General features: G+C 36.8%; 2 protein-coding genes across 2 annotated transcripts; both read right to left on the bottom strand.

The window, feature by feature from the left end:
• Window positions 1–47552: 47552 nt before the first annotated feature.
• On the bottom strand, window positions 47553–52478 carry LOC140874774 (folate-biopterin transporter 1, chloroplastic). The gene is made up of 9 exons (XM_073278165.1): window positions 52184–52478; window positions 50391–50620; window positions 49718–49782; window positions 49460–49622; window positions 48960–49108; window positions 48636–48875; window positions 48377–48545; window positions 48196–48288; window positions 47553–48069 (listed from the first exon to the last, which is right to left on the bottom strand). The coding sequence occupies exons 1-9, from the start codon at window positions 52416–52418 to the stop codon at window positions 47770–47772; spliced, it is 1644 nt and encodes a 547-aa protein (XP_073134266.1). The 5' UTR covers window positions 52419–52478; the 3' UTR covers window positions 47553–47769.
• A 2031-nt stretch (window positions 52479–54509) lies between these two features.
• LOC140874829 (proteasome subunit beta type-2-B-like) lies at window positions 54510–57224 on the bottom strand. Its single transcript, XM_073278261.1, has 3 exons — window positions 56927–57224; window positions 55616–55739; window positions 54510–55098 (listed from the first exon to the last, which is right to left on the bottom strand). Exons 1-3 carry the CDS (start codon window positions 57082–57084, stop codon window positions 54766–54768), a joined length of 615 nt encoding a protein of 204 aa, XP_073134362.1. The 5' UTR covers window positions 57085–57224; the 3' UTR covers window positions 54510–54765.
• Window positions 57225–72089: the final 14865 nt, after the last annotated feature.

The raw sequence follows: 72089 nt of genomic DNA, 5'->3' as shown, positions 1-72089 counted from the left end.
ATCCCAGGCGTCAATCTGAGCAGTTTGTATACAGTTATCCTAGATATGGATACACTGTCATTTGCATGCATCATATTTGTATGTTTATCCATATTTGCGTATTGAGCTTAGTGCTCACATCCAGTATTTTCTGTGTATCTGGACACTCCATTCAACAGGGCAGGTGTAGGTGCAGGATTGAGCACCAGGAGCTTGGAGAGGCCAGTGACCCTTGAAGACAGCAAGATTTGCTGTAGGTTTTAGTTAAGTTTATTCGGCCTGCTTGTATTTAAGTCTTCCACAGCAATTTATTTAATGTATGCTTAATTATGCTCTAAACTCTGATTAGGTAGGGCATTCGGGTCGGGTCGCTACATTTATGGTATCAGAGCTGCATGCAAGAGACTTGGGAGATAGTAATAAGACTTTTGGGTTATCCTTGTAGGATTGATGATACCATGGAAGAGATGATGACGTGGCAATTAGGACGCCCAAAGACTATCATCATCGGCAGGAATTCTGAAGATTTGGTTTATGGTATTCCTGCAAGTATGGACAGGAGCGATGGATCGTGTCCGAGTTTTCAAGACTTCTACTCATATGGATCCTAGCTTTGGATCGAGTACCGAGTGCCAGAGGGAGTGCCAAAGGATTGGTGGGGACTTACTTGATGATTGCATCTGTAATGTTCGTACCATGATGACACTACTCTGAAGACCCTCCAATCGTAGTTGGAGAGATTGTCAGATAAACCTTCACCAGGGAATACCTCGAGTGCCTAAGGCATGACTGGTTTCAAGCGTAAGGTCTTTAAACTCATGCGGAACATGGTTTTAACGGTATGCATGTATCGATGCGTTTGGTAGGCAAACGGAAAACTTCATGTTCAAAGGCATGAAATAGATACAAGAAGAATGCTGACGGTAGATAGTGAGCAGAAGAGGTCGGCTGACAAGCACTGATGCAGAGCATAGCTGGTTGGCCAACACGTACCATTTATCTGGATGTCTTTTCAGAAGGACGGATAGAGAGATTTGGTCAGGAGTACGCTAGCGTTGATGCGTCTGTCGATTAGAAGCTTCATGCTCAAGAAAAGAAGACTAGTACGATGATTTTAAATACTGTATTGTTGTAATTGTTAACAGTATTTCATTTGAAATGAATCATCAGACTCAGGTTGTATCATTCAAGTTATTGGTTGTACATTTTTGTTGTATTTTCGGAATACTGTAGTTGTATTACATGGGATTGTAATAAATAAATTGTACATAACTTGAAGCAATGATACATGTTTTATTTATCCAGCAATTCGTGAATGATTTCAAGTGATTTTGCTAAGTTTGGCTTGGTTCTAGTTGATTAGTGTTCAACTATTGTAGCTCATGGGGTTTGAGTGGGCCGACTATAACTGTTTGACTTGCGGTTAGTCTAGGCGTTTCCTAGGATTGACCTAGTTAGTCAGTGGACTAAGTTAGTGCCAGCGATGAGTAGATTCATCTGGAGGCCTGGGAATAGGGTTCGGTTTGGAACCTTGGTCTTGTTCTAGGTTGTTTCCTCATAACAGTAATTTGTGTGACCTTCGCAGGTTGAGACTTCGTGATGATGGTTTTCATCAGAAACCAGGCCGAGTATATGCCGAGAGTTGTGGATTATGACTATGACTAGACGTGATGGGGCGCGACCCTATGCCAGTGTACTCTGGGAGTTTTGTACTTCAGAGGTTACATGGGAGCCTTCGTGCTTCAGGATTGGCGGTGGGAAGGCTACTCGGTCTAGAGTTTTGGTAACAGTCACGACAGGGTATGACCTAGGATTAGATGCCTAGCTAGGTATCAGTGGTTTAGATATCGTCTGGCTGTCGTCAGGGATATTGGTTTGTATTTCTGCCGTAAGGACTAGTATTTGAGGGATTTTCTTGACGAGTGCGTACTCTAAGCAGACAGTTTTAGTCTATGGGATACTGCTAAACTAGTGGATCTAGTCGGTGATTGGATTCTCTTGTGATAGGGGCTATCCAGGAGATGGGTTTGTGAACTGTCTGGAACATTAACTCGGGGGTGAGTATTTTCCAGCAATGATGGTTTTCTTCATTGATGGATTATATCCGATGCTAAGGATTATACGGGACTAATTGAGGCGTAAGGAAAGCGTGACTTATGTCAGTGTACACTTGGTGGTGATTCGAGGTGGGACATTGTGGTAGGTTATCTCAGTCTTGATTTGTTTCAGTCTTAGCGAGGGATATAATTATCAGGAGCATGTTCAACGATAGTTGGAATCTTTCGGACTTGTACTGCGTCTTGGGTTTGACAAGTCCTAATAATCATTTTGAATGAACATATACAGTGGATAGTATGTCTAGACTGGTGCAGGCTTGGCACTAGTAACTACTCCCAGTATTTGGGATTTTCGGAAGTGTGGCAGTGAGATCATCGATATTGATCGAGCCATGAGAGTTTTTCATTGAAAAGTGATTGTCTGATTAGAGTTGATACCGTCAGGCAGAGCGAGAGACACAGTAGATCGACTTGATCAATCAGATTATTCCAATCGGTGCTGATTTGAGATATAGCGAATCAAGAAGTACTGGGGATAGTACTATAAGTATGGTATTCTTTGAAGCAACAATTCAAGTTCATTTAGGGAATTATTCAGTCGTTAAGGATCTCCAGGAATGCGGGAATCGGGACTTTTGGATTCTGCGGATCACGAAAGCGGTCATAGGTTGACTCTTATGATCATAGTTTGTTGGTAGTGTTGCTGAGATTACTAGTGACAGATTTGATCTGAGAGTTTCTTGGTGTTAGCAATGATTGACCCAGTTTGAGGAAATGGGATTTAGTTATTGTTCCAGGGCTGTCAGTGGACAATTTTTGGAGGACTGTTAGTCGGAGTGTTTTGCTTGGGTGCTTCCAGCAAAATTCTCAAGAGTTGTTCTTGAAAGGCGATTCGACAAGTGCTTATGGATTTCAATGAGCAGTAGCAGGATAACATCATTTGTTTCATGGGATGAGACAGCAGCTAAGGTTGGTGTTTCTGAGTCTGGTAGGATTGTTGTCGCTAATATCCCAATGTGTTTTGATGTGTTGTGTCATTAAGAGGTTGAAATAGCGAGATTGCCGCTAGTATTAATAGATTTTGTGTGGGATTGAGGTGAACCAGTTTGGTTATCCCAGTTAGAAAGTCAAGGATTTTCGTCATCATCGGGCAGAGTAAGTACTGAAGGTACGTACTATGATGCTAGGAAATTGTCAGGATTTGGTTGTATCCGTGGCAGGATGTTTAGTGTGATCGAATAGAGGCTATCTACAATAGCGAGATTCGGATCAAGGTTGATCGCAATCAGTCTGAGTACTTCAGATGGTTAGAGTGGTGTGCAGGGATGCGATGTTAGCATTAGACCAGTGAGATACAATGTGTTGTATCTTTTTTTTCTCGTTGGACAACGATGGAGTTCGTGCGTGTCTAGAGAGAACTGATGACTAGTTACAACCTTAGCAGGAGTGTCATCGCTAAGATTTGTAGCCAATGTGGCTGATACAATCTATAATTGGATTGAATGTGCCATGTCGTTTGCGGATAGCGATGGATAACTGATGGTAGTCAGTAGTGTTACGCAATTCTAGCAGGATTGCAGATAAGAAGGCAGTGATTTCCAGAATAATCGTTAAGGCGTGCGAGTTTAGAATCAGCGCGGATTCTAAACAGAGTATAAGTTCTAAGATGGTTCAGTGATTAAAAAAACCCTGTAGGTTGAGCAAGGTTTGGGGTTGTCGAAGGTTATTCGACCAGATGATTAGAACCGGAACTATTGGTGGATTGGACAAGTGGTCTATTTTACGTTCTCGAGGTTTACCCTAGATTTCAAGGACAAAATCCTTTTAAGGGGGGGAAAATGTAGTGACCCGCATCCGGAATTAACGGTTAATAATTGGTTAATCGTGTGATCATGTTTAGATTAAGTAAAACATGGTTTAGGGAATTCTAGATGGATTAACGGAGTTTGGAAATGGATCCAGAACACTCGAAAATGGTCCAGACGATCCCAAGACTCGAGTGGGATCGAAGCCATCGATCAAGATCGGAGCTTCCGTTCTTGGTGAGTTCGGAACCACATCGGAAACAGGACGATTGGAGCTTCCGATCGGCCGTCGGTGACAGATGTGTGGTTGCATGTAAAGGAATCGACGCGTGGAAATCGGAGCCTCCGAAGCAGGAACAAAACTTCCGATCTGCGGCGTTCAGAGCTTTCGATCGTGGAACGGAGCTTCCGATCGATGTCTATAAATATAGGTGCAAGGGCCTCATTTCAAAGCGCACCGAGTACCTCTCCTTTGCCTGCGTGGCTCTATTTTAGGAGTGTTGGAGTAAGGAATATATTTTATTATAGTCAGATAGTGTCTGACACAGTAGCAGGGCGGTGCTCGTGTAGCGGAGCCGTGCTCGAGGCTATGGAGCTGCAGCAGGGGTATGCCCCTAGTTGAGGAATAGTCGCCATCTGCGGGCTGACGACGAACGCAAGTATAGCTATGTTCTCCTTAAATTATTTAGGAGTATGCAATAGCTTAGTTAAGGCTTTTAGAGCCTATTAAATGATGCATGGGTATTTGCATTGTAGAGTTGATGATAGGCTTGGAACCTAGAGTTGGACTGCTAGGACTGCCTGTAGTAAGATACGTAAGTACTGACTGAGATTGCCAGTGGATATGCATGCTTATATGTTGCATTTATGTGTTTTCCTGTTATTGTTATTGTTATGTGGCATATGCATACCATCTTGTACATGTACATCTTTTAAGATGAGCCACTAGGGTTGCTCAGCCATGTTTGGACGTTTTGATATCGAGTACCCTTAGGTACTGGTATTTAGATTACTCTGTGGTCCGCGTCCGTGATCCGTACATGAGTGGTCGCACACAGTGGTTAGCTATCCCGATGTGATGAGCTCATATCCCAGGCGCCAGTCTGAGCAGTTTGTATATAGTTATCCTAGATATGGATACCCTGTCATTTGCATGCATCATATTTGTATGTTTATCCGTATTTGCGTATTGAGCTTAGAGCTCACGTCCAGTATTTTCTTTGTATATGGACACCCCATTCGACGGGGCAGGTGTAGGTACAGGATTGAGCACCAGGAGCTTGGAGATGCCAGTGACCCTTGAAGACACCAAGATTTGATGTAGGTTTTAGTTAAGTTTATTCGATTGGGTTGTATAATTGAATTTTTTTAACAGGTTGTATTCCGTCTTTCTGCTTGTATTTAAGTCTTTCACAGCAATTTATTTAGGGCATGCTTAATTATGTTCTAAACTCTGATTAGGTAGTGGATTCGGGTCGGGTCGCTACATAATCATATCTTGAGCTTGATCATTATATATACATAATATCATATGGCATGTCATAAACTGAAACTTTCATATAGGTTGTATCAACGTCGTGTGACCATAACATATTCGATTGATCAATCTAGAAACCAACGTACGTGGCGGTGGGATCTCCACCTCTTATGCCACTTCACCAGAGCTTTCCCCGAATGCTTAGGCGCATAAACATAATCATATGGAAAGGCAATCGGGCCTCAGTATCTCAACTCACAGTCCCATAAGAATATGGAAAGGGCTCTGGGTCTAGGAATCACATTACAAATCCCGTAATTTTCACACGCTCACTTCAACTTCCTTAAAAATTTATTTTCTTAACATGCCCTTAAACTTTACATTAAAAATTCTTTCATGATGCATGGAATTAAAAATCCTTCATAATTTCTTTATCTCATGAAAATTATTCCGTAAATATATATTTAATTTATTTTCATAAAAATCATACTTATATATAATAAAAATGCATGCATGAATTAAATATATATTTACGGATCACTTATTTTCTCCAAGGACGTGTTCAAGATGCTGACCCCTAAACTTAAGCCTATAAATTTCTAGACTGGCCCAATAACATCTTACCTCATCATACATAGCCCATTAACCACTTGGACTGATCCATTAACTTAAAATTGGCCCATCAACTTAATCTAGCTCATTGATACTTAAAATAGCTCATTAACTTAAACTAGCCCGTTAACACTTAGTATGGCCCATTAATAACTTAGCTCAATGTAACTCAGCCCGATAATTCACATGGACCACTAGGCCCATGGCAAACTAATGGGATCACTTAAATCATTAATCTAAGCCCAATTATGCATTAAAACCAACCAAGCCCATGATCCATTAATTAATCACTTAAACAACTAATTAAATTACCCGAGCCCAAAATAAAAAAACTCGGATCCAAACCCATCTAACATGACCCAAATAATATCCAACCCGACCCGAGAATACCTCACCCGAGCCCCCTGATTGCTGCCCAAAAATCTGCCCCAAAACCAAAACCCTAACTCCCTTTCAAAACCCTCGCGTGGCTCCTACACATTCAGCCTCCTACCGCCCTGTTTTGGCCACCACTGGCCGGATCCCCGCTGGCTGGACCTTCCCAGGGTCCAGCCGGTCACAATGTACCAAGATCTGACCCAATCAAGGCCTTGCATGGCTCGAAACAATAGCCCCTTTCCTAACCCTGCGCGCAGATTGAGCAGCCTGTACTATTCTCAATTTCGGACCTGCTCCGGCCACCAATGGTCGGAGCCCCGGCGTCTGGACCCTCCCAGAATCTAGGAGAAACCCTCAAACTAGGCTTGGCCCAAGCCAAGCCCTGCATGGCTCGCCCAAAGGCCCTAAACCTCAAGAAAAACCTGCGCACCTAGCTGCTGTCATCGTTGGTTTCTGCCCTCTTCTAGCCTTATAGGTTCAAACCACCTCTATAAATCAGACCCTAAGGACCCTATCTTGATCCTTGAACAATTGTTTAGCCCCTTGAACAGCCCTTGGGTCAGAACTTGCAAAAAAAATTCATCATGTCATAAAAACGTGAGTAACTTTGCATGAACATGAAGATTTTCATTCTAAAACCACATAAACATGAAACATCAAATCTTTTATGTATAAATCAGTGTATTATGATTTAAATGGTGAGAAATAAGGGATTTAGAACGTGCCTTTGCGTTATATACTCTCGAAAATACTATATCGTCCTTCGGGATGAACGGAGCATCAAACCTACAAGTTTTTCACAAACTCCACATGAAAGTGTGTGTGAGTGTGTGTGTATGGAGGTTGTGAAATATGTTATGAGGCGACTGGTCAGATGAAACTTGAAGTTGGGGAAGAATGGGGCTCAAATCTTAATATATATTTGTATGTATAATGGGTTAGGCTTAATAAATAATTAAACCAAGATTAAAACATTAAAGCCCACTAATATAACAGATTAAAACACTTTATTTTCGTAATAATAATCTATGGGGCTTTAAAAGCATCTTAAAAGCCCATAAAATGGCTTATTTTAGTAAAAACTGGACATCTATATTAACACTCTTATTTTTTGAAAATAAAATCTTAAAATAATAATTTATGGCCCTTGAAAACCTTAGTCAAAATTTTGGATGAAAAATTTTCATCTCGTTCGTCCATGGTCCCGTCTATGCGATCGCAAAATAACATTTCTCCAAGAAATTCATAAATTTCATAATAACGGGTTAAATGTTATAATAAAATTTTAAAACATGCAAATAAATCACATAATTCACATAATATCACATAAAAATCATTTAACCCCTTTTTCTTTATTTTTAAATCATTAAATTTTTTAGTTATGCATGTGGGTTTATGTAAACGAATTTTCGGACGTTACAAGTTACTTTTTGTATAAACTGATTAGAGTATACATGTTGCCGATTGATTAGCTTTGAGTGTTTACCTTACATTGTGCCAGTAAATTATTGACTTTAAGGTTTGTACCAAGGATGACGTGTTTCATCAGGGGTATGATTCCTATCAGTTTGTATGATTTGATCTAGGTGGTCATCCTAAACCAGTTAATTCATTTTAGAATTTGTTAGGTTGTTGTCAAGTGATGATGGTCTTCATTGGAACATAATGGTGAATTATACCAAGTAATGTGGACTGTAAGAATTAATAAACTAGATGGAAAAGAAGCACGACCCTATGCCAGCATTACTCTGGAAACCTTTCGTGTTTCAGAGGGAGATGTGTTTGGGGGAAGCTACCTTAGTCTAGTGATTTTGCAACAGTCACAGAAATGGGATAACTATTATTCATTCGGATTCTCTCGTAAGAGATATAGTTTGATACCAGATTTAGTATAAAAGGGAAGTACTTATCGTCTGACTTCGTCAAAGATACAGACTAAGAATTTCTGTTGTCAGAATAGTCTTGGAATGGATATCCCTCGATGAGTGATCGTTCTGAATAGATAGGTTATGCATTTGTTATTAGGATTTAACTAGATGGATATATTTAGTATGTGGACCGATTAATACCAATGATCATTTAGATTATCGACTGACTTCGTCAGGGATATTGAATGAGGTATTCTTGTGATAGATTGTCCAAAGTAGTGGATGATTCTTTGATTGGAATTAGTACAGGGCTCAGTATGCGATTTAATGATTATTTTTTATTGGACAGGAACAGCTTTGGTAATAGATCCCGACTGGTACAGGATCAGTGCCATTGATTACTATTGGTTATTGTCTAACTATGTCAGAGATAGGTGAAATGAACTTAGTAATGGGAGTTTTTTTATCAGCAGTGTAAATTCTAAGTTATCGAGAACTGATTATTGATTGCCTAAATTTATTAATCCTTTCATGATAAGCGTGAGCCGCAGTGGATCAATATCAGGATATGATACCATCAAGTTCGATGAGTATAGACTTGTTGTTAGGTAATGGGATATTATGGATCCTGAGGTAAATATGATATTTCTTTAAGCCTGTCGTGCTTAGGGATTTAAGCAGTTGATGTTATCTCAAAAGGATGTTTAGATCTATATGGATTTATGATATTCTGAATTCCTTAGATCTGTGGGATATATTGGGAATGCTTATGCTAGAGATTTCATAATTGTCTTCTACCTAAGGAGAATAGTTGAGATTCAACTCTTGTTGACATAGAAATGTTAACCTTAGTTCTTATAGTTTGGCAATTTTCAGTAATAAGATGAACGGTTCAGTATGGCCGAAGATTTTGAGGTCAAATAGTTTGGTTTTAATTAGCCATGGATGTGACTCAGTCGGAATGTGTTTCTAAGAAAATCTGTTGCAAGACACAGATAGTGGAAACCAATATAAAACAAGGTAAGTATTTTATTATCATAAAAGGTTGACTCGATTTTGTACCTAGCTTGGTACCAGAGGTTGTCAACCCAGTAATCTAATACTAGACTAGATAATTGATACGAGCTTATCATAGAATGTCAGTGTCGAGGAATGGTATATAGAACATAGTAATCAGAATCTCTGCATTATTTTTTTGAGATTATCTTCAACAGGTTTTGATTGAGCAGGATAGCATCAAGTTATTAGTCATGGGAAAAGTACAGTATCTGAGACCTATAGTTTTCGGGTCTGGAAGGATTATTTTCATCAATTTTCCTTGTGTGTCTTTTGGATGTTCTAGATCATTGTTGTGACTGGATAAATAAAGTCGATTCGAGCAGGGTTATAAAACTTTGAAATTATCAATTGACTCAGTTTGTGCTTCTCAGGACCATTTAGTCAGGATTTTATGAGGTTTATTTCTGTCAGTGAAATGATGATCAACATCATTTGATCGACATTTTGGTAATATTATTCCAAGTTGTACGCTGGGAGACAGATATAATTATTCAATCTAGATGATTATTACCAAGAGTGGTATTAATAAACTTGAGTGTTTAGCAGATTGGAAAGTTGGTCCTCAAGTATAACCCTGAATGATTTTGGAGGACACGTATTGTGGACAACGACGTTGTTACAGTACGAGAGAGAGTGGAAGAAACTTGGCTATTTTTGAATTAATGGTATCCTTTCGGATATAAAGATTTAGACTATGGCGATTAGAGAAATTTTGAATTCTATAATTCTGATAATGATCGAATTGAATTTTGGCATGGCTTGCCAATGTCTTGTAAAAAATGCCAATTGTGGATTGTTATTGGGGGTATAGAGATCAGTGACAGAATAGATCAATTATACAATGGAGTTGTATCAAGTCTATCTACTGGATGTAGTTAGTTGTTGTAAGAACTAAGATTTGCTCGAGGATATTCGTGCAAACCAGTGATGTGATAATGAGTAGTTTAAAGAACTACCAGTAACATCTTAAGATGTTGCTGAGGGTCAATATCTAACCCTAGTTGGGTGAGAATAAATTAGATACTAGAGGAATATCGAATAGAAAAATAAAAACTATTGTGATTAATCAGTAGCGCTTTGATATTTGTTACAGCTTCAGGAAAACTCAGTTAATGAGTTGTCAGTGATATTCAGTGATATTCTTGTGAATTTTTAGATTCAGTTTACTAAAGTTGAACGTAAACTTTTGTATGATTTATTAAGATTCGGGAATGACTTCAATCTTGATTTCAGGTAGATATTGAAATTACTATATCGTTATTTGAATTTAGCCAAATGAGTAGAAGATTCAATGATTGAATTTTGTGGTTTGACCATGAGTGTTTGTAATTCTTATCATAGGAAAATGATAAGACCTGGTAACAATTTTTGGAATACAGTAGGGTAATGCCAGATAGACTGAATTCAGTTTGGTAACAGATTAAAGTATATTATATTATTATGAAGAGATCATTCTTCTCGATCTAGTTTGGTGGTAACACCGAGGTAATAAGGAAATTATTTGGAAGTCAAAGAACTGTAAGAAGCAAAGCATCTAGGATCATTTTGAATTGTTCTTTCGGAATGACGGAATTGTATCTTGTAAAATGTTCAGATTTGATAAAAAGATGTTTTATTTTGGGTTTGCATACTTAAGATTTATTTCGAGGATGAAATCTCTTAAGTGGGGGAGAATGTAGTAGCCTGGTCCCATTTTACAAGATTAATTTGGTTAAACATGACTAAAGGATTTTAATTATATCAAACGGACCAAGAAATTGGATCCAGAATGTTTAAAAATAGTTCATGGGCTTATTTGGGCTCGGGTGGTTCGAAAGGTCCGAACCCAATGCATAGTAGAGTTCGGAGGGTTCAAAGGGTTCGGAAGGGGCGAAGGAGTTTAGAAGCTACGGCACAATCGGAACGTCCAAAGTGCGATCGGAGCTTCCGATCGTAGTTAGGTCATGCGCATTATCGACGTGTCAACTCGCTCGGACACGCAGAAGATCGAAACATCCGAAGGTAAGTTTGGAGTTTTCGATCGTTGCATTTCTGTGACGTGGCTAGTTTGCGAGTTCGAAGCTTCCGAAAAGATGTTCAGAGCTTCCGAACTCTGTCTATAAATAGGGCATTCGGGAGCCCATTTTCTTTGCTAATTCACACTTCTATCTCTCGGTTCTTGGGTGATTCTAAGGCTTTCCAGCCATCTTTGGCAAGGGGCGGGCCTTGGCGAGGTGTCCAAAAGTCATAGCGAAGTTGTGCCCAAGTTCTAGGGCAATCGACATCAACGTGCTGACGATGGACGAAGGTATTCCCGAGATCTTATAAATAGTTGGGAGAATTTAAGAGCTTAGTTAAGGTTTTTAGAGTAATATGAGTAATGCATGGTTATCATGATTTGTAGTGATGGACTATAGATGCTCGAACATCTAGGACAATTATTAAGGTACGAAAGTACTGTTCGAGATACTCTGACTGAGTATGCATGTATTATGTGTTGCATTATTTATATGGCATGATTTTATCTGCATATATTATGTCACGTTATTATGCTTCATGCATGATTATCTTTAGATTGTACCCTTGTAATCTCTTATAGTATGATTCTTACCCTATCTTGTTAGTGGATGATTGGACACGTAGATTCGTGATCAGTCACCTATATTCACTGTCGGATATGTGAGTCACCTCCTGGTGCGACGGCGCAAAGTGCTACATACCTAGGGCCCGAGTCTGTTAGTGACCAAAAATTCTTGACCTCGAGTCTTGGTAACCAGTACACTTGCATTCACGCTCATATAGTATTTGTATACTCATACTCTCGTACTGAGCATAGTACGCTCATGTCCATGTTTATGTTTTTTTTGGACACCCCATTCGACGGGGCAGTTGCAGGTAGTTCTCTCGGGTATTTGGAGATTAGGTGGTGACCAAGGCAGGATTGAAATGCTAGTCACTAGGTTTTATTTCATTTGTAATAAAGTTAATTCGCTTGGGTTATATTATTTTGGGTTTATTTACCGGTTGTATTCTGGCTGTTTAGTAATCTGAATTGTTTTTGCAGTTGCTTTGATTATGTTTATTATAGTTTAATTACATACTTAAGTTTCCGATTATTAGATGATCACGGTGCGGGTCACTATTCGTAATCACACATGGGATCTTGTTCCCTCTGACGTCTCTCAAAATGTGGTTGGCTGCAAATGGGTGTTTCGGATTAAACGAAAGACAGGTGGCTCAGTTGATCGCTACAAGGCTCGTCTTGTTACGACGGGATTTTATCAGCATCCGGGTCTTGATTACTTTGACACTTTCAGTCATGTGGCAAAACCCACTACTGTTTGCATTTTGTTATCTCTGGCAATTTCCAATGGGTGTTCTATTCGACAAATTGATGTGAATAATGCTTTTCTGCAGGGTCAGTTAGATGAATGTGTTTATATGGCTCAACCGCCTGATTTTGTTGATGATTCGCTTTCCTCCTATGTCTGTAAGATTAACAAGGCAATCTATGGCCTCAAACAAGAACCACGCGCTTGATACACGGTGCTTCGCCAGTTTGTACTCAGTGTTGGCTTCACTTGCTCTCTTGCTGACATGTCTCTATTTATTTATCATTCTGGAAGGATTACTATGTATCTACTTGTAAGGCCCGAAAATATTAAGTTCTTAATGATGGTATTTAAGATTTAAATTTCGAATAAAAGTGAAAAGATGGATTTAAGAATTTATGAAAATTAGAGATTTCAATTTCGGGTCAGAAATATTTAATTTGAGGATTTTCGGATTTTAAGATTTTAATATCCGGAATTCTTAAATTAAAAGATTAAAAATATTTGCAATTGATATTTATGGAATTTAAGATGTGAATTCCAAGATGATAAATATCAAGAATTTAATTTGAGTATGAAATCCGAGCAAGGACCTATTTGCAAATATTGAGTAGTTCAAGGACTAAAATGCGATAAGCTCCAAAATGATTTAATTTTAATCCGAGAATATTTAATTTGAGAATATTTAGAGTTTATAATTAAATTCTATTATTCTTAAATTATTTAGGATTGAAATTGAATTAAATCGCTTGTCCGAGGACTGAATTGCAATTAGGCCAAAGTTCAGGGACCAAAATGCAAATAAGTAGATATATATCTACTTTGAAACGTGGGAATCAGATTAGATTCAGAAGAAAATCAAAAAATGGCCGAGAGAAAGAGGAAAAGGGTTCCAAGTTCACTTTTTGACCTTTCAAGCTTTCACATCTTTTGATCCGCCCGGTAGAATTTCCTATTGATTGTATATTTGCGATCACAGCTCTGAGTTCTATGTTTTGACGTAAGTTTTATGAAGTTCTACCATGTTTGAATTTTATGGTGTTTTTAGAATTAAGATTTGATTGTATAAACATGTTCTAGCATATACGACGATAGCATATCTAAGACGGCTCGAGAAAAGATCGTCGTTTGAACATGATTTTGATTTTTGTAATAATTGTCGAAAATCTGGATTTTTGGGGGGGCTGTCATTCACGTGTTATGCTGCTAGAATTGATGATGTTATATTGTTAAGATGATGATCATATTGATGTTTAAGCTGTTAGAAAGATCGAAATTGTATCGTTACGCCGCCGGTTCAAGATTTTGACTTATTATGCATTCTAAATGTCTAGAGCACATCTTCAAGTTATTGTGGATGAATTGAATATTTGATTATGTTGAGAATGAAGATATAATGATATTTGAATCGAAAGATTTATCGGACTCGAATAGTTGCGACGTCGGTTTAAATTCTGATTGTCTTAGCAAGATTTGAACTATATAAGTTTCAAAGAAACATCGATTCAGATTGGATATTGATGTTTAGCTATGTTATAAACCATTTCAGATTTGAAGTGAAGATTATCGAATTTGAATCGACGAGTTCAAGTTCGAATGACTTGAAGTGTTTGAAGTTGAATCAAGAATACCTCAAGTAGCACTGATTGAAATGAGCAAATTTTGATGACCGATTTGGCTAGCGTTGAGATGATCAGCATTGGCAACAGATTCAAGATGTTTGAATCACGATGAAAGGTATGAGTCGACATTATCCTCGCCAGGTAGAACAACTCGAGAACGTGGTGGTTTTCGAGTTATCCTGAAATCACATACTTAGTTGTTTAAGTGCTCTTATGTGATTTACTTGCTTTTGTTGCTATGAATATTGACTTATGTGTTCAAGATGTTTATCAGTATTTATTTGATTAATGCATACAGATTATGTTGCATTCATCTTGAACCCTACCTTGAATAGCACAGAGGGCAGAATGACCTAGAGTGCATATGACATTTGGAGGGTTGTAGTTGAGTGGCACGGAATGTAGACTTACTTCCAGAGCCAGAAGACTCACTATAGTTGCACCAAAGTCAGGGGAAATGAAGTATTCAACTCCACCTCGATTGGGTGAGTGGGTGTTTGTTGAAGATTTTATTCCCCGGGATCCCAAGAAATAAGCTTATTGGTATCAGATTTGATAGCCTTTTCCTTGGCACATGCATTGCATTTATGCATTAACCTAGAGTTTTCTATGGTTTAGATTATGCAGTTATAAATGCTAGCATGTTGTAATACGCTATTCTAGATATGAATATGTGTTATTGCTTTAGATGAATCATTATGCGTTAAGAGTTTAAGAGTCGATGATGATTCTATGATCTACATGTTATTACATCTTTTATGGTTTTAGAGTTTTATAGCATATAGATTCCATATGCTTTCATGATGTATATGCATGTCTTTCATACTGAGATTTATTCTCACCGGAGTTATCCGGCTGTTGCTTTGTTTGTATGTGTGCATTGCATCAGGTTGGGGCATGATCAAGCTAGAGTTGGCTTGGATAGCTTGAGAAGAGAGATAGCATGTGGTGATTTGGGTTTTAAGCAGCTAATATGTTTTATATATAAACATGTTAGAAGACAAGGAATCTTGTACATGTGTCTGTAAATCCTAGTTTATATTCATGAGTTGATGTATTTAGATGCTAGGATTTATTTATCAATGCATGTTTATTGTTTTAGCAGCATGTTAAAGATTGAAGGGCACCAAGAAAGCAGCAAATTCAGAAGTTGAACAGCTGCAGTTTTGGACCAAGGTATGCCCGCTCGATCGGTAGAATGTAACCGATCGAGCGAGGCCCATTTTTTTAAAAACAGAGAAGTAGATTTTTCTGCCCGCTCGATCGGTAGAGTTTAACCGATCGAGCGAGTCCATATGTTTGCAGACCCGAGGGTTTATACTTTGTGCTCGCTCGATCGGTAAGGTTTACCCGATCGAGCGAGGGGCCTTCTTTAAAAAAAAAAAAATTTTTTGCTCTTGGTTTATTATTCATGTATTGTTTGATTAATTGTTAATTAATTATTTATTGCCCTAAGATGAGATTAGCAACCCGGGTCCCCACACTACTTGTCTATGTTGATGATCAGGGAATGATTTTGGTGCTCTCCAGGGCTTAATATATCGCTTAAGCAGTCGTTTTTGTAACGCCCCACTGTATCAAGACGGGTCTTTTCAGCGTGCTTATGTCCTCACTCACACGCACCCTGAGAAACTTCCCAGGGGGTCACCCATCATATAATTGCCCCAAGTCAAGCACGCTTAACTTTGGAGTTCTTATGTGATGAGCTCCCGAAAAAAAGATGCACCTTCTTGATATGAATAGTACATATGAAATCTTTTAAGCCCTCCTCAACCATGTAGTCCTATACCTACACAGTCTCAGAATCCCTCTCATTCCGGCACGGGATCGGTTCATTCATGTCTCCCTCCGTCTAGAAGCCTACCAGGAGCCGCTCATTGTCCGTGCAACCTCTTGGCACCGGCGATCACTCCCTGCCTCTTCAGCCCCTGGCGTCACATGCCCACCAGCTTCCGCTTGGTTCGTCCCCGAACCATACCGTACTAAGAGAGGTCGGCTTTGATACCATTTGTAACGCCCCACTGTATCAAGACGGGTCTTTTCAGCGTACTTATGTCCTCACTCACACGCACCCTGAGAAACTTCCCAGGGGGTCACCCATCCTATAGTTGCCCCAAGTCAAGCACGCTTAACTTTGGAGTTCTTATGTGATGAGCTCCCGAAAAGAAGATGCACCTTCTTGATATGAATAGTACATATGAAATCTTTTAAACCCTCCTCAACCATGTAGTCCCATACCTACACAGTCTCAGAATCCCTCTCATTTCGGCACGGGATCGGTTCATTCATGTCTCCCTCCGCCTAGAAGCCTACCAGGAGCCGCTCATTGTCCGTGCAACCTCTTGGCACCGGCGATCAGTCCCTGCCTCTTCAGCCCGGGCGTCACATTCTGTCACGCCCCGGGCCCAGGCCCGCGCCTGCGCGAATGCACAATGGGCCCCTATAGCAACTACTTCGTATTCGTCCTCGCTTTACGAAAATGATTAACTCAAGTTGCTATAGAAGTCCATTGTAGCCCATTTTAAATCCATTTTAAATCATTGATTTTTCCCATGTGGGATAGGGGTTTCACAATCACCCCTCCTTCAGAACGCGACGTCCTCGTCGCGACCTGAACTCCCGATCCACCAGCACCGGAAATATAGAGGTGGCTCCTACAGGTTCAAGAGATGGCTCCCGTCATGTAGCACTTTGCCCCGCAGTTTCAAGAGGTGGCTTCCACGCACGTAGCACTTTGTCCCGCATAGCACTTATTTCCCGGGGTCTGCCGGCTGGTGACCTGGCTCTGATACCATTCTGTTTTGTAACGCCCCACTGTATCAAGACGGGTCTTTTCAGCGTGCTTATGTCCTCACTCACACGCACCCTGAGAAACTTCCCAGGGGGTCACCCATCCTATAATTGACCCAAGTCAAGCACGCTTAACTTTGAAGTTCTTATGTGATGAGCTCCCGAAAAAAAGATGCACCTTCTTGATATGAATAGTACATATGAAATCTTTTAAGCCCTCCTCAACCATGTAGTCTCATACCTACACAGTCTCAGAATCTCTCTCATTCCGGTACGGGATCGATTCATTCATGTCTCCCTCCGCCTAGAAGCCTACCAGGAGCCGCTCATTGTCCGTGCAACCTCTTGGCACCGGCGATCACTCCTTGCCTGTTCAGCCCCGGGCGTCACATGCCCACCAGCTTCCGTTTGGTTCGTCCCCGAACCATACCGTACTAAGAGAGGTCGGCTCTGATACCATTTGTAACGCCCCACTGTATCAAGACGGGTCTTTTCAGCGTGCTTATGTCCTCACTCACACGCACCCTGAGAAACTTCCCAGAGGGTCACCCATCCTATAATTGCCCCAAGTCAAGCACGCTTAACTTTGGAGTTCTTATGTGATGAACTCTCGAAAAGAAGATGCACCTTCTTGATATGAATAGTACATATGAAATCTTTTAAGCCCTCCTCAACCATGTAGTCCCATACCTACACAGTCTCAGAATCCCTCTCATTCCGGCACGGGATCGGTTCATTCATGTCTCCCTCCGCCTAGAAGCCTACCAGGAGCCGCTCATTGTCCGTGCAACCTCTTGGCACCGGCGATCACTCTCTGCCTCTTCAGCCCCGGGCGTCACAAATTGAAACATCTAGGACTCTTTAAACTTAAATGCGGAATTTTTTTTTTAAAATAATATCAATACATATATGCCCATACATATATGTAATTCAAAATAAAAGATAAATATTATCATGCATGAAATAAAAAATAAGTTTTGCATGCTCCAAAAACACAAAGTGCGGAAATACTAAAGTAAAAGTATAATTTGCTTAAAAATCAACAACATAATAAAATGTATCTGAAATAATTCTAAATCATGCAACGATCACGGGGCCACTGTCCATGAGCTCATACGTCCTCATCACCGGTAGGAGCTACCTAAAAGTTGTCTGTCTCACCAGCACCATATAAGCATAGTGAGCCTAGGGGCTCAACATGTCTAAACTTGGATATCAAGGTTTAAAATAATGCATCACATAATCATACTAATACATATACATGATACATGAGCATGCATGGAAACATTTTTCATAACATAAATGCTGAATCATAAATCTTAAGCATAAACATCATCTTTCTTCATCATACTTAACATAGTTGAGAATGGTATTTTTGAAACAGTCTATGGTCCTATCCGTAAGTGTGACGCTTATCTGTGCCGACTGATCAGTCTCATGAACCAACGTACGTGGCGGTGATAAATCACCTCCTATGGTAGTAAACTACCGCATAAATCATATATCATATGGTGGATAACCACCCTTATGTCACACTACTTCAATTTCCATCAAGAAAATATTTTTGCTCAACTCATACATAATCATAATCATATCATATAAAATTTCATGAATGCATGCACTGAAAATTTGTCCGTAATATATATTTAATTGATTTTTCATAGTAAATATACTTATACTTAAAATATAAACTTCATGCATAAAAATAATTAAATATATATTCCGGACTTAGTTATTTTTCATGGGTTGGTCCAGACTGCTGGTCACTCAGTCTAATCCCATTAAACTTAAATAAGAGCCCAATTATCATATTTTAGCCCAAATAATTTAACTAAACTTAACTGGGCCTAAATAAAAATATTTAAGCCCATTAACTTAAATAAACCCAATAAGACACTAGACTGGACCAAAAATCCTCTGACTGACCCAAAAATTCCCATGGGCTCCCAAGCCCATAAAAATCATTGGGCTAACTTAAATAAATTATTTAAAGCCCAAAATAAAATTATTTGGAAGCCCAATTAATTTTATTTCTAATTAATTGGCCCAAAAACCAATTAAAACCTTAAACACTTAAAAATTAAAAATACTCGAGCCCGGCCCACCTAACCTGGACCCGAACCGACCTGAACCGACCCACAAATTACCAGACCCGATCCAGGCCCCAAGACCCGACCCGGACCTGCCCAAAACCCTAAACCTGTTTCCCTCTTGTTCCTTACTCTCGACTGCGACCAGCTTCTGTTCAGAGGCATCGGCCACCCTACTCCGGCCACCAAATGGCCAAAGCACCACTACCTACACCTAGAAGACTTCAGGACATTTCCAAAAGGCTAAAAACCAGCCCAAACGGAGTCCTGACGAAGGAGAACGAACCAAAACAAAATTTGCCTAATTTCTGCTCGCGCGCTGCGCACAACGCCGGACTTCCGGCCATTCGGCCGCCCAACTCCGACCATCACTGGATATAGAAATACCTGATATAACTTCCTCTATGTCTTGGGGTTCTAACCCAATTGGAATCACCCTCAAACCCATCCTATACAGTGCACACGAACCATTCTCCCAAAACCGCTCAAACTGCGACCTTCTATGCAACCAGAAGATATTGTTTCAGTTCAGACCAACATTGGCTCAAACCACTCGATCCTAAGGCACCCTAGGACACCCGTTGACCGAGCCCCAGCCTCTGGACCTACCATGCTTGGCAAAAACGTGACTCATGACCAATCAAGCAAGAACATGCATCAATACAAGGCATACATGCATAAACTCGAAATTTCCATGAAAAATCTGAAATAAAACACATCATGCAAGAGTAATAGCTTATATGGTGGCCAAATAAAAGTTTTAGACATGCCTTTAAATCTTTGAATGAAGATTGATGCGTTTACGGGTCTCCGGGACGACGAAAGGACCAAAATCACCAAAGGAAATTGCTTGATTGGCTATGGAGGCTGTGTTTCTGGAAAAGAGGCGTGAGAAAGGTTGGAGAAAGGGGTTGGAGGCGGCTGATCAGATTAGTCGTAGGGTAGGGAGTGATTTTGGGGTTTAATTTTGGGTAGATTTAGGATAATAACTAATATAAATTAATTAGGTAGATAATATAACATAAATATAAGATTTTAAACTTTTAAAAATACCTACTAATCTGATATATAATAATAAATCCCGAAATATAATATTAAAGGATTTTTAAAGATCAATAAAAGTCATTAAAATGACTTATTTTGGCCAAAAATCTATTCTTAAATAAATATATAAGTAAATACTAAAATTTTCTTAAGAAAATACCTTAAAATATTATTTTAAGGCTCATAAAACTCATAAAATATTTTTGGCTAAGAATTTTGGTATCTCGTCCGTCCACGGTCCCGTCTACGCGATCAAAAATAATAAATTCCTTAAAAAATCTAGAATTTCTATAATTATGGGTTAAATGCTAAAATAAATTAAATCATGCATATAAATCACATAATATCACATAAATACATTTAACCCTTAATTAAAAATTAATTTCTCCTAATTATGCATGCGGATTTACGTTTTAAAATTTCCGGGTGTTACAATTATCCCCCCTTAAATTGAATTTCGTCCTCGAAATTAAAGTACTTACCCGAATAGCTCTGGGTAGCGAGTTCTCATGTCTGCCTCGGTCTCCCAAGTGGCTTCCTCCTTGGAGTGATTCAACCACTGGACTTTGACCATCGGTATGACCCGCGTCCTCAGTCTCTGCTCCTTCCTGGCTAAGATCCGAATCGGCCTCTCCTCAAATGCTAAATCCGGTGCTAACTGTAGAGGCTCGTAATCCAACACATGTGCCGGATTCGAGATGTATCTCCATAGCATGGATACATGAAAGACGTTGTGCACTTCCGCAAGCCCTGGTGGCAAAGCGAAACGGTAGGCCAACGTGCCAACTCTCTCCAAGATCTCAAAAGGCCCAATATACCTTGGATTCAGCTTACCTCTTCGACCAAATCTCATCACCCCTTTCGTAGGTGATACTTTCAGAAACACATGATCACCAATAGCAAATTCAAGATCTCGTCGTCGAGTATCAGCATAACTCTTCTGACGACTCTGAGCAGTCCTCATCCGATTCCGAATCTGAATCACAACATCCGCAGTCTGCTGTACAATCTCAGGACCAAGTAGAATCCTCTCTCCAACCTTATCCCAATGCACGTGAGATCTGCATCTCCTCCCGTAGAGAGCTGCATAAGGAGCCATACCTATAGATGCCTGAAAGCCGTTGTTATAGGTAAACTCCACCAACGGCAATCTAGTCTCCCAAGAGCCCTGAAAGTCGATGACACAAACTCTCAGTAGATCCTCGAGAACCTGGATCACTCTCTCAGACTGACCATCTGTCTGGGGATGGAACGCTGTACTGAATAATTGTAAGAGTGGGTGCCCAGTGAGCCAACTGTGTGGCTATGGGCTTTGTTGACTCTTTGTATAAACAATCTTTTGTTTAATATTATTTACACTTTTATGGCAATGACTTTATATTACTTCATATTGTTATATTGTGATATACTATTGTTGTTTTGATAAAGACCTTGAATATACTATAGTGTATGTAAGATGTGGTAGAACATGGAGATGTCTATCATGAAATACATCTTATAGTCACTGTATATTCTAAAACCGTTCCTAGTCGATTGAGCCGTCCGATAATAAGGATAAGGATCGCTCGAGTTTGAGACTAGCATTTGCGATGCGGAGTACCACGTTTCATTGGTAGGGAACATGGAGATGTTCGAAGCATGCAAATGGATATTCATAGGATGAATAGTCGAACTACCCTATCCGGACTTTCCAAGTGGTTATCACTTATCGAGTGGATAAAGTCCGCGGTTTTGGTTGTACACCATTAGTCCTTACGACTTGAAACATCATGGAGACTCTATATGCTAGTACTGTGCTTTGACTCGTTTACCGACTCTGAGGGGGTCATCAGGTGTCGAGATTGGGTACAGTTACGACACATATAGGAGTCAATGTATTGTTGTCAAGGATTCACCACATGCTTGCGAGTGTGGATATCCTATGCGATCTGAGGAGATATTAGTGTGACAAATCTCTGGCCAGAGTACTTGATGTGATTTAAGAAATGGTTTCTTAGTAGCACATGCGATGTCACTAATTTGATCTTCAAGATGCATTGCATAGTTATCGAATCTTGAGCGACTCTCGATATACCAATGGTTGTTGATTCGATCGGGATATTTGGATGAAGGGACCGTACTGTACGCTAACCAAAATCTACTGGTTCTTGTAGGCACTATCAGTGATACCTAGGGAATCATGGGGCGATGTTGCTAGGCGCTTTACCATGATTCGTTGGGCAAGTCGGAAAGTGTTGTTCCGAGTCACAAGGAGTTGTGAGCCCACGGCTAGCTGTATCCCTGAACCATTGAGGGTCACACAGTGTAATGGAGTTTTAATCCCCGTTGAGATAGTTAAATTTAAAGAGTTAAATTTAATGAACTAAGGAGTTGGACTTCTTAAATAAGAGTAAGGGAGTAGGATTTCCTAAAATGACATAGGGATGGACATTTTTGGAAACCACTGAATTCGGATTCAGGAAAATTTATTTTGACTTTAAAATGTGCAGAAATGGTTTCTGTGCACATTGGTGAAATCAGTTCATCAATCGGAGTCACGATGAATTTTATATTAATTTCTGAACGAGCGGGCTTTGCTTGTCGGGCCCCAGCTTATGACTAATGGGCCCTAAGGTGTTAGTGGCCTGCATTATAAATAAGTTATTTCAGTACAGAAATTACACACAATAGGTCATAATTTTTTGAGACAGGATTTTCGAAACCCTTCTCTCTCAAAAACGTTTTCGGCCGACCCCTCCCCTCTGCCCGAGAAAATTCCGGTCTGTGATTTTGAATCGCAGTAAGGAATAACGAATCAAATTCGTGTATTCTCTTCGCAGAAAACTTCTGATAGATTTTCTAGTGCAATCTATCAGAGGGATTAAACCTCTGTTCGTGGACCTGATTGAAGGCGTTCATCGGTTCCAGGGAGAGACAACAAGAGCAGAATTGTTCTGTTGGTGTCCATTAATCTCGTTGCGAGATTTGAGGTAAAATTTATTTAATTGTTATTTAAATTTTACACACACACGTAATTCAATCGATGAACGGTTGATACCCATACCATGGAAACGTTCCATGAAAAAAATTTTTAAACTTCCGCTGCACCGGGTATCAATCGTAATTGGTCTGGGAACTCGCCGGTTTTACAACAATAATAATCTAGTCCCCAATGTTGTGTGCAAACTCTTCCAGAAAGCAGATGTAAATCTCGGATCCCTGTCTGATACTATCGACACGGGTATGCCATGCAGTTTAACAATCTCATTGATATAAAGCTCTGCATATTGTGTCAACGAGTAAGTAGTCCTCACCGACAAGAAATGAGCTGACTTGGTGAGTCTATCCACGATCACCCATCTAGTTCCCAAGTTTTAGTATCCCAAAAGTCATGCTTCTGCCGCGCACTCTGATAAACAAAATATTAACTTTACTAATCATTTTTTTCCCTAAACACAACAATCACACTATGCCAAAACTTGACTGATTTTATATGCTTATACACTCTACTTATCAATCCTCCAACATTCGTGAGCCGAACTTTTGTTCTCAAGTTTACTTATTAAAGCATATGATTACAATATCAACCCCAATAAATTCAACTTGTAAAGCTTATCCACACTCTAGTCTTCTATAACAAGTTAAACATCTTTGAGTCGAACATCTGCCATTCATCGCAATTTCTTCAACTTATTCATTTACCACTACACTTTCAACTATCGAACGCTTGAAAATCTTAAATCTCGAGTGCTATAAATCCATGAAACCCAATGTAGTACCCCGTACCTGAAATTGGTAATTAAGAGATTAATTATGTTAATTAAACCAATTAAGTATCGGACGGATCGGAAGCTCCGAAGGTGAGATCGAAAGCTCCAATCAGGATCGGAAGCTCCGATGCAGGATCGGAAGCTCCGATCGATATTATGTCATGCATGACGTGTGGCAGGATCGGAAGCTCCGATCGCCCTATCCAAAGTCAACCAGTGATATTTTGACACGTGGCGGATAATGCAAGATCGGAAGCTCCGATGGCAGAATCGGACGTTTCGATCGTGTTCGGACGTTCCGATCGCAGTTCGGAAGCTCCGATAGCCGTCTATAAATAGGGGGTGCCGGGCTCATTTTTGAAGTGCACCATTCACCTCTTCTCTCTCGATTCCTTAGCCTTCGAGTTTAGATCTAGGGTATTCTAGGCGTCCCGTGGGGAATCCGGAAGTGGCATAGCAGTCCAGGCATCGTAGCGGAGCTGTGGCCTAGTTTTGAGGCACTCGACAGCAAAGGGCTAACGACGGACGAAGGTATAGCTTTTGCTTCCTATAAATATTTAGGAGTATGCAATAGCTTAGTTAAGGATTTTAGAGCACTATAATGATAGTAGTATCATTTTGGCAGTGTAGAGCAGACTATAGGCGTGGACCTAGAGTTGGTAGAGCTCGCACTGATTTGAGGTACGGAAGTACTGTTCGAGATATCCTGACTAAGTATGCATGTATTATGTGACTGCATGGTTTATATGTCATTGATTTATGATGCATTCATTTGCATACTGAGCTATCTCCTTCGAGATGTCTGTTAGTAGGGTTTTTCCCTATCCTGTTAGTGGTTGGACTTCCATCGATTTGGGTCCGGCATATCCACTGGTATTATGGTATGGGAGCCACCTCCTGAAGCGACGGCACAGCGTGCTACATACCAGGGCCCGGTCTGTCTCTGTTATCTGATCCTTGACCTCGAGTTTATAGGGAGTTCACTTTGCATGCATGTATACTCATACTCTCGTACTAAGCGTTTTATGCTCACGTCTCGTACTCTGTGTTTCTGGACACCCTATTCCATGGGGCAGGTTTGCGATTGGACGAGGCGGGTGGATCCAAGAGGGGCTAGTCAGTGGTTGACCAGCTGGAGCTTCGTCTAGGTTTTATTCCTGTTGTTTTGAGGTTGATACAGCTATTCGATTTGGTTGTATATTATTTGGATAAATTACAGATTCCTTTCCTTGGGATTGTATTTATTTATGGTTTCCACAAGATTATTCGGATATCTGTTTTATTAAGTTAATTGCATGCCTAAGTTCTGTTATTAGGTGATCCGGGTAAGGGTCACTGCATTTATGGTATCAGAGCATGCATAGTATTCTTGGGATTTAGACTCTGCATAAGGTAACCGTGAGGTACTTTTGTAGATGGCAGATCGTGATGACCGGAGTTCTCATGGCAGTATTGGTGGGCGTTGGGGTGATGCCGACCGGGAGCCTCGTCGAGAACGGCGTCATCGTCATCATGACGACGAACGTTTCACTGTGCGTCGATTCTTAGCTATGGGTCCTAAGCCCTTAGTTGGAGGTGAGTCTCCGGAGGATGCGAAGAACTGGTTAGACCGCATGGAGATGACTTTTCAGACTTTCCAATGCACCGAGGAGCAGAAAATGGAGACCCTGGGTTATCTTCTGGATGGACGTGCGGCAGGTGGTGGAGGTTTACTTCTGCACCTTTTGTTGCGGCCAGAGGAGTGGCCACCTGGGCCGAGTTCCGCACAGCTTTTCAGAAGCTATATTTTCCCCTGCACTCCGTCAGTCGAAGGCAGGCGAGCTTCTGAGCCTGCGACAGGGAGCCATGTCTATCGATGAGTATCAGCAGAAGTACTTTGATCTGCTATCCTATTGCCCCGAGATTTCTAACAGCTCTGGGATGAAGTATAATCTTTTCCTTCAGGGCCTTAACCCTGAGATCCATGACCGTGTGGCGGTTGGCGACGACATGTCCTACGAGGGTTTGGTAAGCCGTTGTCACCAGGCGGAGGACAGCATTCGGCGGAACAGGTCTTTCCCTCAGTCGAGGCCTGCTAGTTCTTTGGGTCCCCGTGCCCAATCTTTCAAGAAGTCTGGATCTACTTCTTCCTCTGGTTCTGGAGGTGTTGTCCGTTTCGGTAAGAAGGACAAGTGTGATCACTGTGGGAAGAACCATCCATCAGACAAGTGCCGTAGAGCTTCTGGAGCTTGTTTCCATTGTGGAGAGACTGGTCATGTCCGAAGAGATTGTCCACTATCTGGGGGAGGCGGTTCTGGATCTGGTTCAGGAGCTGGTTCTCAGGCCACCGTACAGCAGAGGTCGCAGGGACAACCTGCTCGGAGTTATCATTTGAGGCCACGATCTTCTGGCTAGGTGTTTGCCCTAAGACATGATCAGGCAGTGGAGGAGAATGAGAAAGTCATCGCAGGTACATTTTTGCTTTATGGTATACCTGCTCTTGTACTTATTGACACTGGTGCATCTCATTCCTTCATTTCTGCATGTTTTGTTAAGAGGCATAAGTTCCCATGCATTGCACTAGACGTAGTGATGTCTGTTTCTACTCCGACGGTCCAATCTGTTTTGGCTAAGCGTCTAGTGATGGGTTGTCCTTTAGAGTTCGAAGGGAACATTCTGTTAGCGAATCTCATGGTCCTGGCGATGGACGACTTTGATTGCATTCTGGGAATAGATATGTTGACTACCTATCGAGCTTCAGTGGACTGCTATCAGAGATTAGTACGCTTTCATCCGGAGGGGAGTGAGAGCTGGTTTTTCTATGGTGAGGGAGCGCGACCTCTGATGCCTTTGGTATCAACTTTGAGAGCCTGTCGAGCTCTAGAGTCTGGTGGGGAAGGCTACCTTATCTATGCAGTTGATTTGTCCGCTGAGAGTATTGGGATAGAGATCATTCCTGTTGTAGATGAATTCCCAGATGTATTTCCTGATGAGATTCCGGGTTTTCCTCCTGCTAGGGAAGTCGAGTTTGGTATAGAGTTGATGCCGGGTACTTCGCCTATTTCTAGAGCACCATATCGTCTGGCTCCGTCAGAGATGCGTGAGTTGAAGAATCAGCTACAGGATCTTTTGGACAAGGGGTACATTCGTCCTAGTGTATCTCCTTGGGAAGCTCCTGTTCTTTTTGTAAAGAAAAAGGATGGGTCGATGCGGCTGTGCATTGACTATCGGCAGCTGAATCGAGTCACTGTGAAGAACAAGTATCCGTTGCCTCGTATTGATAACTTGTTTGATCAACTGCAGGGCACGTCAGTTTACTCCAAGATTGACTTGAGATCTGGGTATCATCAGTTGAGAGTCCGTGAACAGGACGTAGCCAAGACTGCATTCCGTACTCGCTATGGGCATTACGAGTTTCTAGTAATGCCATTTGGTTTGACTAATGCGCCGGCTATATTCATGGATCTGATGAACCGTGTTTTCAGGGAGTATTTGGACAAGTTTGTCGTGGTATTCATTAACGACATCTTGGTGTATTCGCGTAATATGGAAGAGCATGTTTCTCACTTGCGGTTGGTACTGCAGACTCTTCGAGATGAGCAGTTGTACGCCAAGCTGAGCAAGTATGAGTTCTGGATGGATAGAGTGGTCTTTCTTGGCCATATCATATCCAGGGAGGGGATTTCTGTTGATCCAAGCAAGATTGAAGCGGTACTTAATTGGTCGCGTCCGACGACAGTTGCTGAGATCCGTAGTTTTCTGGGTCTAGCAGGGTATTATCGTCGCTTCATTCTGAACTTCTCTCAACTAGCTCGACCATTGACGCAGCTTACTCGCAAGGGTGTGAACTTCGAGTGGTCCTCCGAGTGTGAGGAGAATTTCTATGAGCTTCGACGGCGGTTGACTTCTGCGCCGGTGTTGGCATTACCGTCAGGATCTGGAGGGTATGTGGTATACACTGATGCTTCTCTTCAGGGGTTAGGTTGTGTTCTGACTCAAAATGGGCATGTGATCGCATACGCTTCTAGACAGCTGAAGCTTCACGAGGACAACTATCCAGTCCATGATTTGGAATTGGCAGCCATTGTGTTCGCTTTGAAGATTTGGCGTCATTATCTATATGGCGAGAAATTTGAGATCTTCACCGACCATAAGAGTCTCAAGTATTTGTTCACTCAGACGGAGTTGAACATGAGGCAGAGACGTTGGATGGACTTGCTTAAGGACTATGATTGCGAGATTAAGTACCATCCGGGAGCTGCTACTCTCACCGCTGATGTCTTGAGTTGCAAGGTGCGACTATCCGCACTTCAGACTTGTTCGATGTCTAGTGCGATCGGTGAATGTTGTACTTCGGGATATACTTTCAAGCATAAGAAAGGTATGCAGAGTATCCAGATGTTTGCGATATTATCTGAGCCAGCTTTGTATTCGCGGATTCGAGATGCTCAGATGTTTGATTCGAAGACCCAGCGTTTAGCTCGTCTAGCTAACGAGGGTAGCTCGTCTGGATTTCATTATTAGTCAGATGGTTTTCTGTGTTTGTCTGGTAGGCTTGTGATTCCACAGGATGAAGAGTTGCGAGAGGAGATTTTGTCTCAGGCACATCGCACTATGTTGAGTATTCATCCTGGGAGCAACAAGATGTACAAGGATCTACGTACTCGTTTCTGGTGGAAGGGTATGAAACGCAGTGTTTATCAGTTTGTTTCGAGATGTTTGGTGTGTCAACAGGTCAAAGCAGAGCACCGCGACCTGGAGAATTGCTTCACAGTCTGCCTATTCCTGAATGAAAATTGGAGTTTATCACAATGGACTTTGTGACTCATTTGCCGGTATCCCCTAGGAACTGTGATGCTATCTGGGTTGTGGTGGACCGACTCACCAAGTCAGCGCATTTTATTGCCTATAGCCGAGAGTACTCTGTGGATTGCATGGCACGGATGTACATTCAAGAGATCGTTCGACTTCATGGAGTGCCTGTGAGCATTGTAAGCGATCGGGACCCCAGGTTCACTTTTAGATTCTGGGGGAGTGTTCAGCGTGCGATGGGTACTACTCTCAGTTTGAGTACTGCCTATCATCCGGAGACTGATGGTCAGTCAGAGCGCACTATCCGTACTTTGGAGGATATGCTTAGAGCGTGCGTCATGGATTTTGGTTCAGCCTGGCAGGATCATTTGCCGTTGATCGAGTTCACGTACAACAACAGCTATCATACTAGTATTGGGATGGCACCTTTTGAGGCATTGTACGGGCGACGTTGTCGTACTCCACTCTTCTGGGAAGAAGTGGGGGAGAGACAGGCTGAGGGACCAGAGTTTATCCAGCAAGCGATAGACATTGTTGATCAGATCAAGAAACGGATTAAGACTGCACAGGATCGTCAGGCCAGCTATGCTAATAGCAAGCGTAGGCCATTGCAGTTCAATGTCGGGGAGAAAGTATTTCTGAGAGTGTCACCTTTCCGCAAGATTCTCAGATTTGGCCTTAAGGGCAAGTTGTCTCCCAGGTTTATCGGTCCGTTTGAGATCTTGGAGAGCATTGGCGATTTGGCTTATCGAATAGATTTGCCACCACATCTATCCAGTATTCACGACGTGTTTCACGTATCTCTGTTGCGACGGTATGTGGCGGATGAATCTCATATGCTGCAGCGGTCTGAGGTTCAGGTGAACAAGGATTTGACTTATGTTGAGAAACCTATTCGTATCCTGGATTATAAGGATAAGGTTTTGCGGAACAAAGTCATTCCTCTGGTTTTAGTTCAGTGGCAGCGCCGAGGCACTGAGGAAGCTACTTGGGAGCTTGAGGACAGGATGCGTGAAGACCATCCTGAGTTGTTTTGATTTCATTCTTAAGTTGTATTCAGTTGCAAACTCTGTAAACGTTTGATTTGAATAAAGAATGTTTCTGTACCTTGTATTGCATTCAGTACTTAAGATCTATTTTCGAGGACGAAATATCTTAAGTGGGGGAGAATGTAGTACCCCGTACCCGAAATTGGTAATTAAGAGATTAATTATGTTAATTAAACCAATTAAGTATCGGACGGATCGGAAGCTTTGAATGTGAGATCGGAAGCTCCGATCAGGATCGGAAGCTCCGATGCAGGATCAGAAGCTCCGATCGATATTACGTCATGCATGACGTGTGGCAGGATCGGAAGCTCTGATTGCCCTATCCGAAGTCAACCAGTGATATTTTGACACGTGGAGGATAATGCAAGATCGGAAGCTCCGATGGCAGGATCGGACGTTCCGATCGTGTTCGGACGTTCCGATCGCAGTTCGGAAGCTCTGATCGCCGTCTATAAATAGGGGGTACCGAGCTCATTTTTGAAGTGAACCATTCACCTCTTCTCTCTCGATTCCTTAGCCTTCGAGTTTAGATCTAGGGTATTCTAGGCGTCCCGTGGGGAATCCGGAAGTGGCATAGCAGTCCAGGCATCGTAGCGGAGCTGTGGCCTAGTTTTGAGGCACTCGACAGCAAAGGGCTAACGACGGACGAAGGTATAGCTTTTGCTTCCTATAAATATTTAGGAGTATGAAATAGCTTAGTTAAGGCTTTTAGAGCACTATAATGATAGTAGTATCATTTTGGCAGTGTAGAGCAGACTATAGGCATGGACCTAGAGTTGGTAGAGCTCGCACTGATTTGATGTACGGAAGTACTGTTCGAGATATCCTGACTGAGTATGCATGTATTATGTGACTGCATGGTTTATATGTCATTGATTTATGTTGCATTCATTTGCATACTGAGCTATCTCCTTCGAGATGTCTGTTAGTAGGGTTTTTCCCTATCCTGTTAGTGGTTGGACTTCCATCGATTTGGGTCCGGCATATCCACTGGTATTATGGTATGGGAGCCACCTCCTGAAGCGACGGCACAGCGTGCTACATACCAGGGCCCGGTCTGTCTCTGTTATCTGATCCTTGACCTCGAGTTTATAGGGAGTTCACTTTGCATGCATTTATACTCATACTCTCATACTGAGCATTTTATGCTCACGTCTCGTACTCTGTGTTTCTGGACATCCTATTCCATGGGGCAGGTTTGCGATTGGACGAGGCGGGTGGATCCAAGAGGGGCTAGTCGGTGGTTGACCAGCTGGAGCTTCGTCTAGGTTTTATTTCTGTTGTTTTGAGGTTGATACAGCTATTCGATTTGGTTGTATATTATTTGGATAAATTACAGATTCCTTTTCTTGGAATTGTATTTATTTATGGTTTCCGCAAGATTATTCGGATATCTATTTTATTAAGTTAATTGCATGCCTAAGTTCTGTTAGTAGGTGATCCGGGTAAGGGTCACTACACCCAAAAAGTGAATTTAGTGGTAAACGTCATGCACAACATAAATTCTCCTAACGTCAGGAATATGCTTAAAATATATGAATTCTAATTCTGTGGTTAGTTTAGGCTTAAGGCACTTAGATTCTCCTTTTGGAGGAGTGAAATTCCTCGAATAGTATTTACATGTCATCATCTCTAAATAGCATAATAATATAACATTCAATAGTTAATTCCATATCATTTCCTAGTTGCCTCTATTTATAGTCCATGAAATCTGAACTCCTCAAAATCAAAATACTAAGTCAATTACCTAATAAACTAAATAATCCGTTCACAAGTAATACATGTTGGTCCCATGTACAGTCAAAACACAACCAGTACCTTTTTGCTCATGCATCCCAAAAATCTTGGTGGAGACACTCCTATAACATGACCCAATAATTCAAGTTTATACAACTCAAGGATATTTAAAGAACATCCATACAAATACTTATATACAATTAACCCCAACGTAAAACGAAAGTATCGAGATAACAGTTATAATATCAAGTCATTACGCTGACTCGTGATTATTCCAAGTGCTTCAACTACCCATACAAGCGTAGAACCAACAACTAAAATTCTCAAATGACTCAACTCTTAACAAAAGAACTCACTCCATAAAATATATATATATATATCGTCAACTCTTAGGTCATATCTAAAGCTTATATTACACTTGACATCGAAACCAAAATTTTATAACAAGTGTTATGCCACACCTGACCAATTACAGAAGCCTATAAAAATTTACACCTTCATCATTCAATCATCACAATATCTATAAGTCAGGCTGACAAGTTCCCAAATCTATTTATTTAAACGTAGTGACTTGAACGTCAAACCCAATACAGCTTACTTGGTAACACCAACCATGAGAACCCTTATTTCTTATCAAAAATTACCCAATTCTTTATCAAACTAACTCCACGATTATTTTTTTATTCTCAAAGATTCAAGAATCTAATACAAAGCATACTTATCATCAATTTATACCTCATATAATTAAGAGTACAAACTTAAAACCACAAACCATCAAACTATAATCTTATGGTACCAGTGTCATCTCCAAGAAAATCATGACTTCTTCGTCAAGGGAAAAACCTTAATAGTTAAATGAATGACAATATGATATATGTGAACCCACTAGCATAATTTGACATATGGGAACTTAATTCCCAAAAATATATACTAGACTCTATAAAGTAACATTTTAAATTCACCAAAGAAGAAAATGATACAACCCTCGATTAATCATTCTTGCGAGGAATCCTACTCTTGCCTCAAGCAATAATTCTATTGTTATCACAAAAACTTAATGTCTCTTATTGGAATTTACCTTTATTGTTCTATTTATCGTTGTCACACCCCGCTTCAGGGGTCGGGTGACATCGGCATTGCTTACAAATAAAATTTGAAAACAAACAGCCTCCTAGTACAGAATTTAACTAAAACCAGTTTATTTCATAAATAAACTCCATAATAAATCGTCTATACAACTCAAAATTCCAAAAAAATAATAAAATTGCGGAAGCTTTTTGCATCTTAAAAATCGAAATAATAATTATAAAAGCTCAAAAATTAATGTCATCACCATCTCCAAAACATGTTTTGTTCTCGATTTATTCGGCTTGATCTTCATTCCTATATGGGGAGTAAAATATAGGGTGAGTGTTTTGGGAAACACTCAGCAAGTGTGGCCGATCGATCATACCAAAAATATATATAGATATATTTATTTGAGAAAACTCATACTTGGATTTCAAGCATGTCTCACATAGCATAGCATAGCATAAACATCATAATAAAATCGACATGACATAACATGATTTGGTCAGACACTGAAATTCATCTCCTTATTCGTAGCTAACTGATCAGTCCCATATATGTAATCCCTCTAAGGGGTGAGGTCATGGAATGGTTATTATTACCCACCGCATCAGGGCCATAACATAACATTGTTCAGAAATTTTATTATCACTCCTAATTCGAGTCAAATAGTGCCAAAACATATTTTTAACAAGATTTCTTCAAGAATAAGAACTATGTAACAAAATTCAAACAATCAACATGAACGATCAAGATTTTTCAAACATACACAAGATTTTAAAACAAAAGCCCACTTACATGATTCACACGAAAATAAGGGGATTCAAATGACTGCTCTTTGGTCGAAACCTTATTTGAAATCGGGCAGCACTTCCTTGCTCGATTCTTGGGCATACCTTGGCTCTAAAACTAGATGGAATTCCTATCATCCCAACCCTTATTTTCTCGAATTTCTAAAGGAATAAGTCTTGTATTTGGTCTGCTCATGCCTTCACCTTGGTGTGGTGTTTATAAGGAGAAAAAAAGGTAGATAGAAGGTTCCTACTTAATTGGCTTTGATGGTCACATTCTATGGTCCTTAAAAAGGTACATTAACCTTGATTTATGGTATTTTAATAATCTCATAATAGCTGATCATAATGATGAATATGAGGGTTACAAATAGTTTCCATTCATATTCAAAATCAGCCTTAATAGTCGAATTGAACTGACTTGATTGGTGCCATCAAAGTCTCTTAATTTTAGGGAGAGTGGTGGTTACAACCCTAAACAATGGAAATAACGTGGCTAATTAATCATGATTGATTTCTTTTCCAAAATTCTTATTTCCTTGGGATGCAAGTTTCGAAAATAGGGCTGAAACAATTAAGTTTATATGGGCCGAATTTGTCCCAATTCTTGGGTTGCATTACAGTCCCCAATTTCTATGGGCCTTTCCTAAAAATCGGTTCTCAATCGCACTTCCACTAGTGACTATATTATGTTCTAGGGTCCAAATCGTATCTCGTGGAGCTCCAAAAAGCAGAGCTCTGTTGCTCACTCTTCTACTGAGGTAGAATATCATGTCATTGCCTCTACGATTGCTGAACTGCAATGGGTTCGATCTCTACTTACTGAACTTGGGGTTGCTGTTGGATCTATCACAGTCTCTATTTACTGTGACAACATTGGGACCACATATCTCTGTGTTAATCATGTTTTTCATTCTCGCATGAAACATATTGCCCTGGATTATCACTTTGTTCGTGAGCTGGTTCAGAGTCACCAAATTCGAGTATCTCATGTTTCGTCTTCCGACTAGCTGGTTGATGCTTTGACAAAGTCACTCCCTAGTGCTCGTTTGTGTCTACTTTGTTCCAATATTGGTGTCTCTACGAGTGCACCATCTTGAGGGGGCCTATTGGAATATATTCTATATCTTGGAATATATTTTATATTATCATTTGTATATTTTATATATTGTATTTTATTTTATTCTTCTTAGGTTTCTAGGTGTATATAAATATGTCTTGTATTCATTCTTGGAAATATATCAAATATTATTATTCCATCAGTTTCTACACGAAGAAGGATTAACAAATGGATGTAGCATGTTTTTTTCAAAAACTTTGATAACCTTGTATTAAAAATTATATGTTTGACTCCCTTTTTAGGACATGTCTTTTCATCATGTGGTGTGACTCTAACTCAAATCACTAACAAGAACCATCAAAAGTTATACTTGGATACAAAAAAACTCGAAAAATGTATCACAACTATTCACGAAATAGGGCCAAAGGCGCCCGCACGGGTGCACGCTGCCTGGGAAGCCCAGGTAGCCATATGCGGCGCAGGGAAACCCAAAAAATACAAAAACTCAAAAAATGCATCACAACTATTCACGAAACAAGGTCAAAGGCGCCCCACGCTCGAGGGGATGCAAGGGTGTCTCCTTATAGGCACCCCCCCATGGGGCGTGCTACATGGCCTAAGCAGCCTCATGTGGCGCAAGGGCGCCCCTGCGCTGCACCTATTCTTTTCTTTTATTTTTTTTCTTGGAGTTTACTAGTTCACTTAACTTCAATTCATTAAGCCTACACAAATTCCAACATTATTTAACTGGGCTAATTGCATGCATATGTCCATATGAAAAGTCCTAATAACTCTTTTAAATGTGCGAGACGAAAATATCGATCTTGTAGGCATTTGGTCATTTTAATGCAATTATATGTAACTTCTAGAGAACATACAATTGGAATATGACTTTCATAGTTTCATATATGTAAAAAAATTATAAGGAGGGCTATTATATTAGTTTTTGGATTTTGTCCGGTGTGCAAACAAACGATAACGATTAAAGATTCTGAAGTCATAACAAATAAATAAATAAATAAATAAATAAAAGCAAACGATTCTAGTTTGTTCATGATCATATTTACGTTTGGTTTACTAAAAGTAATAAGTGGCTTCATTTTGTTTTATTCATTCTCTCTACACAAAGTGCTGCTCTAGATTAATTTCTGTCATATTTATTAATATTCAATTCAAGGTTCAAGGTGAGCAATGGCTCGACCTTATAGATTTTAATGTCTCTTATTTGGTTCGTTCATTAAGAAACCCAACACAGAAAGCCCGTGACAATTTATTTCCTGTTATATAAGTACATAGATTCATTCCATCATATATCAACGTATAATTCGATCCATACAAAATCATATCAAACGCTAAATACTCTACTAGTCTACTACTGTACACTTCAGACTCAGATCTAATGAGTTGAGTGAGTCAATCGTCTCATACCCAGTTCTAAGATAGAGCCTCCTACTCAACTCTCATGATATCAAAAATATATTATACTTATTTAATGATTCTAAATTAATATTTTTAGTACTATGTATATCTATTTACACACATTTTATATTTTCATATAAAAATATTAGCATCGATTTTATGTATAGAGTTTATACACGCATTCATGGTCTTAATCTACACGAGGGTCAAAATCATGCATGTCGTGAGCTGGCAAAATATCAAGAACAAATTAATTAAAGTTTGTAAATATAACTTATAACTCATAAATGAGTAGTCTATGCTACACCTGGTATAGTTTTTCTTATAATCTTTTACCGATAAAATATATCTCATATATTTCAAATGAGCTTAATTACATAACAACCACTCGATGTAACATAGAAAAATCCGTCCGTAAATTACATATATATGGGCCACAAGTTAATTAAAATTACTCTCGTGTGTCAGATGTCTGAGTCGAGATGCCACACACTACCATGCCACCACTATGCGAAATAATGCAGCACCCTCATGAAACCAAGCACATGTATGACACCAGAAGCTTTTACTTATAATCAGTGTACTTCACAAAAATTTCAGCCCAAAAAAATGATGTAACATTCTCGACTAATAAATACCTGAAATTTGAAAACATTTACTTTCAAATTTGTTGCATAATATAATGTCCTTTGAGTTTGCCTGGCCATTGACTGGTTGCCCCTCGGGATTATAATTTTTTTTAATTTCCTCGCTTTAATGTCGTTTTCTTGGGAAAATTAAAAGTTATATATTAACGAAATCATTGAATTCAAGTTGTAGAATTAGTTGAGTTTGATGACATTTTAATAATGATTCTTGACCAAGTTGGTGGACTAATTATTGGTTTAAAGAAGGTTTGTTAATGACAATCATCAGCTTCTGGTGTGGAAATTGAACAATTAAAAGTCTGACATCCAATGATTATTAAAAATATTATATGTACGGCGATTATTACTTACACGATTACACATTATCTTTGAAATTACAAAATTATCTAATAGCATAACTCGTGATTGTTAATTATAAATGAAACAAAATGAAGATGGATCATTTAGATTCTGGGGAATTTTTGCTGTTGAGTCACAAAGTTGGCCCTCCATTTCTTGATTTTAATTTCCCAGCTTTGTTTTCTTTATATACAAAACTATATTTACTAAAAGAAACTATATATATATTTACTAAAAGAAGCTAAGTACTTGACCAAACTTTTGATGAATTTTGAGTTACCATAAACTTGTTGCCATTGTTATCAAAATGAAGTTGATATCTTACAACTTCCCCAAGGATAATTAATTTTTTTCAAGCAAGAGTAGAAATGGATTTTTTCCGATAACGTTAAATGACTAAAAATGGAAAAATATAACAGAACCAAGAGAAAAAACCCTCCATCAAAATAACTCTTGGAATTAATACCCTAATCTTTTCATCCAACGAAAATTTAGAGATCGAGATCACGAAAAACTTAATATTTATTTATTCATGAATCTGGGGTTGTTTTTTTACCAACCCTTTAATTTTCCCTAACTAGTTAGTAACAAGAAATTAAAATGTGGAGTCATCTCCGACCTGCGACGTATGTGATGTTCTTGACGAACTTTTCTTAGGGGACGAGGACGAGGATGAGGACGAGGAAGACAGGTCTCCGGACCTTCTCCTAAGCATCTGTCTCATGCCGTCGGCGACTCGAAAAGCCGGATTGGATTTATGATATTTACGACAGAAGGACATGTGAGCCTTGACAGCTTCATCCATTCCGAAGTACTGTTTCTTGCTTCTGTTCACTTCATCTCTCACAGCTTCTGAACAAAGGCCACACAGCCATTTCCCCTCGAATTTCTCCTTCACTTGTGCGATGTATTCTTGCGTGCACTCTTCCTTCAATCCGCAACACTCGCACTTTATCAACTCGATGTCCATTTCTCCAAATTAATTATAAGCTTTCTTAATTAATTTCTTGAGAAGAAATTAAATATATATGAGTTGTGGGATCAATCGAACTCGAGAAAAGGCGATATCGGCATGGATTTGTTACTCTCTTTTTTTGGTTGCTGGCTACATGAAAATTGAGAAAGGGTTGTATGGTTTATTGTATTATATATATGGATGGGGGATTTGGGAGTTTTATTTATTGGTTAAGAGTGCGAGAAGTAAGAATAGTTATAAGGAGATGGGAGTGAATTTATAGTATGGAAAATTTGCATAATTTTCTCCATGCTCTAAGGGACATGTTCCATTGGGACCCATCCCTCAATAAATAAAAAAATTCAAAATTTTGTAGACTATATTAATTGTGTGGCTTCATCTTCTAAAAACTTTAATACCCCTTTAATGAAAAATGAGACTATTTGGTCGATAGGATAAGAACTGAGATAAATAGGTGTATTCAAAACATATATTTTAAAAAATAACTATCATTAGTATTTTTTTTAAAAAAAAAGGGAAAAAGAAAGAAAGTGTGATTCACGTGTAGGACAACATGTTTGTAGTCAAATTTAGGTCATTTTTGTAAGTTTAAGTACTCCCTACGTTCTAAATAAATAAAACTACTTTTTTCCACATAAAAAATCATTGAAAAAACAAATTATATACAAAATTCTTAGTTTAAATCTATTTAATTGGTTCAAAAAATGATTACACGTTTTTCAAGACAGATAATAAGCGCAAATCAGTAAAAAAAAATTTAAATTTTTTTTTTACTAAATATGGTAATAACTATATATTACTTAAAGAAGCCTGATCTATATAATTGAGACCGATAAATCCCCAAAGAGGGCAACAAAATTGTATCATCTTCATCAATATTGAAAACGTATTTTAATTAAAACTTCACCAAAACTCCTAGCTATAAGACCCGATATCCTCGTAAATGCTCGGGTCTTGACCCGGGCTAAATATGTGGGTCGGAAAAGATGAGTAAGATATATTATTTTCTTATCTAGATATCCGCTTATCTTTCAAGATAAGGAAAGAATCTTTGATAAAGGATTAAAATTTAAATTCAAAAATAAAATATCTTACTAAGTCAAGAGAAAATCTAAATGGGAAAAGTTGCTATGTTTAGCCAACTTTTTTCGGCGTTAACAAGACCATATCGCGGGTCATATTTATGAGACAGATCTATTTTCCGACTTGACCAATAAAAAATTATTTTTTTATATTAAAAGTATTATTTTTGACTTCTCGTACTCTTCAAACTTATGGCATTCAATATTTTTCATTCTCATTTGATGTTACATCAGACCAAGCACCTATATACATGTGGGGTTAATGTTGTGGTCCTTCCTTTCATTTCGTTTAAAATATTTATAGAAGGGCTAATTGATTGGATTCTCAATTTGCCTTTGCCCTGTTTTTATGTAACATTTTTTTTAAGAAAAAAACTCTTATAAGACGGTCTTAAGGGTCATTTTTTTTAGATGTGTCTCTTATATGGGTTATTCATTAAAAAGTATTATATTTTATGTCAAAAATATTAATTATTCACAAGAGTGTTACTCTTTTTTTAATTGTTATTTTGGTGGAAGTTTTGTAATAATGGTTTGGTAGTTACTTTCGGTTGACACGGTTTTGAAATTTTCTTTGTGGAGCAAAGTAGAGTTAAGATACTAATAATTGAAGCTAACTACCCTAATTTTCTAATTTTTTTTGGAAAGTTTTATTTATTCATATTTTTTATTTTTATTTTCGATTATAAATGGCTAGATAAATAACTTCATTTATAGTAAAATAAAATATATAATTAAGCCCGAATAGATTGGTAATAATTATTCCAACCGAAGAAAAATGAGTGTTTCTAAAGCCAAATCTAATTCGCGAAGTGGGGAATCATGGGAATTATGGGACAATAAATTTTTTTAACAATAAAACAAACAAAAAAATTGTCATATTTTTAAATATAAAAATCCCAATGACTGACCATATCAACTTATTTTCATGGACGACTCAATGTCAAGAAACCATGATTTAATTTACTTTACTTTAAAATCAACAAGATCAAATGAGTGGCAACATTATGTTGGAAGTTGAAACTGGGTATTTTAAATGTTTGATCATAACGAGACTTGCCATCGTATTTGCCATCTCAGTGCTTAAATAAAATAATTGGTCTTGGCGTTTTATGTAGTCGAGTACTTGGTGGAATGTATAGCGAAATGATATCAAGATTCCAAGTTCGAATCTCACCAAATTCTTTTTCCTTTGAGTCTTTTTATAGACTTTTATGGGTTTTATCAGGTTTGTGTGGTTTACAAGCTAATGCACATATTTGAAATATATCCAATGTACACATGAAAGGTAGTGATTGCGTATTTTCATAATAATAATAATAATAATTGGTTGAAGAAAACTAAAATATGGCACAGCGTGAATGAAGCATGCATATAGGTATATGTATTAATCAGTTTTATTTTCTTGTATTGGTGTCAAATGGTTTGGTCATGATTGAACATTTAAATCAGCAGATGGAGGGCAGTTAATGTATGAACCTTTTTCAGAAACATTTCTTGGCTGACCAATGCATCTTGTTTCTGGCCAGTGCTATGCTCCACCGGATGAAATTCACTTGAAAGAGCATCCACCATCCATCGGGCATGAGGCCCACAAAATGTGTGGGCCTCATGCTCAATGCATGGTCCCAACTCTCAGGCCCAATGTATGATCAAAATATATCGATAAATTTCACCCGGTGAAACATTGCATACCATATTTATGACAGGTGGGAACCGACTAGGTTTGGAAATTTTACATGGGAAATACCACTCCATGGAAACAAGCGGAAAAAATGTTTGTTTGGCCTTGCCCTCCTGATAGCTGGTATATTGATTTTACAATTTCTATTGGTGACTAGTGTATTATTTTTTATTTTTTTTTTATAGGAGCAAAAACGTGCATATGGAAATTGCAATTTTGGTTTTACATGTTTTGTCTATTTGAGATTTTGATTTTCTATATTTCAAATTTCAGTTTTAATATATTATCTTTGATTTTTTTTATTTTTTATTTTTTTATAATTGAGTCAATTTTATCCATGTCATATAAGCAATAGTTTGAGAAAAAACAATAAATGTACCATGTTGCCCCTAAAGGGGTGTCCAAGTTGGTGGAATAAGTGAACTTTTGGCCATAGATCAGGAGTTCGATTCCCCCGGCCAACATCTTCTTGGACTAGCATGTCACAAGGACTTGCCTAGTGTGATTTACCTTACTAGCATAATTTGCAGGCTATTGCGTTAGTCTGAGAATTTACCCAAAGCGCACCGAAAGATAGCAGTTGCGGGTTCTCAAGTCACAAAAAAAATGTACCATGTTAAATAATGACAATTACAGTTACGTCCGGGTATATATCCACCTATTTTCTAGTGATGGTTGACATGTTCTATGCCAGTACATAATCATTTAATGCCCCGATAATAGTGAATAGAAAAATTTGAGTGCAAAAATTTGAACATGTCAAATTCGGTTAATGAGATCTTACACAAAGGATAATACTCAAATCATGTATCCAATGGTTCGTATTTTTACACATAAGCGTACGTAAGTAATGATATATTGTTGACGTGAAAAATCATGGGACATTAAATCTATTATTGAAGTAATGTTCATATGTTAAGTTGAACTCTACCGTCAAATTCATTCTTGTTGTTAGATACAGCCAGTCAACCCCTATGAGTATATAAGCTATCAATTTACAAGTAGTTGATATTGGCGGTCATTCAACTTTATTTTTCAATCTTCCTATAAGTGATCCTATGTATGTTTGGCCAACTATTGATATGTCCAACATAAATAATCAATCAAGTATATAAATACATTTATTGTGATTCTCCTGCGCATACACACGATAAAGTATATTGTATCTTAGCTTGATATTTTAAAAAAAATGTTTTTTTTGCACCAAAGTACTAATGCGGCGTCTAACACATATCAACAATGTGTAATAATGTTATCAATATCTGACTTTATGTTATCCGATCTAGCTACAACAGCATATATAATCGAAAAAGAAGTGAAATGGGAGAAAAGACACAAATTACTAGAGTAAGACCAAAGTTTTGTGGCATCTTGGACCACAAGCCAAAATAGACGAACTAACAAGACGAACTTCGCAAATTCTTCTTGATTATATTTAGTCTCTAACCTTAAATGAGTAAAAAGATGTAACTGAGAAAAATACATTTTTAGTCTTAATACTATCATATCAAAATATTTTTGGTCTCTAGACATTTCAACAAAATACTTTTAATCCTTAAACTTTGAAACCTGCAATACAATTAGTCATTTCCATTTATTTTATGCATAAATATATTTTTGGCAACTAATTTATGATATTTATTAAATTCTAGAGACCAAAATTAATCCTGAAACTCTCATTTTTTATTTTACTTTTAAAAACTAATATTTTTCCAATTTAAATATTTAAATAATTAAAATTTTATTTTAAAAATAATCTTGATGGATTAATTTAAAAATAATCAAATACTAACATCGTAATTGTAATAAGTTTGAAAGTTTTAGTAATACTATCAATAATAATAATATTCTAACATTAATATTTAAGAAAAATCAAAATTATATTTATAAAAATAATCTAAAATTTAGCATGTGAACTAAAAAATTTATAATTACGAATTTTTTTGATAAAAAAATAATCTATCATTTATAAATTTTTATTGAAAATGATTTATTACATAAGTTTTTAACTACACATTTTAATTAATGTTGATCTCTTTATCTAAGTTTTTTTTTCTAATAATATTTGTACAAAATTAATATAAATTTGTGTTAATATAAATAATTAATATATATTTATATTATTAGATGTGCTATTATTTAGCTTCTTATCTTTACCAAAATTTTATTTTCTAAATTTTTTTGGTTCATTTTTGGGCCCTATATAAAATATAATAAATATGAAAATTTAGTCCTTTGCATTATATTTAAACATAAAGTTAAAGACTGAAGACTAATTTTGTTATTTTTAAAAGTTTAAGGATTAAAAGTGTTGAGTTTGAAATGTTTAGGGATCAAAAACATTTTAATAAGAAAATATGAGGACCAAAAATATAATTTCGCGATCTAACTCATATGCATGGCATACAAAGTGAAAATTTGAATATGCCCTATATAATATCACTCGTGAAACAAAAATATATGATGATATTCGGATTAATTTGTGTCCCACCTCCCAAAAATTGACGCAGAACGTGGGGGGAAGGACCACTTACGAGAGCAAATACAAATAGTCGCTATTGCTTCACATAGAAGTTCCTTGAAAATTTTAATCCAAGAAAGTGTAAATTTCTAATTTTCGATGTAACTTGCAAACTTTGCAATCGATATTTAAGTCAAATATGGTAATGACGTATTTTGGGCACATGAAAAAAAGTGGTGTCATTGTCTTGTCCGAAAACATGTAAATTCGTTGTCGAGTGGGCAGCCGGCATTTACAATGGCCACGTAGGAAGTTATCGTTTCTTGATATACATGATGATATATCGATCCAACAAGCACGACTTCTATGAATCATAGAAATTGTGTTGTCTTTGATTTGTCATGTCTTCTAACTTTATATATATATACAATGAATGGAATGAATTATGTTGTGTATATTATATATATAGTTAAATATGAAATTACCTTGCAAGGTTTTACTTTTATCTAGGTGCCTATAGTTTGTCTAATGCAAATTCGAATGAATTAGCTAGAAGCACATGAAACACTATTGTGAGATTATCTCACGGATTAATTTTATGAGATAATTCTCATATTTGATCTTATATCCGTGAATTTTTATTTTTTATATTTTTGTCGAAAGTATTACTTTTTACTCTATGTACATACAAATCAGATTGATCCATTTCATAGATAAATTTATATAATACCGTCTCACATAAGACCTTGTCTGTTAGAAAAATATCTTAGTAATAAAATTCGAAATATGTAACAACATGAACAAGTTCAAGCGGTACGTGAAATATATTTTTGCAAACTACCAAATCAAATTTGGAGGATAATCACGAGGGGGAAAATCCTCGTTTCCAAAGTTTCCTAGGTTTGGGAATTAAATTACATTTTTGGTTTTATAAGTTACAATTTTAAAAATAAAAATAAAAATTGTTTGGTTTCGGTCAGTTTATGGGTTTAATACATGTACAGTAGTTTGCACTCTTGTTTTAGTTTTTTTCGTTTTCATCGAAGTATTGACGTAACATCGAATACATCAACAATTTTTATTTTCCCACGCTACATCGGAAATCCGATTGAAAATGACTAATACTGAAACAAAAGTGCAAATTAATTGATTAAATCTATAAATGATCGATAACATGAAAAATAATAAATAAATAAAAACATGTAAGTTACATGCACGACCAAAACACCAAAAATGTTTTTTTTTTGCATTCACCAAAGTACCGTTTTACGTGATTAAAATGTTAAAGTACTATATTAAAAGAGTCATTAACTAAGTCAATTTAAAGTGATTAAACAATTCGGAACCAAAGAATTAGGGTTCGGACCATCCGAAATGTTAAAATACCCCACCATTAATTCATACATTTAAAATACTTGATAGGAGCATCGGAGAAGTTTCAACATAAAGAATATATGTTATTTGTGTGTTTCAAGTCTTTATTCGATTGATATGCATCAGAGCAAAAATTATCGTGATTGAAGCATATTTCATCACACAAGTAACGCCCTATTTCGAGGAGCATCACATACTTTTTGCTTCTACAAATTCATTAATGTTTCACACATAATATATGTTATATATATACACACACTGACACACATATATAATGTATGTGCATGTGTGTGAATGGAAACCATTAGTTGTTCAATGCTTCCAATGATTCTCCACATGCCATCTTGTATTTTTCTACCACATCATTATATCCAAGTATGCTATGTTGGGTGCCTAAAGTTTCTATTTAATGTCCTCACATGGCTTCCCACATGCAAATATATGTATATATACATATATATATATATATATATATGTATATATACATATATACATATATATATATATATATATATATATATATGTATATATACATACATACATATATAATATTTCCAATTCCTTGCCACTTATTCCTCTTTCTCAGCCAATTCTACATTTATTCCAACGTAAACTATACATCATTTTTTAATGATTCAGATGTTTTGTACTGCGTGGTCCATGCACAATTATAAATAAAATTATGAAAAACGAAGGGGTCAAATATATAAAATATTTTTGCACACACAATATTTTTGCTAGACGTTGTGATGTCTGTCAAGTTATTTATGTTATATATTTTAGGTTAATTTTATAAAATATTTTGTTTAATAGGTGACCATTTCACGTAAAACATATCTTTAAGCCATTAAGTGATTAATTATTCATTAGATTGTGATAGATAATCGGATATACAGCCTAACTCTCCACCTGAATTTAATTATGAGAAATCGAGTTAATTTATTTTAACAGCACTTCACAAGTGTTGAAAATTGGATGTTTTATTATCCGAGTAACAAAGAACTGATGTCCTTCCCGCCACCTTTTTTTTTATGACGTGAGAACTCATAGACCACAACCGCTATCCTTTCTAATTGAATAAACTCCCAGACTAATGCAATACTATGCAAATCACATTAGTCAGGTAAACCGTAGGTAATCCCTGTGCATCATGCTCACTCGAGAAGGTGTTAGGAGGATTTGAATCCTGATTATTGTTAAACGATCATCTACTCCATCAATTCAAACATTTCTTGGAAGGGAACAACCGCCCATTTTTTGGTAAAGCATGTGATGTTCTCAGTAGATTATATTCCATATTTTTTTGAAAAAAAATAACCAAAATATATGGGTCATTGATATGCAGTTGGGGCAAAGTCCTAATGCTAAAGTCGAATTAAGTGATTATCAAATAAGTTGAAAGATCAAATATATAATTATTTGAATTAATTTATGTTGTGATAATATAAGAATTCATTTACACATGATCAAATGGAACAAATTAATAATATGTTTATATATGTGTGTGTGTGTGTCATCCTAATAGCATAATTTTGAATGATTTGTTATCACATGATCATTATCGTGATTGATATTGGTGGGTGGTTTTAATTAAATAATTAATATAATCACAATTATTGCAATCATTGTTAAAATACTATTTATTAATAGTAACACCATTTTATTCTACTGCAACTATATCTAAGTTAGGCGCAAGCATTATACTAATTCTTTGTCACAAACGAAAATCAGTACACATTATTGGTTGAAAACATCATTCTCAACAAACATTTATATTTCAAGAATAGGGAAATTTGTCGAAATGGTGATTAGGAAGTTATAATGAATATAGGTTTTAAATATCATTGGGAGTATTAATAGTCTCTTCTAAAGAGCGGTTGAAACAATATTATTCATGTTTGTGTCGTCGTATGATTTAAATATTTGAGTTGTATTATATTTATTATTTATAATTTTTTGTGAAACAACCATATAATTGCTTAATTCTACAAATCTAAATCACTGAAATCGAATGTAAATATGACTGTTGATGGTGAGCGTAGATGTATTTGCCCCTTTAATTATTGTGATGACACAAGAAGTTGCTGATATTAATCCAATCCAATGATTAGGGTTAGTGTTGAAATTAGTTCAATGATTCGAATTTATGTCGGCAAATCCCAGAATAATTTTGCTGAGTGAGTACATTTTTTAAGAGATCATATATAAATTTCACAAAAACACCTATGAAACCGTCTAATGATGATACATGCAATTTTATCAGATGGATTTATAACCCGATTCAAGCTCATTAAAGTATTACTTCCTCAAAAAAAGTATTATTCCTGGCAATCAATTGAAATCAAACTCATATTTCTCAATAATTGTTGTTCTTGCAATAAATGAGAATTGAACTCTGCAATCAACATCTTTATCAATAATTGCACTTCTTGTGATAAATGAGAACCGTATGCTATGGTTCGATCGCTCTACACCTGAATGACGTTTTTAGTTCCGAAATCAGCAACAACCTCTCTAATTCAATTTCGATTTTCGCCTGGTTTCGAATGGGAGCGCTTCATTTCACCTAGTATTTAGATCCATAGAAACACACAATCATTGCACATCAACACAAAGAATTAGAAGTAATATTAGCTAAGATAGTATTTGTCACTTTAACAAAAATTATAACTGATAATGATGTTACAACTCAATTATTTTAAATCATACAACATAAAAAATACCATAATTTGGTAATTTTTTCAATAGACAATTATTGTTATCCAACAAAAAATATTTTAAGTTGATTGATATATTTGAATATGCCAGGTTTTACACTAAAATCATGATAGGGTTGAACCATAACTTTGAACACAACTGAAAAAACAAAAATGATTTCTTCCAATGGGGGCCTAAATATTGATTTGTAGGGCAACAAAGTGTAACATAAACAAATGCATTTCCTTATTTCATTTCTTTTTCTTTTTTAAAAAAATTAATGTCCTAATTAAATTCTTGAAAACTAATTTCAACAATTCTGATGTGACTGCACTAAGGCCCACACCCATGTGAGGTTTAATTTAGTTGCCACGTGAGAGGTTCCCTATAAGGGATAACCTTATGTCGTAGTATGGCCTCATCTTGTATCTCAATCATGTCTATTACCTATTTCAATGTCTCATGTTTCTGATAACTCGTCACGTTGCCTGCACACGAAACTAGTAAATGTATACATGTTTGTATGGGTATATATGTATATGAAAGCATGCATATTGTTCAACTTTTAAATTATGTTACTGGCCGATTTGCATGTATAAATTACCACTATTTGCATGGTAATCGGTACAACTATTTTTCCTCATGTAGTATGTATCCTAAACACTAAAGAAAATGCGCAAATCTACCTCTGTTTGTATTACAATCAGAAGGAAAATGGTCCCTGTATTCATTGATCATCAAAATCCTGCTGATTCAGTTAGATTTCATTTCAACGTCACTGTTTTCTCTAGCATCAGCATCCGGAGCGTCTGTAGGAAGGAGGCCGAGGAGGGGAAGTGGTAGCAAAGAGCTAAGGTTGCACAGAATTATAAGAGGAGCCAGGTTTTCGAAACTGTCCTTTGTGACGCCAAACAGCTGAGTAAGTCCAGCTCCCATGAGGCCCCCAACGACGCCCCCACCGTTGCATATGGACATCAGCGTTGCAAACAGAGTTGCTTCCACGCCCTCAGGGCATAGTTTTGCAGCAAGTACTAGAACCGGCATGAAAGATGCCTACAAGAAAACTCAACATTAAGAGTCCAATGTGAATTTTAAAGAGAGACGATTTAGTTTTATTTAGCAGGATAAAATGTTGTTTTTAAAATGCTAAAGATAAATTTTGAATCTGGGAAAAAGTACCTGACCGAGAACTGTCAATATCAATGAGTCGCCAATAGCAAACCACTCATCACTTATACCAAACTGCCGATTTAATCCAGTAACAAGAAAAACCTACAAGAAAGTCGCAGAAGTCCAATTCAAATGCATGGAAATGAGTCAAAAGCTGAAATTAGAATATTGAAGCATATAAAAATCATACTTGAGTCATCCCAAGAGCAGAACCAATGAGAGTAGTTGCGAGAAATATCTTCCGCAAAGGGACACTTTTCAAGAAACCATTATAGAGTCCAACACCAACAAGGGATGCGACTGAAGTTACAAGCTTCACACGTCCCAGAAACTCAGGTGTAAAACCAAGTCTATTTGTCCTGGAAACAGAAATTTGTATGTTGATAGTTTCTGGAAAAATGAAATTGACATTGTCGAAATCAAGTACTCAAAAACATGAATCAACATACGTGAAGTAAAACATGGCAGAATCAGAATGTGGAGTCGCTTGCCATAGGAAAATGAACACGGTTGGGAGAAATACATTGGGCTGCTTAACGGTATCCCACAGTTGAATCATACTCTGTTTTGAGGTTTGAACAAACCCAGAACTCTGCCCTCTAGCTGAGCCAAGAACTGGCTGCTCTTTAACAAGAACAGCAACTGCAGATGTTATCAATGGAAGCATGGCTGTTAGACCAAAGACAAACCTGCGAGTATTGAGAAGTGAATTGAGCAGATGAACCAATGCGAGAAAATTGATGAAAATAACTAGTGTAGAATTCATGGCATACCTAACACCATATGTACCCACCAAAGAGCCACTAAAGTAGGAACTCACAATTCCACCGAAAGCTGAAGAACCCCAGCATAAAGACTGAAGAGATCCTGACGTGCTTTGTGATTCACCACGAGCCCTCTCCACTATCATCGAGTCCACAACCTGAAAGATTTTTTAGCTTAATGGGTTTATGATGACTATATTATAAATGACATCCAAAGACCAACAACAATGCCGCATAGTAGCCTCCAAAACTCTAATCTTTTGAGCTCAAAAATTAGATATATGCGAAATTGGCCAAATGACTTCCACGCTACTCACTTTTGGACTCAGTGAAGCTCCGTCACAGGTCGCACTAACATAACACATCAATAAAACCATTAAATAAATGAAACTTGCAACATACTTCAGCCAGTTCAAACTACACTTTCCATCCCCATTTACTAGATTCAAACAAGAAGCATGATGACAGCCATTTTATCTATCTCCAAATTCAAGAGAAGAAGCACTAACAACGTCTGAAAATGCGACAGAGAGAGATCCAAGAAGTATGCAGAAGGCAACACCATATTTGCTTTCAACAAAGGTGGCCATCAAAGTCCATGAGAGAGCTCCCAGAAGTCCAGAAAGAACCAAATATGATCTTCTCCGATACCCAAAAAGCGGGATGGAATCACTACAACAATGCATCAGAGTACGCGGGTTAGGAAATTATCAACATGAAAAAGTAAAAAATGAGAAGATGAATGATCAGTGTCATTTAATACTCACCTGATGAAACCATAAAGGGGCTTAACAAGCCACGGCAGAGCTGAGACACCAGATATGACAGCTGTCTAGTCAACCATACAAAGATAAGTACTCGATATGTTTGACAGGAAAACATAAAAACAAACAACATTGTTTTCAAATCAGACTCAATCAATGCATGAAATAAATTTCTCCGAACTAGTACTTTTACACCATGATATTTCCACAATCACGTGTGTCAGCTACTCAAAATAACGTGGACAAGAATTCAAGTTACATGGTGAGTTACTAAATCGTGTCAAAATGATGTAAATTAATATTAGTTAATGACACAATTTCATGCAGTAACAGCAACGCATACAAAGCCACGGAATTTTAGCCCAGTGCACTGAGTCACAAATAGTGGACAAGTCTCGAGTACGAAACCCACCAAACCCCTCCACCAATTGTAATAATAAAACAATGGATATAAAAGAATCCCGGAGTTCGTACCACACCTTCATTCCAATGTTATGGCCACAATACAAATAAATTATAATATATCATTTCCTATTTGTTTCCTAGTACAGGCATAACATAAATAAACATTATTTTGAAAGTTCACTGATTTATTCATTTCCAAAATCCACATATTTCTGTTTTTGACACTTAGTTCCACCTATGAACTGAGACCTAATCTAACAAATATTATTACCTCAGCGGGGTCCAGATGGAGGTCATCTTTTAAGTAAAAACTGACTGCAAGCCTAGAAAGACCCAGAACTCCTTGGACAAAATATACCATAGCAACTGCAATATTATCCGGGGTTAAGTCCACGCCAAACAATCGGACGGACTTCATAGAATATCGTCTTTTGCGAGCACCATTGTTACTGAGTAAGGTGGATTCTTCATCTGCTTCGGTTGCCAATGTTTCCCCTTCCCCTACAAATTAATGAACAGGCATGAGAAATAGAAGGGCAAAGATGAAACTTGAAACAATAACTTACTTAGAGCTTTCACAAAAATAATCTGTAACACAAACATAGTTGCATCACATACAAAAAGAAAAGAAAAATTTTATGGCTAAAACCATGGGTTTTTAGTTTGAAGTTCTCATAAAAAATGTGATATTCTTCCAAATGGCAAGTACCACAATGAGATGGTTATTGAACACTCCTGCATAACTATATAAGTGCAAGGATCTTTAAGGCCTATAAGTATCTTAGCACTTAGTCCAAGGGTCGAAAGAGTTGCACACCTTATTCAAGTAAAAATACCCTTAGGTTGCGCTTGGATTGAAGGATTTGAAATCAATGGATTTCGATTATAATTTTAGTGTTAACAATGAAACATAGAAAAATCTCAAATTCATAACTTAATTATTTACACATTACTTAGATGGAGTAAAAAGGATTTTAAATCACCTTGGATGAACTTGAAATCTATCACAACTACCATAAATTACTATATAAACATAAAAAAAGTGGATTTGATGTTTGTGGTGCTACTTCTCTAAACAACAAAAATGCATTTGAAATTCATGGATTTGAAATACTTCAATCCAAGCGGAGCCTAAGGGATTAAACATTTGAAGAAATGTCAAGTTGTCAACACATAGAGTCTAGTATTTACTCTATAAGTTATTAAATATCAATAAACAAACAAACAAACACTGATTATTCTACAAGCAAAATAAACAACTAATATCTGAATTCTTTCAAACTGACTTTACTAATACCACATATATTGCATGTTTATTAGGTGATCTAAAACTTTAATGTGCACCAAAATTGGAGCTTCATGGTTAAGTGTTACGATATCTCACATTGAAATATTAAACTAATATCGTAACATTAAGGCACACACTTCATCGAATGGATGTGCCCCTAGTTTGTATAGAGGCGCAAGGCTGAGCCTCAATTTAAGTCAGAAACATGTCTCGTAAGCAGATAACAACTATTTTATATTCGTGTTACTCGCATATCCACCAACTCGATGAACAAATAAAAGCTTTAAGATCCGTTCCTCATTAATTTATTTTTCCAGCTTCTAAATGTTGAAGATAATCGAAATCAGAACATGAATAGAAAGGAAGCCAAACAGAAAAAGGAGTATATTTGATTCTATCTGGTAATTCATGATAAACAAGAGTATCACAATCTCATCTTCCTCGAGACCTTAAATTCTAATTACTTTTTTCCGCATTTAGCAGCAGATCAAAGCTGCAAATGGATTCTTACTAATTAAATGAATCCGAATCCACACCAAAGTTAAAACCCGGAGTGAGAAGCCAATGACCGTTGACATAAATCTAAAGACAAGTACTCAGCGTCGTCACTGTATTATCCTAAAAAAGTGAACGCCTTTCTTTCTCAGATAACTCCCATAACACAGAACACTAGCCGAAAAAAGCGAAAAACGCACAACTCTGGACCAAGATGCAAATCGATCACCACGAAAAATAGTAAAACGAATCCGAAATGCATACCCACACACAAGACTTACGATATCTGGACTCTACCAAGGGTTCGGATTCCAAGTCCCCGCGGAGAGAGGTGGATAGAAAAGGTACGGGGGCAGTCATGTCGAGGTACGGCGGCGGCTTACGGCGGGGCCTGCGGCGGATGGCGGAAGGCGTATAATAGCTGAAGTGACGGAGATAAGGGGAGAGGGAGAGAAAGGAGGAAATTGGATTTCGTGAGGGTAAAATTGGAAATGGAATTTGGCTTAGAGTTGCCATTTCGCGGTAGCTATTGCTCGAAAATCAGGAGTTAGGAGTTGGGCGAAAAAAGGTAGCTGGAAGAGGTTAGGAAAGGACAAAATTACCCCTTCTGAGCACTCAATTGAGTGCCAAGTGGAAGTGGTGATCAATAATATAATACTAACCGTCGGGCACACGCAACGTGTGTATAACAAAAAAAAATTACATATTTCTTATAATTTAATACATGATGATCTTATAAATGAAAAAAATAAGGTATGTATTTATTTAAAAAAATGAATTAAATTTGATGATAAAATGAATAGAAGACAACCATGTATAGAAGAAAAAATCATTCTTCTCCTTCTTGCAGTTAGTGAGATAGTGAAAAATTAATTGAAGGGTAAAATAAAAAAAATTGATTTCCTCGCATCAAATCACATCAAATCAAATAAGGTAGTTTATATAGGGGTCTCAACTATTATAAAATAATAAAAATAATATAATATAATAAATAATAATATTTTCTCTTTTTCGTTTTGGTATTATGAAAATGATGATGTGTAATTCAGTTGATACCGTTCATTTATTTATAATATATATATAATATATATCAACTAGTCGTGTCACATATAATTCAAGTGATTGGCGAAAATATTGAAAAAAGTTTTTAGACTGTTTTAAACTAGAAGTTATCGGCTGCAATATTTAAGGATCCTTTCTCATATGGGATTTGGTTGTGTCATCGGAGATTCTTTTGAAGAGGTTATCTCAGCAATTCAAAGGTGCATGTGCATTCCACCGTTGCAGAAACTTTGGCCATCCAAGAGGAACTTAGCTGGTTTAACAAACTTCAATTATCAAATGTCATTGTAGAATCAGATTCACAAACGACCATTTTGACATTGCAAAATAAGGAGTTGGATATATCAAGCTTTGGTTTGGTTGTGGAAGATTGTAGGTTCCTAGCTTCAGAACTACAATTTTGTTCTTTTTCTCTTGCCAATAGGTCAGCGAATCGAACGGTTCATAACTTAGCTAGATCGAACGGTTTATAGCTTAGCTAGATCGATTGGTTCTATGTCTGACAGTGATAGGCGTATTGTCATGTTTCCTTCGTTTATGTCATTACTTTTGTTATAATAAAATTTTAAATTTAAAAAAAAAATAAAAGTTATCGATTTTTATAATTAAAACATAAGAAAGAATATTATTACTTAATTGAATTAATTTCGAATTAAAGTATTGTTTAATTTTACAATTGTACCCTCGTTATAAATATTTATTGAAGATATATTTATATCAAAAATAGTCTTTCTTTTTAAATATTCTGTCATATCTTCATCTATGTTTCTAAATTTTAGTAAAAAAAATATGGAAGTGCAAAAGATTACTATTTACTACTAGCATGATACTAATAGAAAAAGAAATGTGGAGCATTGAGCTGAATGGTTAAAAGAAACTTTTGGAATTAAATAAATCATAAAACAATTAAACATTCCAACAGTATCAATTCAATCAAACAGTACATTTTTTTTCCCGAATTAAACTTTTATTTTTTCCTTTATACGCATTTAATTTTGAAGTATTTAAATATGCTTATTAAGTTGATTCTTATGCTATTAAATAACTAAAATATATCAATATGAATTTCAAATTTTGATATCTTGAGTCTTGACCTCATTTATAATACTTTTTTTTTATCCTATTGTATCAACGAAAACAATTTAAATTTCCTAATTAGATGGAATTTTGGCCCAACCTAAAAGAAAAACATAAAACAAAATGGGCAAAAGACAAAATGGTTGGATTAAAATTGCTCAAAAACTCTTCAAGACGAGGTCACAGATAAAACAGATCATTTAATTCGGTCAACTATAAAAAAAAATATTATTTTTATTATAATATTATTTTTATTGTAAATAAGAATATAATTGATTCATCTATGAAAATTTTAATCCTGAGTACTTTAAAAATTCTGGTTCCGTCATTGCTCGTGCGACGGATTACCATCTCGTACCCAGTCTAAAACCTGTCTCAAGTTACAGCAATTTTGTAAATGTACTTGCGGTTCAATTCGGGTCAAAAATCTTAAACGAAAACCACCAAATTGAATTACAAACTCAAGACTAGTGAAATAATCTGCTATTTGATTTTGGTACGCATGAGACTCAAGCTTCTTTTACATGCACAAACAAATTAATAACTTACCTCAAATGACAAGCAAGCCGTGCAAGTCAAATCTGCTTGAAGCTACATGAATCCGGGTAGATTGCAAATCAAAGACAAATAAGGGGCCTTTAGGAAACATATCCCAGAAGTTATTTGATGCTTTCCAGTGTATTAATGAAAATTAAAGAAGTTTCATAAACCCTTCTAAAAGGTATCAGGCTGCAGGAACATGGGAATCCTTGATCGACTCACGCCAACCATATGTCCTAGCCCCATCTTTGTCGACAATTTTGATTACAAAGTTTGGTGGAGCCACGACCAACCTTGTACGAATTTCTAATATGCATTTGTCCACCAACTCAATGGCTTCTTCGACTGTCATGTCTTGACGGTAGTGCCTATCCATCATGGAGAGAGCAAAGTAGGCTCCATATCCAAAAGCAGCTTTATCAACCTTGTGAAGTGATGCGATGTAATCAAGGAAGTACAGAGACGGGCCTACGTCCTTGTCGTAACCACCTAGTATGATATTCACCATGTATGGATTCTGAAAACCAAAAATCAACAAGTTAAACTGTTAACAACTTGTATAATACCAGTACATCGGATCGTCGAGGTATTTTGAATGACTTTATAGGATTGTATATCGAACTAGGGTCAATTAACTTCACAATATAAAAATTAGCGCAAACTAGTTGTTACCATAGTCGTTGTGTAGTGCTTTGCTTGTGCAGATCCATGGGAGTGAGAGACGAGACAAAATATGTAAAATAAAGATGTTTAAGCAATTTTCAGCTCACTAGTAATCATTTGACTGAAATATACTAGTGCCATGGTTGCTTCAGAAAGCGGAGAGTTTAGACCCAAAAAACCTACGCTACATCATTTGGCAATTAAAAGGCGCTTTCTTCATTTGATCCTAACGTGAATACCCTCTTCTATTAATTTATTCTTCTTTAATCACAAACATAATCTTAAAAACTAAGTGATGTTAGGCAAACAGAGAGAAATGAGAAAAAATGATATAAATTTGTCATGGAGAAACCTCTAAAAAGAAATTATACCTTTCTCAAGGCTGTGGCAAGCTCGCCTCTGGTGAAATTTGCTGTAGCTGCAGTTGTGAGGGGAATTCCATTGCGGAACTGGTAGAGAGCCACATTCTTCTGTATGTATTCTGTGAACTGAACCCTAATGCATCATCCCATGAAAAAGAAAATAATTACCACCAACAGTTCCAGTTAACAAAAACAACACGGTGGAATAATGGATCGTGCAAAACATGTGAACCATAATAAGGGGTGTTTATCCAGAATTCAAGGGTACAATATAATATCAACCAGGATTTCAAAAATCTAATTTCTCAAAACATCCAAAAAAGTATAAAAGAAAAACTTAAAATAAAAAAACAACGTTCACTCACCCAAATCAGCTGATACACAAAAAAAAATATTAACTGAAACAAAGTGATCTTTAACTGGAAATCAGTGATAGTTAATCATATTGCAATATCAAACAATAAATAAAAACATGGGAAAAATAAATCTGGACCAAGAACACAACATGAAATTATCAGAACCATATTAAAACCATATGAAAAAAAAAAACCTCCAAGCACAACCATAGTCATCATAAACAGAACGTAGGAAATTCAGGAACCAAATAGCCTAAACAAGAGATTTTCCCGGTAATCTTGTTGTTTGCAAATCTATTTAACTTGAAGTTAAAATAATTTAAAAGACTCCCTTTTCAAGGGAGAAATCACAATCTTGCGGAAGTGAAAAATACACGACAAATTGATCCCTCCATTCTTTAGCAGGGAAAGGTTGTGCAACACGAGTATAGAACTAGATAGATACTTCAGGAAAACAAGACCTTACAACTTCAATCACTTAAGCACAAGAAATTTCAGTCATTTATACGTTTTGTGCAATTATATGGATAATGTGTTCAGAGTATGTCCAGAATGATAAAATGTTTTCAACACATGCAGAAAATAATCAAAAAACATAACATACAAGCAACTCTCAGTGAAAAATTATCCATCATAAACATAAAAGAATAAGAACCCAATAACATAATACATTCAACAGAAACAAAATTGTGCATAGCGAGCAAACCAATAGCAAGAAAGTGACACAAATAAGCTAACTTTAGTTCGAAACTATAAATTCACATCTCCGTAGCTAACATCTCAGAATAAAACTTCACATGGAATCCATGTACTAAACTAAATAAATCACACCCAAAAAAGCAAATTTCAGACAGTTCACGAGCTACCATAAAATGCAATTAAATCACTAAATGGAAAAAGAAAACAAAAAGACAAAAACAAAAAACAAAAAAAATATATCAAGCAATTGAAAATGGGATTTCACCGGTCACCACTTTCTCCCGAAGCGCCCATGAGTTTGTGAGAATCTAAGACCATGATCTTGTCCTCGTTAGTCTTGTGCACAAGGATGCTGTGAACCGCGGATGTGTCGGCCGCCACTATCGCGAAATCTTTACCCACCAATCCAAATACTGACTCCATATCTTCCCCGACTCTATAACTTTGAAATCGGTCCCAATTTCTTCCGCTTTGCTTTGCTTTTTGCTCAGATCTCCACTTTATTTAGGAATTAGGGGTTTTGCAGCACTATTTTGTTTCTGGGAGTGGTCTTGGAAATCGTGGCTTGCATAACAAGAAGGTTAAAGCGTGTTTAACTGAAAATCAATTATTATTATTTATTTTTTTTTGCTTCAAGCATTAATAATATCATAATAAATGTTATTATAATAATTTTGCAATTAAATTATGAGTGAATTGTGAATAAATACCTAAACCCAAACCTAACTTTTTTATAAATCCCTACAATAAAAATTCTTTCTTAAAACTCCCTAGGACCACCAAACTTGGTCAAATCCAATGTTTAATTCTTGTACCCAATTTATGCATTTATGTACTTCATTTATGCTATTTTTGTGCTCAATTATGGTACTTGAATCATCCGCAAAATTGGTATCAGAGCTTTAGGTTAATTATTCAGACTTTATATTATTCGTTAATTCATACTTTTCTTTGTTGAGGAGAAGATTTTTTACAAAAGATGACTTCAAACGAAGGTTTGAATCAAGAGGATTTTATTCATATAAAATCCTATAAACAAGTTAATATACTCATAATAGATTACTTACAACAGGTTGTGATTAATGCTCTTAATTTTGAAGGGAGTAAGAAATATGATCTCTAACTCTAAATTTTTAGAGATTACCCCAGATTCCTCTAAACTCTCCGAAGATCTTAGAGAAATTCAAAAGACGGTACAATATTATAGCAATCAGTTGTATGAAATACCTCGGCAAATTGAAAAAATCCTTAAGAAACAAGAAGAAATTCTTGGAACTCTAAAGGATCTTCAAAATAAAATCATAAATTTAGAACACACTTCTGGTTCTAGAAAAGGAAATACGGGAGGAAAGTTACCACTCTCGTTTGGTACTGAACCTTTGTTACATCAGAAAGGTAAAACCAAAATGGTTCAAAAACCTTTAACTGATGATGAAATGATGATTAATCTTATAAAAGCAGTATCAGAGAAAAACACTATCTGATGACTACTTTAGAAAGATTAAATATCGAGGATCTACAAGATCTTGCGGATTCTTTTGCGAATCTCAAAGTAGTAGATCTAAAAATGAATTTCCCTGAGGGTGAACAACCCATAGGGAATCCCCCAAGATATGTGGTTAAAACAGAAGAACCACATAGTGAGTTCTAGGTTGGAGAAAATTCACATCCAGCAGGAACCAGATCAAAAAGGAGTAAAATCCCACTCCATCAAACTTCTTACGGAAAAACTGTTTTAGATCCAATACATCCTTACGGGGTTATGTTAAACCTTGATGTTTTGGACTTCAAAAACAAAGAAGATCTTATAAATGATTGGACGTCAGCTATGAGAATTGCAGCAGGGACATTAGATCTCAATAAAGAAGGATTCATTAAACTTCTAGAAATGAGTCTAATGGGATCTGTCAAGATTGCATGGGAGATGACTATGCCAGATACGAAGGAATCAATCTTAGCAGGAGAATCCCTCAGCGAGATTAGAGAAAGAATGGTCACCCTATTTAAAGCACAATTCATAGGGGTAGACTATTTCAATAATCAAGATACAGAAAAAAAGAGAAGATATACTTAAGCTCTGTATAGCCTCGAGTTACATGATATCTGTTTAGTTGATGAATACATTATGTTATTCACCAAATACAGATGGAATTCAGGAGTCGAGGAAAATGTAGCTATTCAGCTATTTTTCGCAAAAATGCCAAGTCCCTGGAGAGAAATGCTGATTAAAGAATACGTTCCAGGTCATCTTGATATATTGACAAGACACGCGTCCTTTTTGAAAGGAAAATTGGCAGAATGGTGCCATATGGCAGCATTACAGAAGAACTACAAGAAAATAAGGGGTATAGATAAACGTACACCTTTATGTTGTAGAGAAAATGATCTTCCAACGATCATTGAAAACAGATCACAGGGATTTAAAAGGAAAAAATTCAGAAATAATCCCTATAATAAAAGAATGAGAAGTTCTTGGAAACCAAGAACATTTTGATCCAAATAAAAAGCCAGATCTTATAGATCAGGAAGAAGAAGTGGACCTACAAGAACATCCCCAGTAACAAGCTCATCACAAAGCAGGGGAAGAACACCATCAAGAAGAACTTTCAGAAGAACTCATACAAGAGCAAGTGAAAGTTTCAAGGATTGCAACTGCTGGACATGTAGAGCAAGAGGACATATATCTACAAATTGTCCAGAAAACGAGAAAAAAGGAGTTAAACTCTTTGAATCAATACCAGATATGGATGATGCGGTTTTCTTTCAAGATCTAGTCCAAGTATATCAATTTGAGGATATCCCCTCAGATGAAAGCATATACGAAGAAGAGATATTGTTTAGTGAATAAGATTCTGAGGATGAATCTGAATCAGAATCAGAATAAAGAAGAAGTGTTTCGGCAGGAAACACATGAAAGTTTGGCTGGATTCTTTAGCCAAACCACGATATCTCATAATATGGTCCAAAGGATTATGTGAGAAAATCCAACGTTACAAAAGTACTAGGGATTTTCGGCAGGACAAGTAGAAAGAGTCTTAGAAAACCTAGGGCTTAGACAAAGAAGACATAATTTGATTTACAAAATATCCAGAAGGGAAATGGCAATCCCCATGGAGTTAACAAGTAATCAAATAGAGATGCGGTTAATTTCTTTTGAAAAAATAAGAGAGGAATTGCAAAAGTTGAAAAGTGAGGTAGGAAGGACGATGTCTTGGATTCATATTGGAGCAATCCAAATAATGATTAAGGCAACTTTTAAAGAAGGAATAGATTCACCTATAGATATCGTAGTATGCGATAAAAGAATGGGGAATATTCAAGATGTTGTCTTGGGTACTATCTCAGGAAATCTTTGTGCAGAAAAAATTGTAGGAGTTATTTATCCAAGAATAGCCTACAATTTAGCTGACAGGGACTTTAGTCGAGCCTTGACGTTGCATCAAAACTTCAAGAAAAAAAGACTAATAAAGGAAGGTAATAGGCCATATTCTATTACATATCAAATTTCATATGCTCTTTCTAATACTCACCATTCTGAATTATTTATTAGAAATGAGTTCATTGAAATTACAGAGATCTTTGGGAAAGTTGCTCATGCGATATACCCAGAAAGAATCGAGTTTCCTTTAATTCAGGAAACAGACATTCAAATTCAAGACAGACCGGTTCTATACAGAGACCTTAAAATAGAACCTCGAAGGTTATCTTTTCAAGAAAACCGAATGACAAGTAGGAGATGGGACAAATCTCCTATTCAAGAAATTCCACCAGAAGAAAAAGATTTTTCTATAATAGGAAAACTTAGATCTCCAGAAGGATGGAAAAAAGTAAAAATAGTATTCGAAATTACAAGTCATCGGAACCAGTTTCCTTGTAACTCGATTTACTATTTGGAATAACAGAAAAAAGGAACTTACCAAGGATTGATAAATATTGGAGAATTGGAAGTTCAAATTTGTGGAATTCCAGAAAAAGAAGTGGATCAGCTCATTCTTGGCCTAGAGTTTCTGGAGGACCATAAACCATGGAAACGCCTTGAAAAATGAATAGAGTTCATGGCAAAAGAAAAGACTTGGAGGATTCAATAAAAATTCTACGAAATGGAAAACCAAGAGAATTGGATAAGGGACAATCCCTTAATCAGATTCGAAAATTCTGTTTACAAACAGAGGAAGAAGCAATTGTTGAAATTAGTAAGTCATGAACATGATTTACTAGAACGCATTGAAGAGGTAGAAAGGAGTAACCATACGCTACCTTCTGAAGCCTTAGTAAGACTAAAGGCGAATAGTCTTAATCGGATTACTGAGTTACAACACATGCTGTTAAAAATGGCAGGGCCATTTAGTAATCCCTTTAAAAAATGACAACAAGTCCATTCTCCATATACATTCTGATAGGGATGTTGTATGAACAATATAAGACTGAATACTTTGCAGCTTATATTGATTCGGGAGCAGGAATTTGTACAGCAAAAAGAGGAGTCTTCCCTGAAGAATGTGAAGAAGAATTACCAAAAATTGCTGGACGAGATTTCTCTAGAAGAATTTTAATTCTTTGTAAATGAATAAAACAAGCAGAGATCCTTATGGGAGGAGCAGATCAGACACCTTGGTACAAGGTAAAGACACCATCAATCTATTTCCATGATACAGGAGCTGATATCCTGTTGGAAAATAACTTCTTACAAATGTTTAAGAAGTACACACAAGACAATGAGTCAAGAAGGCTTATGTTCACTACAATTTGTGATCATAAAATTATCGTTCAAAGACTCAAGGTTGCTTTTTATCGACAATTGCCGATAATATTTCGCAGCCAGCGTGGTGATAAAGGACAGCTTTTTCACCCAAAAATGAAAGATCCAAGAAGGTTTGGAGAAACCATGTTGAAAATAACAACAGAACAAGAACTCCAAACAGAGGATATGGAGGTTCTCAAGGTAACTCTACATCACAGAGATATAGAGTTAGAAAATAAGGTATCCCTTGAAGATGTCAAAAAGAGGCTCAAAGAAAGTTATAACGAACATCCTTTGGCATGGTGGGATAGAAATCAAAGAAGGAGTTTCACCATATAGCAGCCCAGGATTTCTGGTCAAAAATCATGGTGAAATAAAAAAGGAAAACCCAAGTTAGTTATTAATTACCAAGGTATTAATAAAATCCTGGAGTTTGATGGGTACTTCATACCCAGTAAAAAACATCTAATTAGCTGTGTACGAAATGCTAGAGTGTTCTCAAAATTTGATTGTAAGTCTGGATTCTACCAGATAAGAATGGAAGAAGGCAGTAAGAAATTCACAGCCTTCTCTACTCCACAAGGACACTATATTTGGGAAGTTATGCCTATGGTATTGGCTAATGCACCCCAGATATTTCAAAGAAAGATGGATAACATTTTTAAGGATTATTTCAACTTTATATTTGTTTATATTGATGATATTCTTATAGCATCAAAAAACATCGACGAACACGTTAAACATTTAGAGATTTTCTCTAAAATTTGCAAACAAGAGGGATTGGTCTTATCTGAAAAGAAAGCAGTCATAGCAATAAGGAAAATTGAATTCCTTGGTATTGAGATTGATGAATCCGGAATAATTCTACCACCCCATATTGTGAAAAAGGTAAAGAATTTTTCAGATAAACTCAAAGACGTAAAACAACTCCAAAGTTTTCTTGGAGTAGTTAATTTTGCAGGGATTTTTATTAACAACCTAGCAATGTACAGAAAGGTGTTCAGTCCTTTGTTAAAAAAGGAGATATGTAAGAATCTCCCAAAAATGGCTATACCCGTAGATGAAGATGATCTGGTGTTATTCACGGATGCCAGTGACGAATGGTGGGCAGCAGTCCTTACCAAGATCACCCCAGATGGAGAAATACCATGCAAATACTGTAGCGGTCTTTTTTCAGAATCAGAGGCCATCAGATGACATATCAACGAGAAGGAATTTTATGCAGTTAAAAGGGCTTTTGAAAAATGGCCATTATTTTTACTTGCTAAAAAATTCACACTCAAGGTTGATAACACCCAGGTAAAAGCTTTCCTAAGAAATAAGATTGAATCTAAACCTGAGAAAGCTAGGTTATTAAGATGGCAAACATTATGTCAAAATTATATTTTTGATATTGTTATTATTAAATCTCATGAAAATATTCTTTCATATTTCTTAACAAGAGATGCAAGGCAGTGACGTGGATTCCATCATGAAAATGCAGAGGCATCTCAGGGAACACCTTGGGTTGCTTCAAACCGAGTTCAACCAGTTAGCCATTAATGCTGAAATGGCCGGCAGGTTACAACAAGCTGATCGGATCAAAGTATCTAATCGAATTACAGGATGTATGCAGGCTCAAACACAACTTTGGGCTGCTATTCAAGGGCCAATTGTGAAGCCTATAGAGAAACCATTGGTTTTTCATAAACAAGATATGCTAAAACCACTGGTTTTACAAAAATAAGAAATACAACCACCGGTTGTGAAACAAGATGTTGAGGGATCTAAAACTCAAGAAACAAGTGTGAATCTATCATCAGCCTTTGATGATTTGGATGAAGCAACAATTGATGACGATAACTCATCAAGTCAACCCTCCGCCTTTGGGGTAAAAGATGAAGAGATCAATCTTAGGCCCAAAACAGACAAGGGAAAATCTAAGATCGATACTAACCCAGCTTTTATTTCTCCATTTCAGGTTTATCAACTGAGGTGGGAGAAATTAAGTACAAGAAGTGAAATTAACCCTAACACTTGCAGGGTTGATGTAGCAGGGATATATCCAAGAGTTTGGCTAAAAAACAATGTCAATCCTAAGGATGTAAAGCTCTGGTATGAATTTGGGGTTTTGGCCTCAGTTTATACAACGTCACCAAGCTTTCCGGAGATATCACAATTACCAAAATGGATTCAGGAAGCAGTCCAAGAAACATGGGCAAATAACGACCATTTGTATAAGAGGAGATGTGCTTGAATTATATTTCTTTAGTGCAGCTCCAGAACCAACCGGGAAAGGATCACACGAGCCCTTTCATTTCATCAAGCTGAGGAGACCTGACATGAATAATCAAAAATTCATCAAGGATCCCCTATCTGAAGAAATACCATTAGTGTCCACTTTTGGAGAAGATGAAATTTCAACCAGAAGGGCATGAGGTATTTGGGTTTGTCTCACCGAGATGGACAAGGTCAAGTTTTCGTTCAAATTTTATCAGAATTCTGTGAACGGATCATTCCTGTTAAACACAATGACAGGAAAAACTACGGCTTTTGCGGAAGAACTCTTCGAAAAGAAGAGCAACTTTTTGTGAAACAACAAGCTGCCGGGGAGTAAAGAGACTCGCCGAAAATTTTGTAACCTGGCTCATATCGGAAGATGGTTAGAAAACATCTGCCCAGAGTGTCCAAACCAAAAGGAGCCAGAATTCGGAAAAAACTTCAGACCCCGAACGGATCGAAAAGAATTTTTCGAGACAAGCAAAGGTGGACAGGGACCACCAAAGATGCGTTTTTTCAGGGGACCACTGCAAAAGCAGAAGATGCCCCGACAACAATAAAAAAGGCATGTGAGGAAGATAGAGCCAAAAGAAAAAGGACAGCATGTGACTCCTCCACCAAAAGATGCCATCAATAATGGCATAACAGGACAAGGTGGATAACGGGTGACTCATCCACTAGCTAAAGATGCCATTAATAATGACATAAAAGGACAAGACAAAATAGCTGTAAGATTACCTGAAGTTTCTCGGTGAAACAAGTGGAACCTCAACTATAAATACAAGCGTTCAAGAAAGCTGAATACATCGAGCATTTCCTTCAGTTTTTTTACAAATAAATTGTTATAATATTTCTCTTTCTATTGTAATAAGTTTTCTGTTTATGTATTTTAAGACAAAACTACTATGAATAGCTAAACAAGTTGTCTTCTCCTCGTCAAAGGAGTTGATTTATGTAATAATATTATGTCTGAATAATTTTTCTAAAGTCTCTTGTTCTTTCATGCTCATATTTTATAATTAAATTCATATACCATACGCCTTAAGGTAGAAAACGAATTAAGGCTGTGCTGGGTGTCATTGAAGGAGCTTGTGCAGAAACCATCTGTTGCGACTGCGTGGTTGTAGTGTGAGGAGCACTTCGTAAAACTCGGCAGGTATGACCCGACGACACTATGGTCAAAGAGGTATTTGAATTTAATTCATCTTACGGAAGCATTTTGGACCCTATTCCAGAGTATATCGGCTGAAAACCTTGCGTAACCGATAGTTCTGCTTGGCCTGAACGGGTTTGATAGGTAAAACAATGTCACGTACAAAGGATTAAATGCTAAACACTTTGTTAAGACAAATTTGGGGACCACTAGGGAGTTGAAACAAAGAAATTTGAGTGTAGGGAGTTAAGAAAAAGAAATGTTTGGGTTTGGGGATTTTAAAATAATTTGCCCTTAAATTATTTAACAGCACAATTTAAATTAGTGAGTGTCCAAAAAAAAAAATTAATTAGTCCACCTGTTTGAAGACTCTCTTTAGCTAAACATATCTTCAATATGTGAAATAATGTAATAAGAATTTCTATTTTTAATTATATAAAAAATATATAATATGAATCCATGTCTATCGCAATGGGAAATAACAACTTTAAAAGATGTTTGGTTAAGTTATAAGCTCATGAAAATAGTATATAAATTGTGTCGGAGATTATAAGTCTCTTAAATTTTTTGACAATTTTTTTCAAATAGCTTGTAAGCTATCAAAATAAGTTGTTTGATAGTTTATCAACTATTTTTAAAAAAGTTGGGTCACCCATACTTTTTTAGAACAGATCTTATTTGAATTACTTCTCCACATTGCCCTTATGTATTTTCTTAAATACTCACCATGCCCTATTGCCCCTTACCCATTTTTTTTCATACATTAACAATTTTTTTAAATTAAAATATAAATAGTATTATTTTTTAAATATATGTTTAACATTTATAATAAATTTTTTAAGCTATTTTTGCATGTATATATATATAACTATTTACATTATCTTCATAATGTTATAATTTTTTTGATATTTTTTATAATGAAAAGATCTTATAATATTAAAGATATCAACATCTTTAAGTTGTTTAAAATAAGTTCATTGAAACACTTTAATAGCTTATTTTAAAATAAATACCGACAACTTATAAGTTTCTAAAACAATAATGAGTGTTTGGCTGAACTTATAAGCTTTACAAATCAGCTTATATGCAACAATTTTTGGTCAAACAACTTATAAATTGTTTTTTAAAAAGTTGGGGTAACCCTAATTTTTTTTTTAAATTTTTTATTTTAAACTTTTACTTCTCTAAAATAGCCTTGTATATTTCCATAAATTCTCACCATATTTACCACCCAGAAAATATTAATGTTTTTTTAAAAAAAATAAATTTCCAAATAATATCAATTTTTAAATTAAAATATGAACTATTTTTATTTTTATGTAATATAAGTTTAACATTTATGAAAAATTTGAAAACTATTTTTAAATATCCTTTGCTATATTATAAATTTTTGGTAATTTTTAGAATAAAAAATCTTTTAATATCAAACACATCAACATCTTTAATTTGTTTAAAATAAGTTATCCAAATACTTTAACAAATTATTTTCAAAATAAGCTCTTCCAATTTTTTTGGAAATAATTTGGTCAACAGTTTATAAGTAATCAAAATAATAGCTTATAAGCTATTTTTAAGAAAGATGGGGTGACTAAGGGTGAGCATTAATTCGTTTAAACTGAATTAACCGATTTGTGAGCCCCGAATTGTAATATAATCAACTCATAGTAGCGGAAGCGTTTATACAAATCAAAACTAAATTCATGAATACTTTTTTTATAGCTTACAAGATTCTAATTTAAAATACTGGAATATACAACTTTGGGGATGTTGATTCATACAAAAGAATACACTAAGATTCATGAGTTGCAGTTGCAGCAGCCATTGTCACTTATCATTCATATATGAATCTTATAATACTGTCACTGGAAATTATAATATATACAACAAATTAAAATATTAAGTCTTTGACAACTTAGTGAGGATAATATATTAAGTAATTTTCGGTAATCATGCAGCTTTTGATGGTAGTTGTTGTGAAAATTCCTCGCAAGAGTACGAGTGTCAAGTTTTAATAAAGTGATAAAATCAGATATCGATCTCACAGGGAGTAAAATGAAAATATTCAGTGCTTGTAATTAAAATAGTCCAAACTTTATCTAGAAAATCAATAATCAAGAATTTTGCAATAAAAATAAAATAATTAATGATTTTAGATAGCACGCACACAACTTTCAGAAATAATCAATCAGAGAAAATTGGTCTAGAGATATAGATTTCACATGATTTCAACAACAATCAATCCTAATTAATTAATCTTCATGAATTTCTAGGAATTAATAGCCAAGAACACTTAAGTGTATTATTCCCTCTCCCAAGTGCCGAATAAAATATATCAACTACAATTCAATTTCAATATCCCTATTAAGAATCTAATTGCAGTAATCAATTCAAAACAATGTTCTTTTTTAAAGTTCTGTTAAAATTATACACTCTCCCGAGCGATATAAACAATTAACAGTGTATTTTCTATTGGTCCTATTCAAAATCTCCTCTCCCGAGTGCCAGATTTCAAATAAATATTACAAATCAATTATTGATCAGATAATTGAAAAGACAATCAATTATAGAAAAAAACAATTAATCTAGAAGAAATTCAATTCAATAAAATCAAGAATTCATGAAAGTGTCTACACCAGGTTCCATCCGACCTCTAGACTCTAAAAATTTAGTTCATAATAAAATTATGAATAAAACAAAACATGTTCAAAATAAAATAAATAAAAGATAAAGAAATCAAATCCGTCGTCGACGCCGTGTCCGGTCGATCGATCTCCGTCTTCGTTCTTCAATTAAAGCTCCAAAACTCCTCCAGCAAATCACTCGTTCAATTCCTGTTCTCTGATCTCTTATGTGTGTGGCAGCTCTCTTTCTTTCTCTGATAAAAATCCCTTTTTATATGGACATGGAAAAACCCACTCAAAAGTCCAAGAAAAATTAAAACTTTCCTTCCCGAAGAAATTTCCAAGTTCAGACTTCGCGACACGCGGGCGCTCCACATTCCAGGCGGGCGCTCATAGGCTTCTGGATTCCACTTTCTCACCTTGACAAAAACTTGCGCGATTGCTCTTAGCTTGGCGCTAAACCTTAGCGCTGAAACAAGGCCCAATAAAAGAAAAGCCCATCTCTGTTCTCACGTTTCTTTCCCTGACTTCTCTTCTTCAATTTTCTTTTATTCTTTTCTTTTACTTCCTCTTTTCTCTTCACAAATTCTCATTTTCTTCTTCTTTTCCAAATAATTCATTAATTCTCTTCAATCACAAAAACAATAAAATATCCACATAAATCTGCTCGAAACAAATAATTAATAATTAAAATCATATATAAATTAAGTGTATAAAATACACTTATCAAATACCCCCAAACTTATACATTTGCTAGTCCCGAGCAAAACTATTAAATTCCAAAACTCATTCTCTCAAAAACTCACAAGAATAGTCAAGAAATAATATGGAGCAATGGCCTTGACAATGATTTCAAAGAATTTCAAATCCAATCATATCCAACCTACTAACACTTGAAAGTTTCAGCCAGAACAAAATAACCACATAAACTCACAATCTCCGCAACTCATGTTTCAAAACACCTTCATCCGAATTCAATTCAAACATTCATAGATCATGAGGTTTTTTCAAGGTAGAATAGGATCAAATATAGGATATAAATCAAAAACACTCACAAATAGGTAAATGCAACGAATAAGCGTGTGTGCATGTTTCGATCAAAATTCATAATCATTAAAAGCATCAATCAACAGTCCATAGGCTAAATTCTCGCAACTCTTCTCCACTAGTATATTGGGCAATTAAGACTCGGTCAATAGGACTTAATCAGCTTATACTGTAAGGCCTGGCTCATGGCTACAAATGAAGGAAAAGAATTTAAAATAAGAAGTAATTTATATTTATGCTCTAATTTCAACTCCTTTTTTCACAATTTCACATTCATTTCACTTCACTCAATTCACTTCATTGATTTTTTTTTTCTTTCTCAACTTCATCTTTCACAACCACAATTTTTTCAACTTTTTCACACCCCTTTTCAACTTTCATTCTTTCTTTTTTTTTTCTACTACCTCTTTTCATTTTTTTTCTTTTCAAATCTTTCACCACACCATTCCATATTTTCAAAAATATTAACTAGGAGCATATAACAATTTAGCATTCAAATTACTCCCTTAAAGGTAGGAATTAGTGTTTAGGCTATTCAGGTAGTCAATGTAGGACCTTGAAATAATGACGAATGGGGGCTTAATCACACGTTTACACGCATACCATTCGATTTTCAAATAAAGCTCAAACAAGATACTAGGTATAAAAATATTAATAGGTAGCTTGAAAGGCTCAAACGCATTTAGAAAAATCGCCTAAATCATCCTTAATCTCAGTTTTGCCCGTATTTCGCCTCGAAGAGTGTCCGAACTAGTTATAGAAAAGTCTCAATCCACAATTAATTCATACAAATTTCAATCAGTGCAAAAAAAAATAATCATCAGCAGTAAACGATGATTTTCAACAAAAAATTCAGAATTCTCGTACCTCAATGTACTAATATACGTGAGGCTCAAATATGCAACTAAGGATAAATTTCAATGAAAATCAGGCCCAAAAATTTCAAACAATGCCTCAATCATATCTATGTTTGTATGTCTCAAAAATCAGATTCAAGTATTAATCACAGAGTATATAGGAAATTGTTCATTCAATTGGTTCCATTTTTTCAAAAATATTTGTTAGATAAGTGGACAATCATGGATTTCAGTTATAGCACAAAAAATATTTTTCATCAGCCATGCATCCAATATTTCTCAACTTCTTTTAAATTCAACTCAACTCAACCAAAAAGTTTATCTATGAAGCACATGTATGAAACTCAACTACTCAATCAACCAAACAACCAAATCAAATATTGATTTACCCCCCCCCCCCCCCCCCAAACTTAATGTAATCATTGTCCCTAATGATTAAAAACAATAAAAAGAACAAGGGACTCATACCTTCAACACCGAGCATCAGGACTCGGCGTCATCATCATCATCTCCATGGAAAGAAGGTGCAACAGCAGCAGTATCATCAGAAGACCACTGCGGAGGAGGTGGATAAGGCACAACAGTGGGAGGATAATTCTGGGCGAGAGCGGCAGTGAAGTCATGCATGTATGTCATATGTGCTTGCATCATCTTCCACTGCTTCTTCATCTGAGCAAGCACGGCCGTAGAATCATCACGAGTAGAATACTCAGTGGCCGGATGCATCAGTAGTGACATAGGTGCTTCCAAATGGGAAGGTGCTGGCTCAAAGTGTGGTAGGGGCTCAGAGTGCTGTGGTGGTTCAGCTGTCTGTTCAGAAGTACTGGCCGCCTTCTTATTCTTGTCCCGTCGCAGTGCACCAGTAATTATTATAGGACCTCAAATTGGAAGAATCTGCTCTGTATCATCCCACAAAACACCGGCTAACTGGCAAAGTTGAGTAATCAAGGACGAGTGGGGTAAACTGATAGTCGAAGATCCCCTAACAGCAGCAATGATAGAATCCTAAATTACTCTCCCAGCATCAACGGATTTCCCTGTCACAATACAGTACACCAGTCCAGCTCTAACCTTAGTCACATCGGATGTATGCCCAGATGGCAACATCCTGGAAGCCACAAACTCATGCCAATTATTCGCTTCTCGTCGAAGAAATATGGATGGAAATGTCACAGCTTTATCCTTTGCATTCCTCTTCCATTCCGCCCCATCCTGACACAAGGTCTGAAGTACAATGTTATCTGGATATGACTGATTCTTGAATACCTCATACTCATCATCTGCAATGTCCAAATCTGGCATTTCATAAAGACTGTTAATTGTACTCTTATCAAAAGACACCAATTTTCCTCGAACTCGAACTTTCAGATTCACGTCTTTGACCATCAAATTTGCATAAAACTCATGAATCAATGATATAACAGCATTTGGTGGACTCCTCACGAATGTATCCCAACCTCTTCTCTCAGCTTCAATTAACGCCGGCGCACTATGCTCTCTCAAACTCATTCATCTTTCTTTTTGCATCCCTATTTCCATCACATCACTATAGTACTCCTCTGCTTTGAAGTTCCAAAATCTGTGTCTATCATATGGAGCAGTAGAAGACGAAGAAATTGCTCCCTTCCCTTTGGTTTTCGGTGGCATTGTAACTCAATACTTCAACTCAAATCAACTGCCTCAACAAACAATGCACTAAACTCCAACTGATTCGAGCAACGTGAAAACACAACTTTAACCCAAGAAATTTAACAAACACTTGGCATGCATGAAAAAAAATGATATAGAAAGTCACTGCATCAAACGTTCTCCACCCCACAATTCAAACAACCCAACAACCTCAACACACAAACTTGAACACTGCTCAAATATAAGAGAGAAAATTTCAGCTTTTGTACCGTCCAAGAAGAAAATTTTTCAACCCTCCAAGACTCCCCTGTTCCTGTTTCACTGCGATCGTAGATGTAGCAAAATCAACTTCTGATAATTCCAGATTTACGATGGCCTTAGAATGAAGATTAAAATCCAAGAGATGATATTTTGTTGAGTCGAAGATTGACGAAGGCAAGATGGGCGAGAGAGTGAGATTTAGACATGGAATGGAAACGAGCAGACTGGATTTTTTTCTAATCTCCCAAATGAATTTAATCTGCGGCCCCCTTAAGCAGTTCACAAGCGCGATAGCGCTTATTATTGCGCCTTTGGAGTGCGCGATAGCGCTTGAAGTAGCGCGATTAGATTGCGCGATAGCGCATGGTCTTGCGCCCTTAACTTGCGCGATAGCGCATGGTACTGCGCGCTTTGAGTGCGCGATAGCGCATGAGATTTTTTGCACTGGATGCATAGAGACGAGGCGGGCGCGGTAGAGTCACAAGCGAGCGCGCACAAAGTTCTGTCCAAACTTTTAAATTCCTGAAAAAATTTAACAATTTTATAATATCAGGCCTTTAAAATTCTCAATAATAATTTCAAAAATCATAAATTAACTAATGAACAAAAATAAAGTTAAAGCATAAAATTAAAAATAAAAAAATAAAACAAAAATTTTGGGTTGCCTCCCAAAAAGCGCTTGGTTTATAGTCGTCAGCCCGACTTTCACTGGTATCAAGTCTTTCCTTTCTCTTTCACTCGCCAAATAAATTTCACGAACCGCCTGTTAAATTTTTTTCTCTTTTTCGTGGCCTTCTTTGGTGGTAAATTTGGCGCTTTCTCCTTCCATGAATCAACTGCCACCTCAACTCTTTGGCAAC

This window comes from Henckelia pumila, chromosome 1 (genome assembly GCF_033568475.1).
Source record: "Henckelia pumila isolate YLH828 chromosome 1, ASM3356847v2, whole genome shotgun sequence".
Classification (NCBI taxonomy): Eukaryota; Viridiplantae; Streptophyta; class Magnoliopsida; order Lamiales; family Gesneriaceae; genus Henckelia; species Henckelia pumila.
The sequence above is the reverse complement of the archived record's forward strand: the minus strand, read 5'-3'. Positions and strand labels throughout refer to the sequence as shown.

Excerpts from the sequence above, each read along its gene's own strand:
- LOC140874774 (XM_073278165.1), bottom strand. The coding sequence starts at position 52,418 with ATGGCAACTCTAAGCCAAATTCCATTTCCAATTTTACCCTCACGAAAT. Across the intron at positions 50,621-52,183 it reads CTTGGTAGAGTCCAGATATC|GGGAAGGGGAAACATTGGCA; the intron begins GTAAGTCTTGTG and ends ATTAATTTGTAG. Across the intron at positions 49,783-50,390 it reads TCCATCTGGACCCCGCTGAG|ACAGCTGTCATATCTGGTGT; the intron begins GTAATAATATTT and ends ATGGTTGACTAG.
- LOC140874829 (XM_073278261.1), bottom strand. The coding sequence starts at position 57,084 with ATGGAGTCAGTATTTGGATTGGTGGGTAAAGATTTCGCGATAGTGGCG. Across the intron at positions 55,740-56,926 it reads TCGGGAGAAAGTGGTGACCG|GGTTCAGTTCACAGAATACA; the intron begins GTGAAATCCCAT and ends ATGATGCATTAG. Across the intron at positions 55,099-55,615 it reads TTGCCACAGCCTTGAGAAAG|AATCCATACATGGTGAATAT; the intron begins GTATAATTTCTT and ends TTTGGTTTTCAG.